The sequence below is a fragment of the Ruditapes philippinarum genome, unplaced genomic scaffold, assembly GCF_026571515.1.
Source record: "Ruditapes philippinarum isolate M1 unplaced genomic scaffold, ASM2657151v2 ctg1198_1_1_1_1, whole genome shotgun sequence".
Taxonomy (NCBI): domain Eukaryota; kingdom Metazoa; phylum Mollusca; class Bivalvia; order Venerida; family Veneridae; genus Ruditapes; species Ruditapes philippinarum.
The window spans coordinates 2,336-74,424 of NW_026854821.1; the positions used below are offsets into that span (position 1 = coordinate 2,336).

At 34.1% G+C, this 72,089-nt stretch overlaps 1 protein-coding gene across 4 annotated transcripts; it reads left to right on the top strand.

Moving 5' to 3' along the window:
• The first annotated feature begins 3,434 nt into the window (after positions 1-3,434).
• On the top strand, positions 3,435-52,722 carry LOC132741176 (glycoprotein 3-alpha-L-fucosyltransferase A-like). Of its 4 annotated transcripts, none has more exons than XM_060729291.1 (3): positions 3,435-3,690; positions 35,037-36,267; positions 50,749-52,722. In XM_060729291.1, the coding sequence occupies exons 2-3, from the start codon at positions 35,291-35,293 to the stop codon at positions 51,110-51,112; spliced, it is 1,341 nt and encodes a 446-aa protein (XP_060585274.1). In that variant the 5' UTR covers positions 3,435-3,690; positions 35,037-35,290; the 3' UTR covers positions 51,113-52,722. The 4 variants fall into 4 exon arrangements, with proteins under 4 accessions (XP_060585274.1, XP_060585273.1, XP_060585275.1 ...); XM_060729290.1 differs by lacking the exon at positions 3,435-3,690 and adding an exon at positions 19,438-19,585; XM_060729292.1 differs by lacking the exon at positions 3,435-3,690 and adding an exon at positions 20,029-20,140.
• Positions 52,723-72,089: the final 19,367 nt, after the last annotated feature.

Below are 72,089 nucleotides of genomic sequence, written 5' to 3' on the forward strand. Positions count from 1 at the left end.
GCTTTCAAAGTTTCAGTTAAAAAATCTAGACTTATTCTGTTTTTCACTATTTGATATTCATGCATTAAATACTGCAAATTTCATTGAATTAACAATCTTGAAGCTCTTACAGTATTACAAAGTTTATATTTTGACACTGTGGTACAATTTAACAAAATCTATAATTCTGAATTGCACTTTTGATACACTGGTTCACATAAAAAGTGCAAAAACTTCTATTTGTAAAATGACACACTTGTCAATCAAATACTATTTATTTCTATCAGATACATGTATATCAACATATCAAAGACAATAGCCAAGCTTTTTGATGAATTGGCATTTTGTAGATGTCATTCAAAGTGTCGTCTCATAGTGTCCATGGCCCATCTGAAAAAAAAGAGCAAAGACTAGGTCTCAATAACACATGTAAAATGGGATACATTTGTGACGGTATGAAACAAAATGATGCACAGTAGAGTCAGACTCCAAGTCTGGTAAAAATTTGTTTCAGTATGCAAAAGAGGATGAAAAATATACTGGAAAAGCTTTGCAGATCTCCAGAATAGCTATGTACATATGACCTGTGGCTATACTTTATACTCAAGTGCACTAAGTCTTGATTTTCAGTGGGACCAGGGTCTCATTCATTTTGAAGTGTGGCACAGGACATATCAAAACAGCTTTTCAAATTTTTAAATATTAAAAGAAATAAAAAAAATAGTGGCATTGATTTGAACTATAATGTGTTAAACCTTGTTATTTATGCAATAAAATATCAATATACTAAAAAAAAAAAAAAGAAATTTCACTGACAGGTATGCATGATCCGAAGTACGAAAATTATGGGTATGTTCGTTCTCGGTGTCAAAATTTTCCACCGGCAGGTAATATCGTCGGATTTTCGCATGGAATCAATGCAATATATATTTTCTATCAAAATTTGTCTATGAACAGAATCCTTATTTACACGTAAATTTACCACAGTAAAGCCAGAAAGTCAGAAATCACCAGGTCCGAAAGATGAGACCGTCATGACATGTACATTGTAGCCTTGTATTTACGCTTGAAATACTACATCAACAAAGAGATCAAACGGGTCGAACACTCATGCTAACAACTGGATTTTACATACTTTAAAAAATTTAAATGGTTTTATCCTCCACGAGTGACACTAAGTCCTATGTGCCTGTATTTTAAGAAAAAATCTTCATGTATAAGAAATTCCTAAATCGGAAGTGTTTTCCCGCAACACGTGCTTGGTACCCCGTTCCGCTCTATGTCAATGTATGTAAAACGGTAGTCCTTCATTGAAAGACATCGCATTTTCTTTTTTTTACATTTTGACGTTTATCGGAAAATGCGAAGTCTTTCCATAACTGGCTAATTTCCCATAGCACTAATCGACACGCTTCTCGAGTCGATTTGAATTTACCGGTACAATAAAAGACAAAAACAATAGTACGAAATTAGTCTGAACGAAAAAAAATTCTGTTGTGATTTAAGACGCTGACAGGTGCGCGCAATAAAAATTTCGTCTAAAAAATATGGTTCCAGTAATCACCGCATTGCGTAGTACACATATGGAGGCTGTTTACACAATTTTAACATGGGATTTGTTTTAAATTGTTTAAAATTTGAATAAGTTGATTTTGATAAGGAAAACACACATTTATGGTAGGATTATGATTATTTGTAACATTTTACATCAGAAGTTTGAATGCTTGTGCATGTTTATTGTTTTTCATTTTGCTATGGATTTTTAAATAGATATCTTTAGACGTTTAAGCGGATTTGACCCATGTAAAAAATAGCTTCAAATCCGCGGTTACGTCTAAATATTTGGACTAGTAAAACGGAAGCCGGAGAATACTTCCGGTAGGAATTACCTTCTAAAAATATCGTCGTCATGTAGAATTTTTGTTTCCAATAGCGTGATATTCATTGGACCGCAATACAGCACGAACCAATCAAAACACGTATAACTAAAAATGACCGATCCAAATCGTCTGAGTGTTTTACGACAGCGTCTCAAGCGTTCAATTCGCATTTTCCGCCCTTTGAAACTCTCTATTCGCTAACGAATATATTTTTTTTTTGTTCAGAAACGGAAAAAAAATAGTTAGGGTCGGCGCATTTTTATAGGTAGGGTCGGGTTACCCGAAACAAACATATTTTTTTTTTAGGCCTTATTAATTTCGAGGTATTTTGTTCAGGGTAAACCTGTTGTTTAAAATTGAAGTAAATATTTTAGCGAAAATCCTCTCGCCCAAACAGTCCGACATGTATAATCTATATATTCCACTACTCGGTTTGTGTAGTATTCGGTAATAAATAGTATTTTCATTGATAAAATCATATTCATCCGCGTAATTTGTGATTGTGCATTTATTGACAATTCTATAAGCCAACGCTATTGTTTAACTTTAAATGCGTTGTAATTTGTTGGATACTTGTAACAAAATAAAATATGTCTTTCTTTTAAATCGCTAGTTTTAAGCTGTTTTGAGAACTACTTGTTGTTAGGTTTGTCGTAAACTTCTGTGTCAGAGATTGAATGTCCGCTTTGTATTTAGTTATTTTCGATCAGAAAATACAATAAAACAATATTAGAAATCTTCGACCATTCGGGAATTACTTTGCTTGAAAATTGATGCGCCTGTCTTTGACAATCTTTACGCAGTGATCTCCCCTGAATTTTTCGGCTTTAGTGTACATACAAAAGGGAAGTAACCGCTTCAAAAAAGTGGACTACTTTCGGCATTTGCAATTAACAACATTAGACTCTGAAATTTCGCTACCATTATTTGTTTGGTCTGACGACCCAAACAAATAAAAACGCTAATTTTAATTTTACCGTAGCTTTCGGCCTTGCAATTTCAAAGGTTGCAAAAAAGTTTTGCGAACACGCTAAATACTGTACTGTACAGTACTGCAGTAGAGTTGATATTTTTTGCTATACTCGTTCGTGTTTTCATAATACATAAAAAAAATCGACAGACTGGAACCCAGGCTACAGTAGAGTATATACATGTAGTACTTATCGCTGACCACTGAGTGACGGTACTTGCTTCCCATACATTAAACCAAACTCCGCGCACCTGTTTATCTAATCCTGTAAGGAGAGATCACTGCGTGGAAGATTGACCTTTACACTTTAGGCCTAAAAAAAGTGTTTGTTTCCGGTGTCCCTACCTACCCTTTTTTGGCCACCGAGCCTAATTTTTTTTAGGGAGAACAGGCAACATTTTTTGTTTGATGCTGCATGATAAACTTTCCGTCGCATACTCAGTACATTGGATAAAAAAAAAAATATTTAAAAAAAAAATGCCTACCTTTTAAAACCATGTCACTGGAAACAAACACTTTTTTGGTTAGGCCTTATGATGTCACCGCACCTAATAGGTGATGTCATAAACATGTACGTAACAAGGAATAAATATTCATTGTTTGGGTTATAGAAGTTCATAAATTTAAGTAACGTTTCTAGTTGCGTTATGAGTTCTTGGTGGATTTTAGTCATATTATATAGATATATTATTTCAATACATAATTGAGTTAATACGGTACAGTAAGTAGTCCACATGGCTAGATACTGATATTGTACACATGCATAACTTTAAGTTTCAATGGAGTCTAGGAAAATTTGAAAACTCGAGAAACAGTGAAATGTGACAATAACTCTAATGAGTACACTACTGTCCAGTACAGGTAAGATTTATGTACATAAAAACATTGAACTATCTCAGTTATCTGAAACCTATTTTAATTTAGTTTTAGTAAACAAAACGATTCGAATATCAAATCGTTTATACCTTTGTGATAATATTCGGCAAATTAATTTTCATCTGACGTCGCCATTTTGGGCATTTTCAAAATAACACTGCTGTTACGTATTATGCTACAGACTTAAATTTTCAAATTAACGTTACATAAACGTCTGTTGGTGATATGACGTAAAAATGAATGACGTAATTCCACATGAATGTATTTCCCATAATTATTATTATGCTAGAAGTTAAAGGCATTATTTTAAGAAGCATGCTCTGTTAGGCCACATGTGTCACAAATCACATTCGTCACAAGTTTTTATGAATTTGTGACGAATGTGATCACATTCGTCACAAATGACTTTTGTGACGAATGTGATTGACCAAAATCGGGTAAAAATGCCAATCACAAACGTCACAAGCAAAATTGAGAATTTTTAAACAGGCGAATCACAAATGTCACAAGTTTATTTTTCAATATGTGATACACGGAATATCATAAGGACAATCGTGGTTATATCAGTGCGATAGTACAAGGGCGACAATGCAATAAATCGATATTGTGATGTCGACATCACGATACCAATATCTTTTCACCACCATTGCATTATCGCCATCGTACTAACTTGTTGCAATATCGTATCGTCGGCATTGTATTGTCTTCATAGAACTGTCGCATTGTCGTAATGGTATTGCTATCAAGTCGTCTTACGTTCTCGAAACCTTCAAAAATTTTGGTGACAATGCACGGCATAGTATCAGACTTCAACTGGAAGTGATCTTTTACCTCTGTGAACCCTCAAATTTCTTCCCACCATACAGCGACAGTCTAAAGGAATCTCACAGACTTAATCTTAGTTTCAGTACAAATTATGACCATATCTACACCAATGAGACCATATATGATTGTTTGGGAAGTAGCTGAGACCCCCGTTGACTTTCAGGATATCTAATTAGAGATTAGGACCTTTTGACATCAATGAACCTTTTTTGGTCTGACAGACTTTTGACTTCCGCAGACTTTCAGGAATCTTGGTTCAATTAAAGAGTATGACATTTTGACATCTAGGAACCTTCTTTCCTGAGACGATTTTGCAAGTCTGTGCCAATTGCTTGCAGACGCTCTATGGAACTTTCCATATCTATTCCACTAGTAATAATAATATAGTTAATTCGTTTAAACAGATCGTGTCTTTGTGGCGGGGCCGCTTTATCTTTTCGACGCGTCTTAGCTTTTTTCGCCTTTTATGATTAGATAGTTTCAAACGACGGTGTTTAGTGAATTTTATAGAGGATATTTGTTTGTTTTGAGTGAATATGAAATATATTTCACTGAGAAGTGAGAAAAAAAATGAAATATGTATCACGAGCGCGTAGCGCGAGTGAAAATATGAACATTTTCTCACTTCGATGTGAGATATAGTTCATATTCACGAAAAGCAAACACATTTTCTTTTTATTTTATGTGCCTTTTGAAAAGTGCTTTTAGACCGTTTACTACTGAAGCGCGGAGACTACGCGCGCGTAAACAATATGACGGCAAACGTTAACGCTGCAAGCAAAATAATCCTTATTTATTTATATTTCTTTTTGCGGTCTCATTGTCAACAATCTTACAAAATTACGGACATTTGAATCGAGAAATATGTCATTTAGAATGAAATTAAACAGTTATTTTTAATGCATGTTTAGGGAATCCAGACTTATAAATACGTACGCAGAGTGGGCGTGGCTTATATCACCCAAATCTATATCACCACACTGTGACTGATATAATTATTTTCGTTTCACTTGTTTCTCCACAACTGAAGCTGTTCACTTAAAACTTCACATATGTGTATGAGGTGAACGTGAAAGGTCACATCCCAAGTTCCATAACTCTGTCATGTATTTTGACTGAATAGTGTCTCTTTTTCGACTTAGAAAGTCAGTGTTTAGTTTTTGCGTGTAACTTTTATCTCTACAACAACAGAAGATATTGACTTGAAGTCACACACCAAGATTCATAATCTTCCATTTTGACTGAATTATTTCCCTTGTTCTGCGTTTAGTTTTTCTTGTAACTAGTACAACCACAAAAGATATTAACACATGTGTTCGGGATGAAAATGTTAGCTAACATACCAATACCCATAACATTACCCAATTTTTCCAATTATTAACCTCTGTGTTGAGTTTTTTCTGTAACTAGTATCTAAAGATATTCACATGAAACTCGGTATTATGTGTCTCGTATTTGGATGTTATAACACGAAAAAACATGCGTTATCCCTATATTGAAAATGAAAAGCAAAACATAAATTAGCAATAAAAAGGTTATAGAACAGGTCTGGTGTGCCTAAATGCGATTTATCACATGTTTGACGTCGCGGGAGTGTAATAAAGCCATTACATATTTTCCATATTACTTAGAGGTTATTATACAGGGCAAGTGTGCCTGAAGGAAGATATCGGCACACTTGGTTAGGTATTGGCCCGAGGGCTTTAGCCCGAGGGCCAATGCGGACCAAGTGTGCCGATATCTTCCTTCAGGCACACTTGCCCTGTATCATAACCTTTTTATTGCATATGTAGACACTCAATTATGTTATTCTTCTAAACAAAGTTTAATGTTTTATCTCCATACTGTTTTCTAACAAATCGTGTCTATTTTCTTCACATTTTCCGTTCGCCACAAACATTTGTATTTTAAATATCTGCTCATTAAATTTCTATAAAATCATATAAAAATGTGCAGAAATTTAATCTTTATCTATCCTGTTGCGTGTTATGCTGATAAGTTAACTATAAGTTATATCTTGAGCGCTCCAACGTCAAAACTTGTTTACGTCAACCGGACGTGACGTCATGATATGGATTTTTGGCACACTAGCAAGTGTGCCGATATCTGGCACACTTGCTCAATGCATGCTTATATCGGCACTCTTTGGCAATATCAGCACACTTCCTTAGCATTTTTGTTACTATTTATAGTAACAAATGCAATAAACTAGTATAATATCGTTTTGACGTCGACGTCATTTAACGTTAGCGGACGTCGCTTGATTTTACCGCGTTTATAAGGCAAAATAACAACAATTTTTCGGTTTATCGGCTCCAAAATTTAACCTGTGATATGAATAAAATAATAAAATGCTCGGCAGAGCCTCGCAATTTATTATTTTATCCAACTCGTTTAATAAATTCAATATGAAAAGACACTCATGTAATATCCTCTATATTGGCCTACGAGACCGCTAAAGCCCTCGGGCCAATACCTCTTCTTGGCCAATATTGCATTCAGACACACTAGACCTGTGTAATAACCTATAAATACGCAACGGCAAACACTATAAATAGAAAAAAAATGTGAATTTAAACGTATATGAGTTTTGTCCATGTAATATGACTGTGGTCAGGTGACGTGATGCGCCAAATATCGATATCGGTCCGACTTCCGGTTGGGCCGATATCGATTTCCCACTTCGGGTTGCTAAAAAAAACGCGGAAAGATTGACAATTTTATAAGAAAAAAATACGTTTAACTGAAATATATCTTGATAAAAAAGCAAAATTGAAGAAACACTTGAAAAACAATCTCCAAACAGTTAAATAACGCCAAAATATATTAAAAACAAATGTTTGTGAGGAAATGACGTCAACGTCATTAGACGACGTCAAAAGTCCCTCGCTTTTTAAAATAAATTATACATTGTCGCTGAACAATGTTTTCAAACGATTTTTTTAATTCTATAATGAAAACCAAAACATAAATGAGCACATGCAATAAAAAGGTTATAGAACAGGTCTGGTGTGCCTTAATGCGATATGGGTCTACAAGATCGGTATTAGCCCTCGGGCTCTTTTAGTGGGCCAAAATCGAATAAAGGCACATCAGACCTCTGTAATAACCTATAAATATATCCCGCCTCTAAACCAATGAAAATTCGTGAACTTTATTAGCAGTATTATAATTGCGGCTAGTATTGTGCAATGTGAGTTTGCTTTTAGTCTTCTTGGAATCCATGTTGTTATTCATTACTTTATATTCTAGCATAAAACTGCCGTTATAACCATGATTTCGGGGTGTTTTAACAGGACCAAAAAGGTCTTTTAACAAGGAGATTCTAGCGCTCATGCGCTGTTAAAACACCTTTTTGATATACGTTTTCCGTGGCACAGCGTCAATACATTGTGGCCCGGACGCTGCTTAACTAAAACGGAAATGACGTCACGGTCACATACAACGCTGACGTTCCCGTGCAATCCGAGGAAAATCAGTGATGTTGCTTGATTGTGTATGGATTGTGTTAGATTTATGCATGCTTTATGCTAGAATAGCGTTAACGAATGATTGTTCCGTGTCATAACAACTGCTGAAACCCTCGGGATACGTTGGGTCGGGTACCAACTAATCCCTTGGGTTTCTACAGATATTTTAACACGAAAAAAGAAACATGCGTTATTCCTATATTATATCAGAGTTCTTTAGTACTGACGGCTCATCTAGGGTTCAATATGGCGCGGTTCATATAGTTATTTTACCAGTAATATCTATAAAGGAAAGGGTTAAATGAGAATCATGAAGGAAGTTGAATAAATAAACTTAAAGAAAACTTAACATTTCTTGTAGAATATGATTGGTCTTGCGAAGCTATAATTACACGAGGTCATTCAAATATCTTGCAAGCAAATTCGCTGAATTAATGTTTACCGCCGACAGCATCATATACTGATTGAAAATTAAACAATTGCAGGATACATTTCGAATAAAGACTCCGGGGAAATAGTCGGTTAAAGCATAAATTATCAGGGCCCATATCACTCAAGGTCACGGCGATAATGCACATGCCCTTTTTGTATTGAAGGTTCCCACACAATTAAAATTAGATATATTTAACATTTGAAGACATGAAATACTTAAGTTATCTGACTGAATATTAAGCAACCAGGGGTCTTAACTTCGGGTAAGTGCCGTCAATATACACATCTCCGCTTGGTATTAGATGTACCCACATAGTTTTGTTTAAATTATTCAGCAGATTTGTTGAAGAATAGGGTTGAATTAATGCTTTTCTATGAACAATAAATGATAATAAATTATGGATCATAACTCTGTATTAAACGGCCAAACGGGAAATACTGATGATGATGATGATGATGATGATGATATGCACATCTTGTTTGTTTGTTTATGTGTTTATCTAAAGTCGCCGCCGGAAAGCCCATATAAGCGACCGTACCCTCAAGTCGGACCAAATCCTTTAGTGTCCCGTCGAGATTTTTCGAGATGCGCATCTCCTCTTTATATTAAACTAAATTTCGTTGAAATTACTAGAGCGCAGAAAAGCAATAGTTCTATATACAGTGTTTTATAAATAACAACAACAACAAGGGGCAATAAGTCTGTTTTTAAAAAGAAATGGAGATATGCTGGTTATATGTGCAACTGGTTTGTGAATGAAGGTTCCTACAAAGTTGCAGCATCGATATCCATCCAGAAGTTGCTGAAAAATAGCGTGGAAACGAAATGATTCCATATACAGTGTATAATAACTAATCAATGGCCGGATAGTGCGGAAACTAAATCTGGACTGACAGGCGGACGAACACGCTAAAACAGTCCCATCACTCCCGATTTCATCAGCGGGGAGGGGATAAAAATGTCTGTAGTTTTAGTTCCAATAATTGATTTCAGTCCTAAAAATTTGTGACGTTTGTGACTCAGTGAAAAGCATTGAAGAAAACAATATTTATCTCAAATTTGTGACATTTGTGATTTTAAACTCGTGACGAATGTGATTGTCTAAAACATTGGATCACATGCATCACAAAATTTGTGACGAATGTGATCTCATTCTTCACAATTGTGACGAATGTGATTTGTGACACATGTGGCCTTACAATGCTCTCAACACTGACTAATATTTTATCGTGCTCCGGGTATGTTGTACTGTTAAATATAAAACCCTGATAAAAAGCGTTAACTAATATATTGGCTATTGACTTTAAGTAGGTAAATTAACAAATGACCAAGGAAGATATCTGGTAAATTTTATAGAGGATATTGAATGAGTGTATGCTCAATACTGAATTTATTGCACGAGTTGAATAAAATTATTTATTACATGCTTTTCAGTGGTTTATAGAAAAATATCAGTGATATAAGAACTGGTAATTTCACTGTTTGAAACAGTGAAATTACCACTTTGATAATTTCACTGTTTTGAATTTAAGCCCCTTACGTTGTTTCACTGAAATACCAGCGTGCACAGAACTGGGTACCAACTTAATGACGTGACGTCGTAAATGACGTCACGTTGCATTATTATTTGGCGCGCTTTTCATTCAGTATTAGATTTAATGTCTATTTAAAACGTTTCTTTGCATATAATAAAAAGAAAATTTGTTTAGTTTAGTGTAAGATCAAAATATATTTCACCTTGTGAACACCAAAAGTTCATATTTCACTCGTGGCTGCGCCACTCGTGAAATATACCTTTTGGTGCTCACTCGGTGAAATATATTCCGATCTTACACTGAACTAAACAAATATCCTCTATATTATGCGAGCCTCTGGCGAGCATAATATCATTTTATTCAACGAGTGCAATAAATTCAACGAGTTGAATAAAATTATATTATGCGAGCCTCTGGCGAGCATAATATCATTTTATTCAACGAGTGCAATAAATTCAGTAATGAACTTACACGAATTTAATATTCTATTTATCAAATACCCAAAATAAAGACCGTTTAAAGTGAAATAAGAGTCATTTTTCATTGACGCGCCTATAGTTAAACGCTAACATTTAGCGCGTCTTTACACTATGTTTGTATAACGCTAATGACGTCACGTCAAAATATATGCACGGCCGTGCAATACCATATTTACGGAGTCGCAAAATCGGCACGGGTGTGTGATAAATTAAGTTATGACGTCAGGTTGAAGAGAAAATAGTGTAGTCTACGACATTTTGGGACAACCCTCGTAAATAAACATTTTATCAATATTTCAAATGCATTTTGTATTATAAACTAAACTTCCGTTTCTGATCTCATTTTTTCCACTGTCAAATAATTTATTGGCAATAACATATACATGTTCATCGCCAAGTAACATTTTGGCGGTACAATACAAAGTACATACAATGGGTCATGCGCAAAAATCATTTGCCTACCTTCAAGGTCAAGGTCACAGATTAACATTGTCTGTTATAGGGTATATTTTGCTTCCATTGCATAACTTTTTCATCCATCAATGGATTTTGAAAATACATGGCATAAATGTTGACAATAATAAGATGATGTGTCATGCACAACACCTGAACCCTTATCTTCAAGGTCAAGGCTACACTTGTCTTAGAGGTCAAAGCTTAACATGATCTTTTATAGGGTATATTTTGTATGCAGTCCACAATTTTTAATTGTTAAAGGGAGGCACAAATGTTCTCAATAATGTGACCATTAGTCATATGGAACAGACAGACTCCTACCTTTAATGTCAAAGTCACACTTGAGTGGATGTGCCAAAGCTTAAATTGTCTGTTGTGTGCGGTATATAACTTTTTCATCAATCCATAAGACGACATGTCATGCACAACACCTAGACCCCTACCAAGGTCACTATTAGTGGTCATAGCCTAAATAGTCTGTTACAGAGTATGATGCCAAGTCAGGCCCATGCAGATTTAATGTCATTGGTGAATTGATCACATACCTTGATTGATGTCTGGACACGAAATATACCATGGCGGCATGTAACATACCATATCCTTTATTGATTTTGTATTTCTTTGAGATAGTGATAAAAAGTATACACCTGTATTTCTGCTGACACATACACAGAAGTTATTTCATTAGATTTCTTAAATGAATTTATTATTATTTACATGTGCAAATCTGGCATTGATCAAAATTTTGCACTGAAAGTCCAGATCCATACCTCAATTTTTTGAAATAGCATAATCTTGTGCTTCATATAAAATTTCCCCGAGGCGGGGGACGTCGGTAACTCTTTTACAAATTCTTGTACAATTTAAAATAATGTTTCAGTCATACACGTACGGTATGTTATAGATATTTAAAAATGAATATGAAAGTGCGAGGAGTCAAATTCATATTTATATTTAGTGACTTCTTTCAGATGTTTTTTTTCTCTGACAGTCGATAGCTTCAGTTATTCATTTCATTATAAAAAATGAAAATAATAATGTTATGTTTCCTCAACACAGTGTAAGATGACGATGTCGTATGAGACTTGCAAGTACCAGAGATATGCAAGTTCCGTTTCCGGTTTCGAAATGACTTTCATGTTGTGGTTCATGAGACTCGCATGTTATGAGAAGTGCAAGTTCGTTGTTAATGATTACATTGAATCTTAATGATGAATAATCAAAATAGTATTGCATATAATTAAACTCTAGCGAGGGTTTTTGTGAACAACTTTTATTGTTTTTATTCGATGGTTTCGGCTCGTGAAAATATATGGAATTTTATCATATTTCCGAATTTGTGAAAATTTATTCTATATTTTACTAAAACGAAATATATCCTCTTAAATGTATTTGCCAACAAAGGCATAATTTTATACATTTACCATTGGATTAAGATAAAGATTGTGTTGAAAGAATCTTTTGATATATATATATAACCTAGGCCAAAAATAAAATTATGTTTGTTTCCCCTTCCCGACCCATTAAAATTAGGGTTGGGTAGGTAGGTAGGAATTTTTTTATGTGCATAATAATAAATATTAGATAATCTGCATATATGTATAATAAACTATTAAAATTAATTTATTAAGTGCAATAGTAAATGTACATGCATTACCATATTCACAACTGACATATGCAACAATTTATTAACTATGCTAGCTGTCTAAAATATCAGATTAGATTGTGCCTATTGTACTCTGGAAAAAATACTTTCATCCCCTAAGAACCTGACAAAATCTTTTGGGTAGAGGCAAATTTGTTGGGTAGGTAGGGAAGGGAAACACATTTAATTTTATTTTAGGCACTATTTCTGATTAAATATCTTTAATTAATAGACTACATTGGAAACTTTATATAAGGATCTTGAAAAGAATATTATGATATTAATCATTGCAATATCAGAAAATATAATCGAATCAGTATCTACCGGTACCGCATTGCCCTTCCGGAAGCCTAGGCTCCCAGCACTAAGTGTAACTGTAATAAGTGGAGAAGTTGTGACGCTAACGGCATCCTGTCCTGGCATCACCCCTATCACATTTTTGTCAAAAGACCGCGATTTGGACTCAAACACATTCCTTATTGACATAATCTGACGGGCTGATGTTATTACAACATGCTAATCAGTGTCAATCATGATATTATTTGAATGTTGTTTCTTTGTTTACTAAATACAAGGTGGAATTACAGTGCACTCCCTCTCGCAGTTATCTTTTTTATATTTTAAGTTTGACTGAAATCACTAATACTTTCGGAGATTTTCTCTGGACAAGGAAAATACAGACTATGTTTAGCTTTGACCTCTTAGTTTGACCTTGACCCTAGTAGATCTTAATATGGTGAATATTTGTGCAAACTTATTTCAAAATACTTTGATGGGTGAAAAAGTTGTGGATCTGACACAAAAAGGCATTCTAACTGACCACTTTAAGCTTTGACCTCTAAGTGTGAACTTGCCATTGGAGGTAGGTGTTGTGTATGACATGTGGTCATATTATGATAAATATATGTGTCATATTATTTCAAAATCCCTTCATGGATGAAAACGTTATGGATTGGACAAGATTTAAAAGACCTATCAAAAAATGTTGACTGTAACCATTGTCTCGCAAGCACGTTGTCTTAAATAGTGAGCACTTGTGCCAAGTTATTTTAAATATCTTGATGGACAAAAACGTCATAAATCCGACAGCATTGTACTTTCCATCAGACAATGTTGACCTTTGATCTCCAAGAGGGACCATCGTGGTGGTCTGGTTGTTTCGCATGACAGGCCGTCCTAATTTGGTGAACATATGTTATTTCAAAATCCCTTGATGAATGGCTGAGGACAGATGTACAGAGCCTTTTTATATATCCCTATTTTTTTTCGAAAAGGCAAAAGACAAAAACGTATACAAAAGTGTTTAATCACCAAGTGCCGTTTTGGCATAAACTGTGGTCGTCGAATTATAATACCGACAAAGATGACTTCATTTCAACCGATTAATCTAAATACTACAGCTAATCATTTATAACATAATAAATAGAATGTTCCCAGATTACATACATAATGGTAATATTAACATACCGGTAATACTACCAGCTACTTCAACTTGTTTAACATGAATTTAAATTTTGCGACATTTAACGGTAGTGCTGCGACATTTAAAGGTAAAGGAAAATCGTGCGACACTTAACGTAACCATTGCGACATTTAACGGCAGACGATTTTGCAACATTTAGCGGTAATTGTGCGACATTTAGCGGTAAGTGCGACATTTAGCGGCGTTGCATCACAGACTGCAACAAAATCCAATACAACAAGAACCGGTTGAACCGGTTGATGCTCCCCGAGAAAGTTTTGGACACAGGAAAGTATAAAAAAATGAACAAAGGGCAAAAACTCCAAAATTAGGCAAGGCAGAGTCATGTTTTTGCACTGCACTTCTATTCAATGAGATCTTTCTATCTATAAAGTTTCGTGATGATATCTTTTATAGTTTCAGAGTTATGTCCCAGGTAAAATTCAAATTGTAAAAATGATCAAAGGGCAATAACTCCAAAATTAGACAAGGCTATGTTCTTTAGCATTGCAGTTCTATCCAATGAGATCTATCTACCTACAAAGTTTCATGTTGATATCTCTAATAGTTTTAGAGTTATGTCCCGGACAAAAGTCAAAAAGTAAAAATAAACAAAGGGCAATAACTTCAAAATAAGGCAAGGCAGAGTTATGATTCTTTAGCACTGCACTTCTACCCAATGAGACCTATCTACCCACAAAGTTTCATGTTGATATCTCTTATAATTTTAGAGAAATGTCCCGGGCAAGTTCAAAGTGTCAAAAGTGTCAAAATAAACAAAGGGCAATAACTTCAAAATAAGGCAAGGCAGAGTTATGATTCTTTAGCACTGCACTTCTACCCAATGAGACCTATCTACCCACAAAGTTTCATGTTGATATCTCTTATAATTTTAGAGAAATGTCCCGGGCAAGTTCAAAGTGTCAAAAGTGTCAAAATGAACAAAGGGCAATCACCCCAAAATTAGGGAAGACACAGTTACGGGTCTTGTGCACTGCAAACCTACTCAATGAGATCTATCTATCTGCAAAGTTTCATGTTGATACCTCTTATAGTTTTAGAGTTATGTCCCGGACAAAGTTCAAAGTGTAAAAATAAACAAAGGGCAATAATTCAAAAATTAGGCAAGGCAGAATTACAATTCCTGTGCACTGCATACATCTATCTACCTACAAAGTTTCATGTTGATACCTCCTATAAGTTTAAGAGTTACGTCCCGGACAAAGTTTAAAGAGTAAAAATAAACAAAGGGCAATAATTCAAAAATAAGCTAAGGCAGAGTTACGGTTCTTGTGCACTGCACACCTACTCAATAAGATCTATCTACCTACAAAGTTTCATGTTGATACCTCTTGTTGTTTCAAGTCCTGGACAAGAAAAGCGGACGGACAAGGCGGCGACTATATGCTCCTCCGAAATTTTTCGGGGAGCATAAAAATTGGACAATATTGTGATGAGTCAGGAGGGTAGAACCGCATTTCGATTTGCTTTGAAAAAAACTTTGAATTTGTATGCCGCTTTGCATTTGTCTGTCTGTCGGTCCGTCGGTCTGTAGACCAAATGGTTTCCGAGTGATAACTAAAGAAACCTTAGGCCTAGGAACTTCAAACTTGGTATGGTGATTGGTCATGACCAGTAGATGACCCCTATTAATTTTGGGGTCAAGAGGTCAAAGGTCAAGGTCACATTGACCTTGTAAGTAAAACAGTTTCCGATCAATAACTAAAGAACGCTTAGGCCTAGGAACTTCAAACTTACTATATGATGATTGGTCATGACCAGTAGATGACCCCTATTAATTTTGGGGTCAAGGGGTCAAAGGTCAAGGTCATATTGACCTTGTATGTAAAAACGGTTTCTGATCAATAACTAAAAAACGCTTAAACCTAGGAACTTCAAACTTGGTATGATGAATGTCATGACCAGCAGATGAACCATATTGATTTTGGGGTCAAGGGGTCAAAGGTCAAGGTCACATTGACCTTGTAATTGTAAGTAAAAATAGTTTCCGATCAATAACTAAAGAAAGCTTGGACATAGGAACTTCAAACTTGGTATGATGATTGGTCATGACCAGCAGATGACCCCTATTGATTTTGGGGTCAAGGGGTCAAAGGTCAAGGTCACATTGACCTTGTAAGTAAAAACGGTTTCCGATCAAAAACTAAAGAAGGCTTAAGTCTAGGAACTTCAAACTTGATATGATGATTGGTCATGAACAGCAGATGACCCCTATTGATTTTGGGGTCAAGAGGTCAAAGGTCAATGTCACATTGACCTTGTAAGTATAAACGGTTTCCGATCAAAAACTAAAGAAGGCTTAAGCCTAGGAACTTCAAACTTGATATGATGATTGTTCATGACCAGCAAATGAACCCTATTGATTTTGGGGTCAAGGGGTCAAAGGTTAAGGTCACATTGACTTGAAGTTAAAAACGGTTTCCGATCAATAACTATAGAAAGCTTAGGCCTAGGAAATTCAAACTTGGTATGATGATTGCTCATGACTAGCAGATGAACCCTATTAATTTTGGGGTCAAGGGGTCAAAGGTCAAGGTCACATTGACCTTGTCGATAAAAACAGTTTCCGCACAATAACTAAAGAAGGCTTAGGCATTGGAACATCAAACTTAATATAATGATTGGTCATGACCAGTAGATGACCCCTATTGATATACCTTATATACCTTTTAAATATCAAGAATAGTCTAAAAACTTCATAAAGTCCCGTTTTTATCATATTTATAACATTTCTACATAATAATATGATTCGTTTACCTTGACCTTTACATGCAGTATAATTCCATGAATGCTTGAATGGGCAGTTCTTATTTAAGACAGGAGATTTCGCCACTGACCAGTTCTAAGATTAGGCGTCATAAAGTTACATTTGTGTTCCTCTATTTTATTTATACGCATTTGTGAATAACAGAACTCCGTATCATTACACTTAAATATATACACGAACATAAAGATAAAAAATATTACATATTTAACGATTCACGGAAATAAAAGCGTATGTCGTGCTTTGATGGTACCCATGTGTTAAAAAATTAGAGGGTACCTGTGATATAAAAAATCAAAATCAAAAAGGTAGCCCGTGCCGCTGCAAAACCGAATCGGAAATATTGGATATTTAATAATGACAAATCATTGTATATGGAATTACTTTCATTTTAATATATAACATTAACACATGAGCCATACTCATAAGAAAATTGTTTACCATAACAAGAACAACAAATCACCTTTTACAACAGATGCTCAATATGACGTCCCATTCTGAGAAAAAATAATGTTAACACGTTGTCTAAAATTACTAATCACATTCTTGCACATTTCTGGTGTAACTTTCTTCATTTCCCGTTTGATAGCGATTTTGAGCTCATTAGTTGTCTTTGGAGGAGGTGTGTACACTCGTTCCTTCAAATATCCCCAAAGAAAAAAGTCAAGTGGGTTGAGGTCGGGGGAATGCGGTGGCCACTCGTTGTCCGTGCGGTACGAAATAAAGTTCTGCCCAAACGTATCGTATAGCCACTGGATTACATCTCCTGCTGTGTGTGGTGTTGCTCCGTCCTGCTGAAACCAGATCTTATCAATATCAAACTTCTTTCTCCTCAAAGCAGGGATAAACTTCTTTTTCAAAATAGTCAAATACCGGTCTTTATTAACAGTAGCAACATTGCGTCGTCCTCAAAAAAGAATGGACCGATAACTCCGTCAACGCTAAGAGCAGCCCATACCGTGACCCTCTCGCCATGAAGCGGTTTTTCAATGTAATATTCTGGCTTTGTAGTTCCCCAGTACCGGCAGTTCTGCTTATTAACTTCAACATTGAGATAATAGTGAGCTTCGTCTGAAAACCAAACTTTGTCAATAATGTCATTTTGAGAATTAATCCAGTGTGCAAACGATAGTCTACTCGAAAAATCATTGTTTTTCAAATGTTGCATGACAAAACTTTGTATGGTGTAAGTTTTAAGTCAAATTTCAGCATTCTGTATACACTCTTGTTGAGTTTGTAATATCCCCTATCAAACGTCTAACTGACCTTTGAGGCGTTTCATTGATGATTGCTTGCACTTTCTCAACATTGGCGTCAGATCGTGCCGATCTTGGTCTGCCGGGGTTGCAGTGCCGCCTATCTTCAATCGGCCCTGACTCTTCAAAACGTTTCACGATTCGCTGTATTGTCTTTTCATTGAGATTTCTAAGATCTGGATGTGATCATTTCATCTTAAACTTGACCGTCTTTGATGAATTTGATTGAAAATATAGTTTGACAATTTCAGTACATTGTTCCTTAGATGGCGCCATCTTGGAAAAACAAGAAGTCAGTAAATGACGTCATAAACAATTTCCCGTACTTTCTATGAAAATGAAAAGTACCTCTATTACCTTTAATTTGGTGTATAAATTATTGAAATATCATTAGAATGACAATAATTTCTTTCAAGGACAGATATTAATATGAAAAAGGCAAAGCCTCAAATCGAGCTCGATTTTCTTTTACCGTAAAATAGTTTAAAATAATCGTTAATATTTATTTTACATTTTCCGTTTTAAAATTGTCATTCGAAAATTTATACACTGCTTCCGTTTTTGTGGTTCCCCCTTTTTATTATGGTTCCTATATAAGTGCGCAGGACACCAGTCTACGCTTCCGTTTTTAATCAGAGTACATCGCTTTTTATCGTTATCTTATCTTGTAATTCGAAAAGTTGCGATGTGTTAATTCGGTACTCCGGACTCCATCACTTAGCAGGTACTCGCGTTACCGTAAAGCTCGCTTTGCGAGCAGGCCTTTCGGGCCAGCTCGTCGAGCTCGCTATGAAACACCCTTTATATATGAACATATGAAATATGTTATGATGCATATATAATCAAGTCACTGGTTCATTTCAGCCCGAAAAATATGTCGAGGTGATTGGCGAGGCAACACATGTCGATTTTATGTAGCTTATTGAGAAGTTGCAGTACTTGAAAAACGGGCACATGACAAATCAGCACAAGTGTTCCGTGGTATACATCTTTTCCACGTGTCATACGTCCTTTCCTTATTACAATGAAATTTTACTGGATTGTTATCCATCGCTGGTTTGTTTTTAGCATAGAATGACCTGTGCATGTGCAAAGAGGGTACCGATATGGATATGCACCGTGATATTGTACATATTGTACTTTCTTAAACGTAGTGGTTTTACTTATCAAAAAACAAAATAAAAAATCCGCATCAATCACCTAATTCACTGTTTTACAGTAATAATTCGTACAAGCTAATCGTGTAATAATAATCCACCGTTTTACAGTAATAATTCGTACAAGCTAATCGTGTAATAATAAGCAAGTTTAAGTCCATTGTGTTAATGTTCGTATTGTTTCTTTTGTTTAAAACTACACACGACATAAATGATCGTTGGGTTAAGATAGCTTTATTTCTATTTGTTTAGCGATAAAGGAGGACATGTAGAAAGCATATAATACGTTTATTTGATACCCGAGTACGCGAAGTATAAGGAAGTTTGTATCTATTCATAATACGTGATTCTTTAACACCTCTATATAGGTTTACAAGGTAAGACTTTATTCGTTAATAAAACTTTTATTAAAAACAAAAATAATATAAGAAACTTACGTATAATATGTAAAATATTACTGAGAAATAAGATGTCATTATCAGACTACAAGAAGAACTAGGTATGCCCAGTAGCCAGTTTACCAAAAATGTTTGCCCATTCCCTTAGTTAGAGAAGGGGAGATTGCTCAGGAAACGGTATACAGTTAAAATTATACATTGACAGTGTCATGAAATTATGTTCTCGTGTGAATGTACTGATGGGGAGGCTATGACGGAATGTTTCAGACTTATAGATTCTTTTCTTTTTGCTTAAAATGTGCTGTTATTTCAATTAATACCAAAATAAGATCTGTCCATTGCGCCATTTATCCTTACTGTTGTGTTTATCCATTTATATATATGGTTAATATGGTGGACTAATCATTTTGTTAATATTCCAGAACTTTTCATTAAGGTCTACATTCGGGCTGTTAATCATGCACATTTTGAAGAACCTAAACTGCCATAAAGACTTTATGTCATTTATCATTGAATGATAAGAACAAATGCAAGGTATGCAACATATTTTTTGAACATAAAAATTATACATATTTACATGTAACATAATTGAGATCAATAAAGATACTGTCTTGTGATGAGTATTAATATTTATGCTCTACGGACAGAAAGTTGTCTTCTCCCGAAGCAAACCTCAAATAAAATCACGTTTCAAAAGAAAATTATTCTCATTTCATTACTCGTCGCTGAGTTTGACGGCTTCAGATATTTTTTAAAGCTAAATATTTCTTGAAAAATAAACACATATCTGCAAAGCTTATTCAAAATTGAATCAATCTAAGTGACAATTGATCAGGAAGTTTAACCAACCTATGGTAGTTTATCGATAGAATCTATTTTTAAACCTCACTATCAAATAATGATACGTTGCCCTAGAATTTAATAAACTTTCTAATTACACAAAAACGGGGTCATTCATGCTTGCGTCTTTCTCTGAAATGATTATTTCCTTGTTCTGTTCTGGTAAGAAAACATATTTGACCACATCTGACATTCTGTCATTTAACTGTTCGCTACTTCCGATTTTGTTGTTGTACCGAAACACATGTTTTTATTTGTGTTTTCTAATCAATTCGAAACTATTTAATAATCAGTTTAATGAGATCACCACCGGGCAGACGACTACTAGGCACATGTACTTTAGTAATGTTTTTTACCCAAATATTTAAATGTTTCTTATGGGATTGAAATAACATAACATAACATAATACAACATAACATAACATAATATAACATAACATACTTTTTATTTGGCAAAAATTAGCATGAGCATACATATAGCCAATATAATATTTTTTATTTAGCAAAAATTAGCATGAGCATACATAAAGCCAATATACTTTCAATTACATTTGAAATGAGCGTAGTTAACTAAACACTGGTTGGATAGATTTCTGACCTGTCTAAGTATGAGATTAGTGGATACATTAAGACTTTCACCACAGCATATTCCTAAATTAAAGAGCACATGTTTCAATTTATTCTTATTTAAATAAAAGGTCAGAGTAGGGATCTATCAATTGCCAGATATTTTTAAAGATACTTTTATGTTAAAACTTTGATTGATGAATTATGTGAGATGAAAATATAAGTGTTTTTTTTCGGCGGAAATGGTTCAAGAATATAATGTTTTCAAACTATATGTTCATCACCATCAGTGAATTCTTAGTTAAATGTATGCAAAATATTTAAAACAGCTATATGATATAGCAGTTTTGTGTGTGTTTTCCGCGTACAGCCTCCTAGGGTGTACTAATAAGTTAGTTTGCAGGCATGATACATGTCTCTGATGTAAGCGACAGTTTATCATTATTTGTCTTTTTAAAAAATAATATTTTAAGGACTGTTAATGGTTTATAACAACAAAAGAACATTCATGATATTGAGACCACGGTGTTTTCTTACAATAATCAAAACGGAAACGTTCTGGTTAATGACCCGTCATGCACAGTTGGTCGCTACATAGTAATTGGAAAATTGTTTTCAAAAATAAAAACAATATTTTGCCAAATAATTTAAATATTTATTAAATTCTTTACAATAATGTGTTTTGTTATTAATTTAAGATCATAAGGGTTAAAATATCAGACGATGGATGACCGATTTACCGCCGCATTAAGCGTGAGTAGTGATTTTAAAATTTAGAAAACGTTTAATACAAGCGTTTCTCTGAGAATTATAAACTTTACAAATAACAAGTATGATGGTTAAGAATAAAAAACACGTTTAAACTTGTTAAAAAAACGGTGATAAGTGATGAGTCAGCTTTAAAATCAAGGTACTACTTTTTGACCTGATTACCGCGGCAGTAAGATTTGATGAACAGTCTGAACATTGGGGAGGCATAGCCTCCCCCAAAAACCAAACTGACGTCTCATTGCTATTTGATGAAATTGGAAAATATACTACTTGACAGTAAATGTTAATTATTTGTTTGGGTCGTCAGACCAAACAAATAATGGTATAGCGAAATTTCAGACTCTGATGCTGTTAATTGCAAATGCCGAAAGTAGTCCGCTTTTTGAAGCGGTTACTTCCCTTTATATGTACACTAACGCCGAAAAAATTCAGGGAGATCACTGCGTAAAGATGGTCAAATGATAGGCGCATTAATTTTCAAGCAAAATAGTTCCCGAATGGTCGAAGATTTCTAATATTGTTTTATTCCTTATAGATATACATGCTTATAGTAAGCTCCATAATGTTAAACAACAGTTAGCGTCGAAATAATAAGGGTTACAAACCCTAATTTAGAATAATATGGTTTTCTTCAGGCAGTTAACATATAACTTCACCGTGGCCGAGGGGTTTGCGCGCTCGCTCAGGAAGCGAGAGGTCTGGAGTTCAAATCCCAGGCAACTCATTTTTTTAAATTGTTTAAGTCAAATAAACATTGAATTGAATATCAGTGTTGTAATTAGTCTTATAGACAATTTACTACAATTGAAACGCTGGAAAGCATTGGTAGCACTATACAAAAACAGTTTGGTTTAAAATCTCACAACCTTCACCTTCTGACATTCTGAGACCCAAACAAATTCAGCGCCTTCTGTGCTTTGATTAAATATACATCATCATAAGACATTGACTATAAACTTAGTGACCCAAAACTGCACACAGAGATAGAGGGCCAACATGCGTAGCTGCCTATCAAATATGAAAGACCATCCTATATAAAACGGATCTGAAGTTATGGCTTACTATCTTAAGAAATTTATTTTTGATATTACCCAATTGATAGACAGTTCTAAAAAGAATGGAATCTGGAAAATTGCATTTAAGACTATGCTTGCAAATATGTTCAGTCCCACCAGTGTCAGAATTGTCGGCTGCTCATGTTCTACAGCCCATCACATTACCTTTTCTGTTAACAGTAGGATAAGTCGAATATAGAAATTAATACGTACTTCCGGGAAAATCCCCCAGGTTAATATTTTCAAACAAAGTGTGAAATTCATGTGTATTTCTTATTTTTAATGCATATGAAACGTTTTTGAAACGTTCATGATTTACAAAAATATAATAATTTTGTTACATACATAGAATAATAAGTAGAAACAAAAAGTATCTTTAACAAAAAAGATACTTGGCCGATGTAAAATTTGTAAACTTGCATATGTTTGTTCTTAGTTTTCCATGCAAAGTCATATAGAAATGTTAGCATATCTTGTATAACAATGACGTAATAATTTCTAGTAGGGTTATCAATCTTGAAAAATAGAACACTTTGAGATGTATGTGTTTCTAAACAATCCTGTCGTGTTTCGGAAACTGAACTCTCAAAGTCTAACACCAACATCTACGCAGTCTGTAAGGCAATTATTTTAATAAAAATTTGATTAAGTAATAGAAAGAACACCGAAACACGAGGCTATCTGATTTGTACGAGGGGGCGTAGCCCCCGAGTATTAATCAGATTGCCGAGTGTTTTGGTGTTCTTTCTCTTTTGTATCATAGTCAAACATAAAAGCACGTTCCCTGTTGCCCCTCACCGCTGTGGGTTCGAATCCCGACAGGGACTTTTGATTCTTTCATGTGAGGAAGCTATCCAGCTAGCTTACGGAACGTCGGTGGTTCTAATCAGGTGCCCGTTCGTGCCTGAAATACTGCACGGGAGGGCACCTGAGGTCTTCCTCCACCAGTAAAGCTGGAACGTCGCGATATGACCTATACTGTGTCGATGTGACGTAAAACCAAAAAACAAACGTTCTAGAAAGTCACTGAGGGCTAATTTCCTCATTTTGCAAAAAAAATAATGCCGAGTAGTAAAGCCGCCAAGTGATCTAAATATTGACATAATGGCCTTCAACTACCCTTACTACCACTATTGTTATTATATATAGTAACATAGGTATTAATGTAATTTAATACCACATGCTAACTTTTTATGCCCCCGAAGGGAGGCATAATATAATCGCACCGTCTGTCCGTCCGTCTGTCCAACTTCATTCGTGTCCGGACTGTAACTTTGTCATACATTGAAGGATTTTGAAATAACTTGGCACAAATGTCTACCACATCAAGGCGATGTGTCGAGCCCAAGAACCACGTCCCTACCTCAAAGGTCAAGGTCATACTATCATTTTGAAGTTTCACATTATCACAATTCCTAGGTAATTAGGTACACACATTCGTGTCCGGACTGTAACTTTGTCATGCATCAAATGATTTTAAAATAATTAGGCATAAATGTCTACAAAATCAAGACGATGAGTCGCGTCTAATAATCACGTCCCTACCTCAAAGGTCAATGTCTCACTACCATTTTGAAGTTCACTTTATCACAATTACAGTATATACATGTAGGTACACACATTCGTGTCCGGGCTGTAACTTTGTCATGCATCCAAGGATTTTAAAATAACTTGGCATAAATGTCAAACTTATAGTTTGAAGGTACTCATTCTCTCGAGAAGAGTTTGAAGATACACATTCATGTCCAGACTGTGACTTTGTCATGCATGGAAGGATTTTAAAATAATTTGGCACAAATGTCTACCACAACAAAGCAATGTGTCGCGGCTAAGGCTCATGTCCGTCTGTTCGTGTGTCCCCACTTACACAACAATCATGTCCAGACTGTAACTTTGTCATGCATTGAGGAATTTTGAAATAATTTGGCACAAATGTCTATCTCATAACAACATGTTGTTGCGTCCAGGAACCACGTCCTTTCTTCAAAGGTCAAGGTCACACTTATATTTTGAAGGTTTATGTAACACAATTAGAGAATACTGGTACAATAATACAAAGAACACTATTCAGCAATTAGTTACTTTCATCTCTTTTCTTTTCATAATACCTGCATGCTTAAGAAACCTTTTCGGGGGCATTCGTCACTTGGGTGACAGCTCTTGTTTTATCATGAATATACATCTTGCGACATTAAACGGTTGTGCTGCGACATTTAACGACAAGGAAAAATCGTGCGACATTTAACGTTACCACTGCGATATTTAACGGCAGAAAGTTTTGCGACATTTAGCGGTGATTGCGACATTTACCGGCGTTGCGACATATAACAGCGCCACAGTCCTTGTATACAGAGATATAAAATTGAACATACTAGTTATGTTACTGAGAACAACAGCTAAGGCAACTGGCAAAAATATCTTTCTATTCACTTTTATTGCTGCATTTTTGTCTGTTTAGTTTGACCTCTTTAAAAGCAGCTGGCTTTCAGTTATGTACTATCATATTGGACATAAACGGTGTTTTGATCTGATTGTCTTCAGCCCTAACCTACGGCCAATGTCCACTGATGTAAAACATGATAAGTATTGGTAATAATGATAACTATATGATTACTATATAATTATGTGTATATTTACTTATTTAACAATATGCAGCAGCTAATAATTTCCCTGAAGCCATTGGGATATATGAAAAAAGAACCGACTAATTTATTTATTTCAGCTGTACCAAGGTGATATATATCAAAATGTAAATACATTTGTATTTATAAAATTAAAACAAAGTTTTATCAACACATTGACCGTTTACTATAATAATTATCCTTCTAAATAATGATATTCAGATATTACTTAATATGCTTTATGAAAAACTGGAAGAATCTTGAGAGTATTTCTTTAACTGACGTACGGTACACAAAGTTTTAAGATAGCATACATTATATCTACAATTTTGTAACTTATCAATATAAGTGCTACATGATATAAACGTATACGAATTTTTTGCCTGAAAGTCTGAAAGTTGGTGATTCGTCATTCTGTTACATAAAAAGGGTAGCTAAATGATGTCAGTAATTAAAAGTTCTTTGAAATTTTTTTACCAGAATGTTAAATAATGGACTGTCAAATTGGGCAGAAGAATACAGTGTTTATATTAAGGCTCCAAGCAGGTTTAATATCGCATATGGGTACTGTAGATAACATTTTTGCGACGGACGCGCCCTCAGGCGCGTTCAGAGCTATGTCATCTACACATGGGATTTCGTCGGCTACAATCGAGCAAGTGTCCTCAACCGAATAACAGCCCAAGAAATAGTACATGAATTTGATCCTATGAAACTCCCATACTTTGTCGGGATATCTTAAAAACTTCCATATTTAGCCTTTTCAATTTCAAATTAAGTTATCCAAGTTAAAATATGAACGTATTTGATTGATAAAAACGCTGTAGCCCCGTAGTATTATTGCGCAATATGCAAATAACTGCTGAAACGATTTACCGCTGTCGAAAAAGTAGGACAGCAAATTATGCTATAATTAAGGAGTAAGCTCAATAATTCCTAGAAATTATAAGTAGGAAATAAATATTTCTCCATTAAACAAAACATTTTTATTAACAGATCAAAAGTTTTTCGTGACTCAGCAATTCTAGAATAACTCGCGCAATAATAAAAGAAGAACTCTTTTAGTGACGTCGTACCGAGGGTTAAGCTGAATATCCAGCAGTTATTAATAAATTAGACTACAGTACAAATGTTAGTATTATAAATATATATTTTTGAAAATGCATGTAACAAGAGAGTTTTTCAACACTTTACCACCCTATAGTCTTTCATGGTAATCTTTATTGAAGGAAGTTATAACATCAGTTCTACTTCCGATTCTTGTGTTTTGTTTACATAATTTTCTAGGTCACGATATGAGTTATACTGCTAATGAGATTATAGTAGCCTTCGACCTAGAGATAACACTATTCTAAAAATAGATTCTGCATCACCTGTGCTGACTTAAGGACAAGCGATTTGGGAGTTCACTAACTCGTTTCATGTACTATAACTATTACTTATATTATATGTATAATACATGTAATAATTAATAGTTATAGTACATGAAACGAGTTAGTTACGAGGATATAACACTGGCTGGGGCGACATCAATGGCTGCTCTGCTAAAAAATGGCGAGGCCGTTTGCAGAAACATTCCGAAATGTCGCCCAGCCAGTGTAATATCCTTGTAACTAACGAGTTTCATATACTATAACTGTTTTATCGCAATGGCATAATGTTTTCTTTTTTGTAATATAGATAAATAAATAAATTGTTAGCTACAATACAATTATTTATAAGGCAGTTTTTTCAAGTTGTTTTCGCTGCCGCAAAAAAAAAGATATATTAAAGACATCCAATAATATTAGAGGCGGATTGTAAAACTGTTACCAATATTGATTCAAGATTAAAGGGCTTTTTTCAGTGGAAATAATTCATTCAGCGGATGTACCTTTTGATTAAATGAGAGTAAATTTCATTTCATTAATTATCTTTGTATATATTTTTCATTGTATTTATTTATTTATTTTATTGATTCCATTTTTTTTCCTACTGGGAATGTTCGTTACCACTGCCCCATTGGAGCCTCTGTGAAAAAAAACTGCATTGATATATAACAGGTGCGAAAAAAACTCAACCGCTATATAGCAGTCGAGTTTTTTCCATATATGAATCAATATAAAAACTGTGCTGCTATATATCAATACAGTTTTCAAATGCTCATTGAAGTGTACTGAGTAAGAACAAAGGAAAAGTATCAAACCATGCCATACAGCGGATACTAACTTGTTTACATGCAATACTTTATTTTATTGTCTATATGCCCACTATGATATTACACGAAGCAATTCTAATTAACATTCTCACATGTATTATGTATTATGCTTGAAGTTTATTTGCATGGTTTTATTTTAGAAATATTTTGTTGACAGTTTTTTCTATTTACATGTCAATTTTTGGAATAAATCGATAAGGACACAGATTTACAAGTTTGACCAGAGATTTTAGGCATAAATTTCATTCTGTATTTAAAAATTTGGATTTGTTCTGCTTGTAAGTAAAATCTGAATTATATCAGATTGCGACACCTAAAATATATTGCTCTACAAATCTCGAACTTGTATTCTGTTCTTTTGTGTGTTTTTTTTTTTTCTCTAAAAAAGCCTTTATGTCTCTCCCGTTTTTCAGTGCATTCAGCACTTTGATTAGCAAGTACAAATGCTGCTGCAATGCATCAATTGAGAAGCTCCGCGCAAAAGATAATGCGCTTATTACAGATACCTTACCCACAGGTCATTTTCTATTTAGATTATGTACTATTTTACATTATTCCGGATGTTTTGTAAATCATTTAAATATGCATAATTATACTTATTGTATGCACTGTCCATAAGAAATATAAAAATCCATAAGTAAATAAGCCAAAACAAAAAACTTTCATCGACTTATTTTTCAAATGGTATATCATGATATAACAAGAAAAATATTGATGCAAAACATCAAAGAGCGTCTAAGCAAGAAATACAGCAAGTGACGATGAACTAATAGACATCTGATGACCAGAAATAAGTTTGCATGGCATGTTTGTATGGTGAAACATTATTTATCACCTGAATTTTAGACAGGTATGGGGAAATTCACTTACAAGTTCATTCAAGTTCATGCGAGTCAAAGATATCAAAGCTATTTGACATTGGTGATAAATAAAGAGCTATGTAATAGAAAGAGCACCGAAACACGAGACTATCTGTTTTGTACGAGGGGGCGTAGCCCCCGAGTATTTTAATCAGATTGCCGAGTGTTTTGGTGTTCTTTCTCTTTTGTATCATAGTCAAACATAAAAGCACGTTCCCTGTTGTCACAATATGAAACCCCGGCAAAAATGAACCAATGAACGAACATCTGAATATGACATTTCTGTCGCTTTCCCTTTCTCTGCCGTCACAATATGTAAACCCCAGCAAAAATGAGCCAATCAATGGGCATGCTCATACCCGCACTCCAGTTAACGCACTGTGCATGTATATGTATACGATTTAACCCTGACACATTTTCAACAGAAAGTCTCCAAACTATGATACAATGTTAATTGTATCATAGTTTGGGGACCTTTCTTTGAAAAAGTGTCAGAGTTAAAATCGTATACATATACATGCACAGTGCGGTAACTGGAGTGCAGGTATCAGTTACCCGCACTCCAGATCATGCCCGTTGATTGGCTCATTTTTGCTGGGGTTTACATATTGTGACGGCAGAGAAGGGAAAGCGGCAGAAAAATCATATTCAGATGCTCGATCATTGGTTACTTTTTCCCGGGATTTAAAAATGTGACAACAGGGAACGTGTTTTTATGTTTGACTATGATACAAAAGAGAAAGAACACCAAAACACTCGGCAATCTGATTAAAATACTCGGGGGCTACGCCCCCTCGTACAAATCAGATAGCCTCGTGTTTCGGTGCTCTTTCTATTACTTGATTTATTGCGAGATCAATCTCCTATTTTGTTGAATTGCTTTAAAATCCTTGTCTGACCCATCAGTGTGTTTACATTCCTATCAAAAACCCAAAACACCTCATGTTAAAACAGCAGAGAAAGTTTCTGTTGTTAAAATGTCACAGTATTCGGCAAATCAACATTCCACTCAAACCACCATAAACCGATTGCCTTCAAACAAATTAGAATCAACTTCTTACAGCAAAAATTCGGGAAACCAGGTCCGTAAAAATAAAGGAGCTATTATTTTACCATAAAGAACCTACGGAAAAGACCATTTCAAAATGATAATACTATGATATAATAATTCGTAATAATGGCCTAATTAATTTTTTTCGATAAATTTATAGATTGCAATTTATTGTTTGCATTTCATTTCCTGCAAAATTCTCCAGTTCGTTACTTATTACCATAGCGCGACACGAATGACCGTTTTGGACTACTTGAAGTTCTATAAATAGATTTTCGAACAAGGTCATCTATTTAAAAGGTTAAGTCTACATGTTATAGGAAAAACGGTTAAGTCTACATGTCAAAAGAATAAAGAGTTAAGTCTACATGTTAAAGGAATAGAAGGTTATGTCTACTTGTCAAAGGAATAAAGGGTTAAGTCACATGTTACAGAAATAATAGGATAATTCTTTATGTTACAGGAATAAAGGGTTAAGTCTGCATGTTACAGGAATAAAGGGTTAAGTCTGCATGTTAAAGGAATAAAGGGCTAAGGCTACATGTCAAAGGAATAAAGGGTTAAGTCTACACGCTAAAGGAATAAAGGGCTAAGTCTACACGTTAAAGAAAAAAAGAGTTAAGTCTACATGTCAAAGGAATAAAGGGCTAAGTGTACATGTCAAATGAATAAAGGGCTAAGTCTACATGTCAAAGGTATCTTTTATTGCGTCTCCACAGTATCCCTGAGGATTTCAAGTTAGAATCGCCTAAAACAGTCTCGCCAAAGAACAGGCAAACAACTCGGAAAGTATCCGCGACATCATATCAGTATGTTGATTGTAAAGATCCGGACAGCTCGACATAGTCAGATTCAAGCCACGAATCTGATATCACTGAGAAGTATATGATCCCAGCTCGGAGGAGACCGGTACCAAAGCCCATTTTACGTTGGCTAGACCTGGTCAGCCATCTAACATTTCTCATGTTATTTGTGATGGTACTCCTAGTGTTAATAATACTTATTGGTCTTCTTTTCGGATGGGTACACCTAGTTCAAAACATTTACAATTCTCTAGGTCTAATTCTCATGTTAATTCTGAATCTTAAGTTTCAGGTGTTTTAATAATTTAGGTCTTAGGTCCGAGCCCCCAAGTACAGATATCAGTCATTAGAGATAATTATATATGTATTTTCGCATTAATTTCAAATATCTTTAAATTTCAGCTATTTTTTGGGTTTATGCCTTTAATTTTAGCAATATTGAGCCTACACCTTTAAATTCAGTTAAATCGAGTTTATTTTTTTATTTTCAGCAAAATTGAGCCTACACCTTTAAAATCAGTTAACACATTACTTCATGAGCATTTCGTTAAAAATGGCGTTTTCATTGAAAATCCTCCTGTTACAAGTTCAAATTGCTATGAAACTATACTCGTAAAAAGGCTTCAATACTGTTCAAACTTGGCACGAATGCTGACTGGACACTAGCCTTTGTAACGTTCTTAACGAGAGGACATCTCAAAATTGACAAGGATTACTATTTTGCGTTGATTTTTCCATCAAAACTGATTTCAAAGTGCTGCAATGGATTGAGATAGAGTCAAGGGTTTTTCAGCATTGGTTACACGTTACCTTTAGGTCGACCTTGGGCCATTTTTAGCCTCACACAAGTCCAAAATTTTCTTGGAGATGAGGGGGTCTGCCGACCCCTTTCAAAACCCCAAACAGAAGGGGGCACATCCCCCTTCTGGCACGCCCTTGATGTATCAATTTGATAAGAGATTGCGCCGAAAAAGTGATCACTTTTTTAACACCATTTCTCAAACGAAAAAGTGTTTTGGGTCTAAATAGGGCAATTTTTTTGACTATTTGAGACCTCAAAAAGGAGGGGGTGAATAGCCGTAAAAGCACGTCTATATGAAGTAAAGGGTTAAATTGAGACTATACTTTATTTTTAGCAATATTGAGCTTATACTTTTTAATTAATTATTTTAGGTATATGCCTTTATTTTTAAGCTGACAGCATCAGCTATAGTCCATATAAAACTGATTTCTATTTCAGCATTGTGTTTGGAAGACACAATAGAAACTACTGTTCTATGAATTCATGAATACGTTACACATGTTATAGTAACATGTTATTTTCAAATGCAGTTCTGATTTTATAATACAAAAATAAATTTTGTTTTTTTTGTTTACCTTGGTACTGCAGTTTTGAAACAGCTGTTTTATAGGTTTGTAAAATGTCTATCAGGGTCAATTGATTATTTGTTATGTTACGTGTTCATTTTGACGTGCACTGTTTGTCATTTAGACGCGGGAAAAGTATACTTTTGTATTGTATCGGATGGTTCCGTAACGTACCATAATTAGCGGAAAGTCACGGAAACGTCCTAGACAATTCAACTATGCCTTATTCTCATCGATTCGTGCCTTCTCATCGATTCGTGACCTAAATAATTGTCTGGTATAAATACTTCTGCAAGGACATACACTATCCGAAAACTACACAAGTTTTATTAGACACTCGATTTGACAATTCTATCCAATCAAAATGCGTAATTGAACAGGTGTAAATGACCTTACCCTACAATCAGCTGGCGACCTAATTACTTTAAAATATTCGATATTAATGTTTTAATTTATCAAACACACTTACACTTAAGCCAAAAAAATATTCATTATGCTGTAAGAATTTACTTAAGACTTTGAAACATATATTGATCAGATCGGGCTGAAAATAACCATGCGAACATTTAGTGGTGTGAGCACCTATATTTTGATGACGTCACAGGGTAAATCGGATTTCACGAATGGATGGGTAAGCGTCCAGCTGAGCAAGACAGTCATGGTTGACATGTTCAGTTGCTCTAATCTTTGAGCGGTTGTTTTTAGAAGTAATTTAAAGTTTGTGAACTTTTAGATAATGAATTTATTTAACAAATGCACTAATTGAACTGTATGTATGTCTGATATTTGTTGTGCAAGTGCTATTTTTCCAAATAAGAGTCACGAATCGACGAGAGAAAAGCATATGTCCGTATCTTGTGCAGTTTTATAAACTGTTTTGTATGTCCAATCGTGTTGGTTGGTCCGTCCGTCTCCATTTTCGTGTCTGCTCTATAAATCCTATACCAATTGAAGGATTTTCTTCAAACTTGGCTCAAATGTTCACCTTAACAAGGGGATGTGCAGAACTTATGTTACCCATGTGTCAGCTCAAGGTCAAGGTCACAATTGAAGGTCAAATATCAAACAATCCAATATTAGACAGTATGTCGTGTCCGCTCTGTAAGTCCTACACTAATTGAAAGATTTTCTTCAAACTTGGCTCAAATGTTCACCTCAACAAGGGGATGTGCAGAACCCATGTTGCCCATGTGTCAGATTAAGGTCAAGGTCACAATTGAAAGTCAAATATCAAACAATCCAATATAAGGCAGTATGTCGTGTCTGCTCTGTAAGTCCTTCACTAATTGAAAGATTTTCTTCAATCTTGCTCAAATGTTCACCTCAACAAGGTTATGTGCAGAACCCATGTCACCATTTTGCCGGCTTAGGGTCAAGGTCACACTTGAAGGTCAAAAATTGACTTAGAAAATATTCTTAAATTTTAACAAGTATTTGAATATTTCTGAAACTAGAAAAGGTATTTGCTTGAAACTTATAATATATATGAAGTGTCACAACTATGATATGCTTGTCAAGTTTCATAACTCTGTATTGCATTTTAACAAAGTTATGCCCCTTTTTAAGTCTTCAAATTTACATACAATCAAATATTAGACAATATGTCGTGTCTGCTCTATAGATCCTATACTAATGGAAGAATTTTCTTCAAACTTTAATCAAATGTTCACCTCAACAAGGCTATGTGCAGAATCCATGTTAGCTTTGTGCCGGCTAAAGGTCAATGTCACACTTGAAGGTCAAAAATTGACTTAGAAAATGTTCTTAAATTTTAACATGTACTTGAATATTTCTGAAACTAGCACATGTATTTGCTTGAAACTTAAAATATATATGAGGTGTCACAAATAAGATATGCAGGTCAAGTTTCATAACTCTGTATTGCATTTGACAAAGTTATGCCCCTTTTTAAGTATTTGAAATTTACATACACTCAATACTAGACAATATGTCGTGTCCGCTCTATAAATTCTATACTAATGGAAGGGTTTTAATCAAACTTTACTCAAAAGTTCACTCCAACTGGGCAATGTGCGGAACCCATCTTACCCTTGTGCCAGCTTAAGGTCAAGGCCACACTTGAAGGTCAAAAATTGACTTAGAAAATGTTTAGTACATTGGGAAAATGAAAGGTTATTTGTAACTGTTTCGAACATGATTTGACAATATATATTTATACTATTACCTGTACAATTAGTCTTTTTTCCACCAGAGATAATTTCTTTTTAAGTATATGTATTTGTGCCACTAAAGTTATTCCCTTAACCACCTTTCCAAGTCGTCTTCTGTCAAGGACATTAGTGGGGGTATGAATCGCATTCAGCGATAGTTCTAGTTTGTATTATAATCATGTATTTTTATTTTTAGTCTTTTTCTTCATATTATATTCATTAAATTTGAACATACGCCAGGAGTTGGTTATTATTCTACCCTGTGACACAGAACCCTCGAACGGTCTTTATTGTGAAAATACTTAAATCCAGCTAGGACCTTATTGTTGAAACACCTGACGCTAGCTAGGTTCTTATTGTAGAAACATTGAACCCTAGATAGATCCTTATTGTAAATATACTTAACCCTGTGAAAATATTTAACCCTATCTAGGTCCTTATTGCAGAAACACTAAACAATCGCTAGGTCCTTATTAGCTAGCTCATTATTGTAAATATACTTAACCCTCGCTCGGTTGGTATAGTAGGAACATTGAACAATAAATTTTTGTTGTTATTTTATATCCTCTAACAAAACAAATAATACGCGTTTGATATGTGTAGAAAATTTATTTTTTAGTAATTCATTATATTTTTGATGAACTGTGAAAAAAAATGTCAATGACAAGATGCACGTCACAACTTGAAATGTTTACTAATAACTGAAATAGCGGGTTCAATAATAAACATAAATATTCAATCCTTTTAAGACGTATTTTACGTTTAAAAAATGTCTTTAAACTTGAGACTAAAATCAATACATAGGTGTCACCCTACAGTACTGTTGTAAACTACACGGGTTTATAGTCTGTGTTCGTCTATTCAGCTCTGGGAACTTTATTAAAGTTAGACTGTAGACGGATAGTGATTTAGATAGTATGTTATATAATCTTATTGTATTCTATTATCAAAATGATGAATTGTACTTTCTTTTTATAAAATTATCAGAACAAAGTGTAAAAAATGTTTAAATTTTATATCTAACTGAAATATCGTCAGCCGAATTCTAAGCTGAATGGATATTTTAATAATTTATGAAGCAATTCTTTTAACATATATGTATTAACGTCATGTTTTATAATTTCAGATTTGTCTGATGAGATTGTTCATGTACAAGAATGAAAATAAACCGGGACTAGTATATATACAATGCAAGATTATAAAGGGATAAACAAGGCATTTAGAATTGTTCGAAACACGACTCTACATTATCCATAAACATAATTAATTACAAATCGTGGTGTCAAATGTCAAATATGAAATAGCTGGAATTTTCTTTTAAGAGTGGTTAAACATGCAAACATAGAGGACTAACAATATACTCAACAATTTTGAAACAAAATGCGATTTCACCTTAAGAAAACGGTAACATGGACTCTTTCTATTGTGTGCTGTATAGTACTAGTTTTGTTTAACTTTTACAATGGCCCCCTAGCGATGCCGGGACATGGAGCTCGGCAATGGGGTCAAGCGTTTGACTACATAGATGTTGTAGACAAACATTATTTAAATATGAAGCATTATGTAACAACGGATAAGTCTAGAGAATGGAACCTTACCGCAGCACCTCTTAAGTTTGACGTCTCGCATTCAATCAAACCTAAAGTCTTGTGGCCGGATACTGATCAGTATGACAATGATAGAATAGTGAATCAATTAAAACTTAAACACATTTGGAAGAATAAAACGGATCCACCTTTAAAAAAGATTTTGCTTTATACAGGATTCGGTGGATGGCAAGTAAAGAGAGGCCGGCAAACTTTTTTGGATCAAAAGTGCAATTTCAACACATGTGATTTGATAGATCAACGTGGTGCAGCGGACACTGCTGACGCTGTTTTATTTAATGCTAGCCCCCATAGACCGTGGACTAAAAGACCTTTCAGTCAAATTTGGATTTTATTTATGCTTGAGTCACCTTACCACACACCTGGTTTAAGCGCTTTCAGTGAAGTTTTTAACTGGACTGCTACCTACAGACATGACTCGGATATTGTTGCTCCATACGAAAAATTCGTGCCATATGACGACAACGTAAAATATCTTATACAAAATAAGAGTTACGCCGCTGGAAAGACAAAACAAGTGGCATGGTTTGTATCTAATTGTGGTGCTAGAAATACTCGAAGGGAATATGCAAAAGAACTACAAAAATACATATCTGTTGATATATATGGTCACTGTGGTACGATACAATGTCCTAGAAAGAATAAAAAGTGTTTTGAAATGCTCAATACAGACTACAAGTTTTATCTATCCTTTGAAAATTCTAATTGCAGGGATTACATCACTGAAAAGTTTTTCGTCACCGGTCTACAGTAAGTATTTAATATAATTATTCTTGATTATATATCGCTTTTATTTTATGCTTTCAAGTATTTTTACTGTAATATATCAGATGATTATATTCGGATAAACCATTAGTGAAATTTATAAAATATAATTTTCACTGTAGCCGAACTTTATCTGAATGCAGATGAAAAGAATATCATAACTAAATGTAATAACAGGCAAAAATAAATGCCGTCATACGAAAATTTTGCTTCTTTAGGAAATGAAAGTCGATGTTATCATACATCATGTTAAAAATGTAACAAAATAAGAGAAATTTAACAGAACTATATTTCAAAATTGATGATGTGACGTCATGATATGATGGTGCCACAAAGAGAAAGCGCGACGTTACGCGGCAAAAAAACAGTAAAAATACTTAAAATCACTTCAAAAGGCATAAAATAAAAAAAAAAATATTTGTTTCACATATAAGATTGAAATATATTTCATTCGTGAACACCAGCTATTATATTTTCACTCGTGGGTACATCACTCGTGAAAATATTGCATCTGGTGTTCACTCAGTGAAATATTTTTCAATCTTAGATGCAAAACAAACAAATATCCTCTATATATGATTTTTATATATGATATATATCGATTTTTTTAAACTTTAATTTAACTAGCACATCACACAGAGAAATATATATTATAATCATTATTTTCAGGATTAAATACGATATACGTATATTGTATCGTATGGTTAAAATGATGGATTACATGATAAATTTAATTCAATATGTTAATGTACAAGTACAATATATGGATTTATAAAGTTCAAACACAATGGGTATAGAATACAAATATTTGAATGATAATTTAAATAAACCGAACCATGTGCAAATATGCTTAACAAAAGAATAACCTGATCGCAGTAGAAATCGATATCATGTTATGCGCTAAACATTAACTTAACAATATTATATTTGTACACAGTATAACTTGATCCACGTGATCCTATTTTATTTAGCATTGAAATTCTCCTACAAAAATAATACAGTAAATCTACCGAGAAGGACTGTTTGCAATTTATGGAATACGTCTTCTGTTGAAAAAGAAATGACATTTTTTTTTAAGAAAAAGAAAGAAAAATTTACTGTACAGCAGTCGTAATTGAACAATGACTTTTCTTTAATATAAATGTCGTGATATTTTGTTTTGAACGTTATATGATGCGTAAAGTATTTCATCAATATATACTACACAAAACTTTCTACTCACTTTGATAATTATTTTAATTTGAATTCAGTTCAAATAAAAAATTCACAAAATGTTATACATCATGCAATCTAATCAGTTACTTTCCTAGTATAACTTGAGCTAACAGACCAATAACAATGTAAAAAATAAGTTAGGCAGATTGAAGCCTCATAAATTAAACATATAATAAGCGTTCAAGCTTATACGCGAGTGATGATCAAATATTGATAAATCCAAAAGGAATCTATCATTTTGGTATTCTTATAAAACTGATTATATAGGAACATGTATATGATAAATAAAAATATTTATCTTATCTGCTATATAAACATGAAATGCATTTTTTGTCAGAAAATATTAACCTTTCCATTTAAAATAATTATCCGGTGATTGCACGCACTAGACTTGGATATCCTTGCATTTACTTTATTATCCCCCCGCCGAAAAGGCGGCGGGGGATATAGTAATAGTCTCCGTCCGTCCGACATTTTTGTCCGGAGCATATCTATAAAAGTATTTGGGTTATCAACTTGAAACTTCATAGGTGGATAGACCTCATTAAGGAGGCGTGATGTGCACAAGAATGATAACTCTACCCTGCATAATTTTTGAGTTATTGCCCTTTGTTATTTTTCAAAATTGATTTTTGTCCAGAGCATAACTCAAAAAGCCTTTGAGATATCAACATGAAACTTCATAGGTGCATAGATCTCACTCAGGAGGCGTGCAGTGTACAAGAATGATAACTCTCATTTTATAATTCTTGAGTTATTGTCCTATGTTATTTTTCATACTTAATTTTTCACCTGAGTGGAGCATAACTTAAAAAGCCTTTGAGATATCAACATGAAATGTCATAGGTGGATAGATCTTATTGAGGAGGAATGCTGTGCGCAAGAATGATAACTCTTGCCCTTTGTTCTTTTCCATACTATTTTGTCCGGAGCTTATCTCATAAAGTATTTCAGGTATCAACTTGAAACTTCATAGGTGGATGGATCTCATTGAGGAGGAGTGCAGTGCACAAGAATGATAACTCTACCCTGCATAATTTTTGAGTTATTGCCCTTTGTTATTTTTCAAAATTGATTTTTGTCCAGAGCATAACTCAAAAAGCCTTTGAGATATCAACATGAACTTTCATAGGTGCATAGATCTCACTCAGGAGGTGTGCAGTGCACAAGAATGATAACTCTACCTTTCATAATTTTTGAGTTATTGCCCTATGTTACTTTTCATACCTAATTTTTCACCCGAGTGGAGCATAACTCAGAAGTGTTTGAGATGTCTAGGTGGATAGATCTTATTGAGGAGGAATGCTGTGCACAAGAATGATAACTCTTGCCCTTTGTTCTTTTCCATACTATTTTGTCCGGAGCTTATCTCATAAAGTATTTGAGGTATCAACTTGAAACTTCATAGGTGGATGGATCTCATTGAGGAGGAGTGCAGTGCACAAGAATGATAACTCTACCCTGCATAAATTTTGAGTTATTGCCCTTTGTTATTTTTCAAAATTGATTTTTGTCCAGAGCATAACTCAAAAAGCCTTTGAGATATCAACATGAAACTTCATAGGTGCATAGATCTGATCTTACTCAGGAGGTGTGCAGTGCACAAGAATGATAACTCTACCTTTCATAATTTTTGAGTTATTGCCCTATGTTACTTTTCATACCTAATTTTTCACCCGAGTGGAGCATAACTCAGAAGTGTTTGAGTTGTCAACATGAAATGTCATAGGTGGATAGATCTTATTGAGGAGGAATGCTGTGCACAAGAATGATAACTCTTCCCTATACAATTTTTGAGTTATTGCCCTTTGTTACTTTTCATACCTAATTTTTCACCCGAGTGGAGCATAACTCAAAAAGTGTTTGAGATATCAACATGAAGTGTCATAGGTGGATAGATCTTATTCAGGAGGAATGCTGTGCGCAAGAATGATAACTCTTGCCCTTTGTTCTTTTCCATACTATTTTGTCCGGAGCTTATCTCAAAAAGTATTTCAGGTATCAACTTGAAACTTCATAGGTGGATGGATCTCATTGAGGAGGAGTGCAGTGCACAAGAATGATAACTCTACCCTGCATAATTTTTGAGTTATTGCCCTTTGTTATTTTTCAAAATTGATTTTTGTCCAGAGCATAACTCAAAAAGCCTTTGAGATATTAACATGAAACTTCATAGGTGCATATATCTTACTCAGGAGGTGTGCAGTGCACAAGAATGATAACTCTACCTTTCATAATTTTTGAGTTATTGCCCTTTGTTCTTTTTCATACTATTTTTTTTCCGGAGCTTATCTCAAAAAGTATTTCAGGTATCAACTTGAAACTTCATAGGTGGATGGATCTCATTGAGGAAGAGTGCAGTGCACAAGAACGATAACTCTATCCTGCATAATTGTTTAGTTATTGCCCTTTGTTATTTTTCAAAATTAACTTTGTCCAGAGCATAACTCAAAAGGCCTTTGATGTATCATTATGAAACTTCATAGGTGCATAGATCTAACTCAGGAGGTGTGCAGTGCACAAGAATGATAACTCTACCTTTTATAATTTTTGAGTTATTGCCCTTTGTTATTTTTCATACTTAATTTTTCAATTCAATTTTTTTTCTCAAAAAGTATTTGAGGTATCAACTTGAAACTTAATAGGTGGATTGATTTTACTGAGGAGGGATGCAGCACACAAGAATGATAACTTACCCTGCATTATTTTTCAGTTATTGCCCTTTGTTATTTTCAGCCATCAGTATTCACATAGGTTTCAAATCTGTAATCACTATAGCCATCAGTTTTCATTACCAAAATACCTCTTAAAATGGAATTATTCTGCTCTACTACATATACAGTCTTCCAATGAACAAACACATTCGGCGGGGGATGGCCATTTTGACATGGCTCTTGTTTATTTATTTATTTTTATTCTTCTAGATCCCCTGTAAACATGTATTACATAATTGTCACAAGCGTCTGGTTAGACTGTCAAAAAAATAAACATAAATAAAACAAAATTAATAAAATAAATAAATTTTTTAACAAGGGTCACAAGTAAGCTCAGTATGCAAAGTTTTTCCACTCTTAATTACATGTTGACATAGTTATGCTATTTTCTTAACTTCACTGCTTTTGTTTGTTCTAGTACATTGGGAAAATGAAAGGTTATTTGTTACTGTTTAAACATGATTTGACAATATATATTTATACTATTACCTGTACAATTTGTATTTTTTTCACCAGAAATAATTTCTTTTTATGTATATGTATTTGTGCCACTTAAATTATTCCTTTAACCACCTTTCCTAGTCGTATTCTGTCAAGTAGATAGGTGGGGGTAAGAATCGCATTCAGCGATAGTTCTAGTTCTATCTAAATAATTGTATTTACTTTGACATGTTACATCCATACAAAATCATTTCAAACATGTCATAGCAGTAAGGTTTCAATGTCCGTGACGCTGTCACTGTCGCAAATTTACTTAGAGATTTTCAACGTTTTTCTAAGAATGTATCGCAGTATGGAACAAAAAATGGGAACTAGGTGGGCTCAAACCACATACTTGTCGTGTTTGAACGCTTCACTTCACCTCTGAGTAATTTCATGTTATTATGAAGAATGCTAAATACTTTTATCTAAGAGGTAAATACACGTTCAGAGTAGGGCCGGAAGTTAATAATTGGCCCGCAAAATGAATAATGGTCCCTGGGGTTCCGGTCCGTCTAAGACGTGCGTTAAAGTCTTTAATCTAACGTGGCACTCATGATCTGTTGAAATCAAAGACAATTTTGTTGCTATATATAGTAACAAAAGTCAAGTGTATTTAAATATGTCATACCTTATACATAGATATGTGCCTTCACCTTCTATATGCCTTTAAATAATATGTATTCACGATGACGTCAGCGGTCGGACAAAAAAGAAATTTAATACCTATTTTACTATATATAGTAACAAAATCTAAGGTATTTCACTGACATTATGGCAAGATCTAAGTCAATATGCAATTTCGGCCGCCTTGCTACTCGGCATTATTTTTCCTTAGTGTCCAGCTTTATTTGTCATCCAATGAAAACGTTTTCTTCTATAAAAAATGTGTGTGTTAATTTTCATAGAAGAAAAAAAAGTCGATACTATATTGAAATCCGTTCATAGTCGCCTTCTATTTTTCATAGTGCTTCATAGTACCGCGTAGTGACGTAATCAAGGGCCAAATAAAGCTTGACACTAAATATGTTAGTGTTCATCCTTAGCTGTTCTACAGAAATTAGAAACATTCTCCTGTCGCTATCGCTCCCGTCGAAGTTTCTAATTTCTGTAGAACAGCACGGATGAACACTAACATATTCATAATGGGCGAGTGAATGAGCGCACGTGCAAAATGACGTAATCAACTCTCAAAGATTTTCAAGATGGCTGCTGACGTTGAATGAACTGTAGTCACTTACACACAAAATATTTTAAAGTTAAAATGACATAATTATCCGTTAAAATGACCCGTTTTCAGTTTAATTCAGAAGGAAATGGTAACACTTTTCCGACCCCTCGTGTAAGTAAGCAGCAGAAACCGACAGTAAAAATGTTTATCAGGATTATTCTGTTGACGTTTTAGGTTATAAATGTATCAGGGCTGGGAATCAAAACTGCGTCGTATCCTACAAAATGTAAACAAACGCCGCCATCTTGGAACGAAAAATGTATGTTTTTGTTTATAACTCTTTTTGTTGGAAATGACTGAAAACCAGATTAACACGCTACACTATTTTCCACTTCGTTCAGTATATGTTGTTTGCACAACTATTTTGTAAAACAAAAGTTATAGCGAACTTGCAACTCGAAGCGGGGCAGAATTTTTATGAAAATGTGTGGATACGACGCAGTTCATATTGCTTTATCTATCGTTTTTTTTCTTCAAATCAATTATATACTCGTTTTCAGAGTTCACCATAAACTTCAAAACATAATATTGGACCATTTACTAAACTTTCATTAAAAAGAGATGTTTATTTTTCAAGAAAATAATGATTTTTACGAAATGATACGACGCAGTTGAAATTAAAATATGATACGACGCAGTTGTATTTTCATTGCAGGCTGCATATTGGTTAAACTATTTAAATTATGTGCTAGGTATGCTAATAACGTCCAACAACATTTCTTGTTTACGACTTAAGTCAAAAGCAGAGGTCACTCATTGGTTTCATAAAAATGGAAATGTAAGTCAATTCTATTAAGGCTGCATTTTTCGGTCGCATTTTATTACCTATCATAAGCATCTACAAATTCCGAAAAGCTGTATCAAATGCAATATGCCGTATAAGTACTTATTTCTGCGGGCTTAATATTCTGCGATTTATGTTAACATAAGGGGTTTTAAATTTCTGCTTCAATATTTCAATATTCCAGTGTAACCTCTCCTGGATCCTGTATTAATCAGGAATGACCTTTTTTTAAAAAAAAGAGAGATAAAGAATTACAAATTTTGAAAAGGTCTCTCGCTATCGGGAGAGAGCTATGCGCAAATTGCATGCCTTCCTTTGTTACTTATAATTAGCAATAATTTCCGTCAATTCCGTTATTACTTATGTCTTTTGCGTGCCGATTTTATTGTATTCATTTTCTTAATAATCGGTGAGGACAGATGAGATTTATAATTTGAAACTGAACATTAAATATTTAAAATTATATTATAAATGGTTAAGCTACAATATATTTTTGCAAGTAGGTTATGCGTTCCGTTTAGTCATTTTATGTTCAGCGCCGAGAACTTTACCGCTGATTTTGTCGTATTGCATTTCTTTATCGCCGTTGGGAAAGGTCTACGGAATGTATTTTTTAAATTTGCACTTAAGTATCATTCTTCTCCATCAAAAACTTTCAATTTTCAAAATCGAGTTACATATGATACAACTACAAATTATTTTGTAAAGAAGGTGTCCGTTTTGCAAAGGTATTTTTACGCTGTGCACCGATAAATTTGATACAGATATAGGCAGACATGATCTTTCAACAGTATTGAAGAAGTTTTCACAATATTGAACAGAAAATTTAGGTCAGATAATCGCACCGAATTTTCAACAGACTAGAGACATGACATCTTAACATACCTTCATACTAAAGTGTGATTTTTATTTGATAATGAATTGCCTGAAAACTTAAACAAAAGTTTTCAGAAAATGACTTCACAGAGGATTACCCCCTGTTAAAATTGAAAATTTCTCTGTTAGTCATACCGAAATAAGAAATTTAAATGTTATTCTCTTTATAATTAAATTCAAATATTTATAATCTTAAAACTTCACACCAGAAGTTAATAAAAAAGCTGCTTATTTGTACAGCTGACGTTAACAAATTTTGTTGAAAAAACAAATCAGACAGGTGTGTCCGACCGAGGCCGAGCTGTATTCAAATCACTTGAACTGAACTGCTATGAATTCGAAAACCACCAGGGACTTTTTATTCTTTCATGTGGAAAACCTATCAAGCTAGTTTCAAAATGTCGATGGTTCTCTGCAGGTGCAGCATTTTGCCTGAAATAATGCACAATTTAAAGGCGCACCTGAGGTCCTCGCCCCTAGTAAAGCTAATGTGTAGAGTGAAAGTTTCAAAAGAAAACACAAAAAAGCAGTCATTACCCAGAACATGCAGAACCACAGTTAACTTAGAGTATAGCTAGCCAAAATGAATTCAAGTTAATAGATTTCTACATTTTCTTTGCGAAAAAAAATAGGGATAATATTGAACAAATAGGAAAATATAAGAAATTATTTCAGATATTATGATCAATTAGGTAACATGTTCATGTTTAATTGAAAAGTAGCTTCCGCAATGTAACATTTCAAATTATGTTATATTGGACATGACACAATGTATTCTTAATAATCAAAAGCAACAGAACATTGCTATACAACGCAAATGATCTGGGTTTTTTATCTAGCGCAAGTGATTAGATTAGATTCTGTTGCTTTGATTATTAAGTAAATAGAAATAAATTGACAAAATTATCCCTGTTGAAAAGGTTGCCAAAAATACAACTGCGTCGTATCATATTTTATTTTCAACTGCGTCGTATCATTTCGTAAAAATCATTATTTTCTTAGAAAATAAACATCTCTTTTTAATGAAATTTTAGAAAATGATCCAAAATTATATTTCAAAAATTATGGTGAACTCGGAAACAAGTATATAATTGATTTGAAAGAAAAAAACGATAGATAAAGCAATATGAACTGCGTCGTATCCACACATTTTAATAAAAATTCTGCCCCACTTCGAGTTGCAAGTTCGCTATAACTTTTGTTTTACAAAATAGTTGTGCAAATAACATATACCGAACGAAGTGGAAAATAGTGTAGCGTGTTAATACATATATCTGGTTTTCAGTCATTTCCAACAAAAAGAGTTATAAACAAAAACATACATTTTTCGTTCCAAGATGGCGGCGTTTGTTTACATTTTGTAGGATACGACGCAGTTTTGATTCCCAGCCCTGATACGTTTATAACCTAATACGTCAACAGAATAATCCTGATAAACATTTTTACTGTCGGTTTCTGCTGCTTACTTACACGAGGGGTCGGAAAAGTGTTGCCATTTCCTTCTGAATTAAACTGAAAACGGGTCAAGTAAAAATATCAAAAATTGATTGTTGGATCTGTCAGGTCCGCAGCACAAAGGTCATGGTCACACTTGGGTGTCAGCGCAAAGCCCGTGTCCAGAGCTTAACTTCCAAATGCACGGGGGAATTTATTATATTTTGGGACAAATGTTCTCCATTGTGAGGCGGAGTGTCGCGCGAAAAATTCAGGTGTCTGTGGTAAAGGTTAAGGTCACACTTAGGGATCGAAAGTCAAATAACAAAATAAAACATTCATTTCCGAGTATAACTTCTATATACATAGATGGATTTTAATATCACTTAGCACAAATGTTCTTCGTGTTGAGTTGAGTTGTCTCGCGCAAAATGAATGTCAAGATCACAAGAAGTAAAAGGTCAAATAAAAATATTAAGATTTGTTTGTTGGCCCTGTATCTTGCTCATGATTTGAAGTATTATGCCTAGTGGTCAGAGACATTTTTAAATTGTTTAACCCGCTTGTGGTGAGGTCGACTTAGACGCCACTTTTCAGTGTATGTGCGTCCGTCAATCCGTATGTTCGTCTAGATTTGTCCGGTCTATATCTTACTCATTCTTCGAAGGATTACAAAATTGTTTGATATGTTCACCATGATGGGATGGTGTGTCACACAAAAAAACCTAGGTTCGTCGCTCAAAGGTAGAGGTCACACTTGGGGGTTCGGCCAAAATACACGGAGCGTAACTTCTACATGCGTGGCGGGGTTTTAGAGAGACGGAGTGTCCTGAGAAAAATTCAGGTGTCTGTGGCAAAGGTCAGATCTTACTTCAAGGTCAAAGGTCAAGAAACAAATTAAAACGTTCATTTGTATAACATCTATATACATGGATAGATTTTAATAACTTAAAGCTAATGTTTTCCATGGTGAATTTAGTTGACTTGCGCAAAAGGAAGGCCAATGTCACAAGAGGTCAAATTTCAAGTAAAAATATCAAAATTTGGTTGTCAGCTCTGTATAAAGCTTATACTTTGAAGTATTGTGCTTAGTGGTCAGGTTTTTGGTTAAGGTTTTTGGTCACCTTGGATGATGCTATGTCAAGATTTGATCTGAAGCGTGGGCATGTCTTGTTCTCATAAAAGTGTCCATCTTTTCAAATTTTACCTGTCATATAGAACGCAAATTGTTACAGTTGGACGTACCATGTCTTGTAACTTCATTGAACGCCACCTTTCCTTGTTGATCTTATTTACCATATTTTTTCGAGTTTCTCAGGGATTTATTCTGGACCCCCTTTTATTCTTATTTTACATTGATTAATGCTTTAGCTATTACAAATGGTAAAATAGATCTTTATGCTGACGATTCTACCATATTTGTATCTGATCATGATTTGAATGTAGAAGAAAGTAAACTTCAACGAAATTTGGATGCAATAGATCGATGGTGCAAGTTAAATATGTTAATCCATCCAAATGAAACAAAATGCATAATATTAATTATTTACGACACAAAATGTAATGATTGTAATGAACTTGTATTGCAAAAGAAAAAAATATATATTATGTTAAAATACAAAATCATTAGGTGTTGATATTGATAATAACTTTGATAAATTGATAAGCACTTTGTTCAAAACATAACTCAAAATAGCATTATTGAGGCGTATATCTTACTATTTGACAGATTAAATGAAACAGTTATTTTCTAATGCATACATGTAATGCCGAATTTGATAATTGCTATACTGTTTGGAGCAAAGGAAATTTACTGCAGCACCATCAAATTGAATTCACATTAAAATCAATAAAAATAATATGAAAAAGGCAAAGCCTCAAAGCGAGCTCGATGTACTTTTTACGTGAAATAGTATGAAATAATCGCTCATTTTTATTACAAATGCGTGTGACGTCACACGTACTGTGTTAAATATGGCTCCTCCCCTGTCGTGAAATGAATAACGAGTTTTGAAAACGTTGATCAAACTTTGTTTATTTTATTTCACTCTATATTTTTTCAAGCGAAATAAAGATTATTTAAATGTAAAACTTAAAACGTTTGCGACATTAAAATAGCGTACTTGATTTGTTTGTTTTGCACGTGCTGTTTGGCGCTACATTGTGACGTCACGTAAACAATACTTTAAACGTCTGTACAGCGTTAACGACTGAATAAAAGATATTGGTGTTCGGATTCATTTTCTTAGTTAGTCCATTTTCTTTCATTCTAGATACTTTTCACGACAAAATTCGACAAAAAAATGTTTTTATTTATCAGATTTCAAACAAAATGGCGCCTTCGATTTTCATTTTATCATTCGATATTTTATACACAGCTTCCGTTATTCTGGTTCCCATAGACGTGCGCGGGTGACCAGTCTACACATCCGTTTTCAGTCAGAATTCCTCAGTTTTTATCGTTATCTTTAAATTCGAAAGGTTGCGATGTGTCCAATTCGGTCCTTTGGACGAAAGTTTTCAAAACCATCACTTAACAGGTACTCGCGTTACCGTAAAGCTCGCTTTGCGAGCAGGCCCTTCGGGCCAGCTCGTCGAGCTCGCTATAAATCTAACAAGTAGGAGAAAAATCCTTAGTTAGATGAGCGCCGCCATTTTGAAATCCTTTAGAGCTAAATATAGATATCAAGGCACTTTTGAAGACTCATGCCAAATAACACTTCCGGTGATGATGTTCAAAATCAGAAAATAAACATGCATTTCATTGATAAGAACTATAGTAACGATGATAAATATAAAAAGTACTTTTTCATATTATTTTTAATAAATCAACACATTAAAAAAACACAGAAAAACAACAACTGTGATTAGAGATTAACCAAAATGGCGGACGGGACGCCAAACGCCGATGCAGTGGTCCCCTTTACTTCGATACACAGAGCGTAGCCAATAAAATCTTTGTGAGGCGTTCTGAGATTTTCGGAGCACTCCGATGATAGGTTGAACACCACCAATTTAATCGTAGACTGGTCTCCTGCGTTTTCCTGGTCTTCTGTGTGAACCATAATAGGACAGGGGACCAGAATAAACGGAAGCAGTGCATAAAATACCGAAAGGCAGTTTTAAAACGGAAAATGTAAAATTTGGTGTTGAGTGAATTGTGCGGCCGAAAGTGTGCAGTTCTAAGTGTATTGAAAACATAAAATGTGAAGCCGCTGATGGCTTTAAATTAAAATGTACTATATTCTCTGTCAAAGATCTCGCTTTGAGGCTTTGCCTTATTCATATTATCTTAAAGGAGAGTTTGTAAAAAAAAATCAAAATCGTAATGGAATAGTTGATATTGTTTTATGATGTTTTGTGTTTGTGTTTCTATAAACTGTTTAGAAGGCCACATTTAGAATTAAGATACGTTATTTGTTTTCTACGATGGTATATCTTTATGTGTTACCTTCTTTAGATTAAGATATATTTATCATTATTTTTATATTATAATGGCAGTTATCACATTGGTAAACCAAAACGAACTGTTTCAAATTTACGCTTTAGTTCCAGCTATCACTAGGCGCGAACTTGGAGAAGTTTATTAGAAATAAAATCGTAAGTTAAACAGAAATTGACTAGCAATTCACAAAAGTAGAGAAAAGAAATAATCATTTCATTGATCATATTTTGAGGCTTCCTAAGTAATAGATATATAATGGAAGCTCACTTCATTTGTATGCGTAAAAAATTAATAATTTTTATTATTTTAAAGAGATATGTAATGTTAACGCTTCAAACTGTACGACGCTTCAGCTCTTTATTATACATAAGAAAGCAAAGGTTGGTATCTATTCGTGAAAATGAATACCTAACTGTAAACTATTCATTTTAAAAATGTAATACTCTTAGGCCTACAACAGACTTTATAGCAAGTACAAAATTTGTTTGTCTGTCCGTACGTATGTTTGCATTTTGCGTGTATGGTTCTTAACTATGTCAGTATATATGTACTATATGGAGGATGTGGAAATAATGTAACCTAAACGTTATAAGGTAAACGTCATGCTGCAGTAACGAAATATTAAAGGATAGTTACATAATTTATAGACCTGTATGCATATAGCAGAATCAAAATACTAAAATTTATTTAAGCATTGCATGATCTTAAAATATGATAAATTGATAATATAAACAGTTTAAGCAGAAAAACAAAAAAATAAATAAAATTGGAAGTCACTGACCATGTTTTCGTGTTTTACCTGCAAATGCATTCAAAAAGTTTGCGTATTTCAAAAACAACTAATTCACAATCAATATTAGCAACACCTTATTAAAAAGAAGTTATTCATATCATGATGATTTGAAAGTATATATAGAATTTTTTGGTATATTAGTTCTTATTTATGCCCTATTTTGTATATAAAAAACACAATAAAAACAACAACTTGATATATGTTCCTTTGATAAGTTCATTTAGAGTGAACCAAACTTTTACTTAGAAACGCATCTAAACAATAGGGTGACAATCAGTTTATAAATAGCAGAAAATAGTTTTGAATAAAAGCTAAAAATATCGTCTGCATACAGTGCAAGTATTAATAGCGTTATGAATTTATTTATTTATGTAGGTGATCAATGTTTTTTCTATCTTATGAAACGATGATATTATTGTCCAACAATATTGACCTGACACTTCATTAATTTCCGTAAAGGTCAGGTGATAAACATTGGTATCTAACAACTATATCGATATCTTTGTTAATTTCACACGTTGTGGTGTATTGGTATAGATGCCTGACTACTGATATGAAGTTTCCTGGTTCGATACCTTACCAACACCACGTTATGAGGACATGCATTTTTTTCATTTTGACATTTACTTGCAAAAATTAATTTGAAATCGTTTTACTACATCTGGTTTTTAGGATACCTTTTAAGTAGTGTTTTTTTTTATACAATTTTATTTTTTATTTCATTACATTATCTTTAATTAATAAAAAGGACAAATAATACATAATACAAATAAAAATACTACACAGATAGAATACACAACCAAAAATCAAAACGTTTTGCACGAGTTATAAGAGAGAAATGGCAATTTAAGAATAAGAAAAGAAAACAAAAGAAAAATGGCTGAACCTGGATTCGAACCTACGAGTGTACGTCTATATTCTTGAAGTAAAAGCCCTTAACGACTGTGCTAAGAGGGATTTGTAATTTAGACCATTTAACAACTGGTTATATACATTCATATCGATTTACAAATAGATAGTAACGTTTACGGAATTTAACCGACTATGGGGTCAAATGCAAGAGTGCCGGGTCAATGTTGTTGGATTGAGCATATTTTAACATATCGCGGCGTTCTTCAAATTTCAGGAACTTACCATATTTATAACTTGTATGATGTGATGAAAAAAACACAACTTTGATATGGATGATCAAAACAGGAGATTAATGTTGTGCATACTTGAAAGTATACCACATTCAGTTAGACTAACTATAACTTCAATTTAAGCATTTAAGTATGTAAAACATGAAAATGTTTATACTGGCGTACATATTGTGTTTAAAACCGACATATTTTTACTGGAGCATGGGCAAACTACAGCGTAAATTTGGAGTATTTTTGTTTTGCTACCTGGTTTCAACACTGATCGCTTAATTGTCCAATTCTATTACTTGATTCATCATTCTTCACCTATGTGTTCAACAAATATAATTGTGTGAAAATATTTATTTTCCAGGCATGACGTCATACCAATCGTAATGGGAGCTGCCCCTGAAGACTATGCTCGAGCGGCCCCTCCTCATTCTTTTATTCATGTCGACGATTTCGAATCCCCAGAACAACTTGCTCAATACCTACATAAATTAGACCAAAATGATGATCTCTACAATGAATATTTCCGTTGGAAAGGCACGGGATCATTTGTCAATACATTCTTCTGGTGCCGTGTTTGTGCCATGTTGCACGATACTTCACGAGAATCCCATAGCTACCGTGACTTAGAGAAATGGTGGCGAGGAGACGGTGTTTGTATAGGAAAAGACAATTGGAGAAAGCGACAGCGTACTTCAAATTTTATAGTTCAGGACTACTTGGTTTAAAATAAAATTCGCGACACTGTTATTTTTATGCAGATTTTATTTTCAACTAATTGTGCCCCCTTCAAGGAAGTGGGTTTATGTTGCTTTGCGTTTGTCTGTCGGTCGGTAGGTTGGTCGGTCGGTCCGTAGACCATATGGTTTCCGATCAATAAGTAAAAAACGCTTAGGCCTTGGAACTTCAATCTGTTCATGACCAGTAGATGACTTCTATTGATTTGGGGTCAAAGGTCGCGGTCACAGTGATCTTATAGGTAAAACCGTTTCCGATAAATAACTTGACAGCCAATAGGCTGTTGGCCTTAAAACTTTGTAGGTGCATTGTTCTTAACAAGTAAATGACCCTTTTGATTTTGAGGTTAAGGGGTCAAAGGTCAAGGTCACATTGACCTTGTAGCATAAAAACGGATCTGATCAATAACTTATATGGGCTGCTTGTCTTCAAACATCGTAAGTGCATTGGTCTTGGCCAGTAGATGACCCCTATTAATTTTTGGGTCAAAGGTCAATGTCATACTGACCTTGTATGTAAAACGGTTTCTGATTACTAACTTGACAACCCATAGGCCGTTGGTGCTCAAACTGCATGGATGCATTAGTCTTGGCAAGTCGATGACCTCTATTGAATTTGGAGTGAAGGGGTCAACGGTCATTGTCACGTTGAGTTTGTAGGTAAAAACGGTTTCAGATCAATAACTTGGCAACCCATGGGTTGTAAGCCCTTAAACATGGTAGGTGCATTGGTGTTAGCAAGTAAATGACCCCTATCGATTTTCGGGTCAAGGGGTCAAAGGTCAAGGTTACATTGAGCTTGTAGGTAAAAACGACAATCGATCAACAACTTGACAACACATGGGCCCTTGGCCCTCAAACTGCATAGGTACATTGGTCTTGGCCAGTAGATGAGCCCTATTGATTTTAGGGTCAAAGGTCAAGGTCACATTGTCCTTGTGCTTAAACACAGATTCCTATCGATAACTAAACAACCCATGGACGCTTGACCTTCAAACCTCACAAATACATTGCTGTTGGTCAGAAGATGACCTAAATAGATTATTGGGGTCAAGGGGTCAGTGGTCAAGATCACATTGTCCTTATAGGTAAAAACAGTTTCTAATCAATATCTCAACATGGGCCATTTACCTGCAAACCTCACAGGTGCATTGGTCTTTGCCAGTAGACAACTGGTAACCCCTATTGATTCAAGGGTCAAAGGTGAAAATAACATTGATCTTGTACGTCAAAAAGTTCTCCGACCAAAAACTCAACAACTCAAGTTGCCTAGGTTAATATTTTTATAAAACTAATAATGGATTTGAAGTTATTTGAAGATAACCCTTAATAATTGATTTTTAGGTCACCTGGTCAAAAGTCAGTCACAATTTCCTGGTCACATGACTAACTGGCAGCCGTTAGGGGGCATACATGTTTTACAAACATAATTTTTTTGTCTTTTACGGTTTTTTTGACTTTGTGAACGCATTCATTTTCTCATGTTATCACTAAAGCTTATAACATTCCAAATTATTGTGATATTTGGTTCTGACACTAACGATTTCTTTAATATAACAAACTGAGGCTCGATGAAATCTTTGTTGCTTGTAATTGTCCCCCACCTTTTCGAAGAAAAAAAGGGGGATATAGAAATAGGCTCCGTCTGTGTGTCCGTCCGTCTGTCTGTCCGCTCTCACGGGACAGTAAAAATGTGGCTAGAGGGACAATTGGTAACTGTTCTTTCTCTTTGATGTCATTCATTCCGTAATGCTTTGATGTGGCTATTTTCTTTTGTGTGGCTAAAAAGAACAATAGAGAGAACAATAGAGTAGCCACATTATTACTGTCCCGTCCGTTCGTCACACTTTCCTGCCCGATCCATAACTTTTTCATTTATCAAAGGAATCTGAAATAACTTGTTACAAATGTTTGTTATATAATAAGACGACGTGTCATGCGCAACAACGAGACCCCTACCTACAGGGTCAAGGTTGCACTTGCTCATTCAAGGTCAACATTGTGTATTTGAGGGTATATGTCGTGTCCGGTCCATAACTTTCTTATCTTTTCATATATGTATCAACTGAAGAAGCTTAATAAAGCGAAACATGTTTTGATACTTAATTTGTGTTGGTTTTTGATCCAATTATCTTATCTTTGAAGGGATTTTGAAAAAGCTTGCCACAATTGTTCACAATAAGAGACGATGTGTCATGAGCATGTCAACCGGCCAACTACCTCCAAGGTCAAGGTCACACTTGGAGGTCAAAGATTAACATAAACTGTTACAGGGTATATTTTGTGTCCGGTCCATAACTTTTTCATAGATCAAAGGATTTTGTAAATACTTGCCACAAATAGTCACTATAATAAGACGATGTGTCATGCGCAACACCAGCATCCCTACCTCCAAGTTCAAGGTCAAAAGTTGACATAGTCTGTTTTAGGGTATATTTTGTGTCCGATCTAGAACTTCTTCGGGATTTTGAAATAACTAGGCACAAATAGTCACAATATTAAGAATATAATTATGTCAAGTACAACACAAGCACCCCTACCTCCAAAGTCAAGGTCACACTTACAGGTCAAAGGTTAACAGAGTCTGTTATATGGTATATTTTGTGTTTCGTCCATAACTTCTTCATAGATCAAGGGATTTTGAAAATACCTGGCACAAATAGTCACAATGATTAGATGATATGTCATGCGTCAAGGTCACACGAAGAGGTCAAAGATTTACATAGTCTGTTTTAGGGTATATTTTGTGTCCAGTCCATAACTTTTTTTATAGATCAAGGGATTTTAAAAATACTTTGCACAAATAATCACAATAATAAGACGATATGTCAGGCGCAAAACATTGGTCCCTACCTCCAAGCACTTAGAGGTCAAAAATTATCATAGTCTGTTATAGGGTATATTTTGTTTCCGATCTATAACTTCTTCATAGTTCAAGGGATTTTGAAAATACTTGGCACAAATAGTTACAATTAAGGCCCCCACGATTACACGTTTAAACGGATTCGTTTCGATTTTCATTCATAAACATTTACGATATTGTTTACCGTTTAATCGAAATGACCATATTGGCTTACAAAATTTCTTAATCATTGCCTGTAATCATGGATTTTATCAATTCTAGAGGTTTATTCCAAAGTTAACAAACGGAAAATGGGTGTTTACAACCCTCCACACAGCATTACCGTGCAAAATTGCTCGTGCCATAAAACATTTTTGGTAAAAAATGGGTTTACAATGCAAAAAATGTGTGCTGACTCAATCGTGATGAGCCTTGCACATTCTTTATTTGTACATGTATTAAAAATAGAAAGAAAGACATCATTTGGCGACTCAAATACATGGTGTAGGTACCACCGTTTAAACGGTATCGTTTCGGTTCTTAGCAGTCGTGTAAACGTTTACAAAAAATTGTAAACGTGGGAGCCTTAGTTACAATAATAAGACAATATGTCATGCACAACACCTGTGTGGCGCCGTTATATGTCGCAACGCCGCTAAATGTCGCACTTACCGCTAAATGTCGCACCATTGCCGCTAAATGTCGCAACCGCCGCTAAATGTTCCAAAATCATTTGCCGTTAAATGTCGCTATGTTAACGTTAAATGTCGTACGAATTTCCACTACCGTTAAATGTCGCACCACTGCCGTTAAATGTCGCAAGATGTAAATTCATGTTAAAATCATGATTAAAGTATTATTTTTTTACCTTTTAACGCTCTCATGGTTATTTTTTACTGTAATTGCCATTTAACAAAAAGTATCTTTGTTTTAATTGTTTTCTTTTATGAACCTACATATCGAGGTTTTGAGCTGCTATATAATGTAATTTTGACGTTAGAAAGCGTATTCTAGAAAGATACAATTGAAATTCAATTCTCAATAGATTAGTATTTTTCTTTTGTCTCCCTTTTTCATTTACAACCCTGATTGGCAATATTTTAAAGGTATTATGATATTGTCGCTATCAGAATTCGGTTTAAGTCATTTCATTGATTTGAAGACCTTTTTTTGTTTCTAGTGCTAATAGTTATACAGTCATAAACGGGCGGTTTAAGCCCCATTTACACTGTCCCGGTTTGGTGTCCCGGTTTGCCACGGTTTAGTCAACCGGGATCAATCGTGGTAAACCGGCATTGGGCCGTTGCGATTCCGTGAAGTAAAGGGACAAACCATGGTGAACCGGAACAAACTGAGTGATCGCCAGGGTTGTAAAAGGTAAAAAGGTAAAGGTCTTGTTTATTATAGTGTCACTCCTACTGAAAGGGCCAGCCATTTTGACTTATGAGACACCTTTTGGTTGCATACCATGTACCTCCCAATTCCTACCACTATGCCAGGCGCCAGGCGGATAGAAATCGGTAACCATTCATTTTAACTACCTCGCGGCTCACGAAGCGGCCATTTCTGAAAGAGTCCCACGAGAAACATTCATCCTTCAATTAACACTCCCCGTGGGGCTCGAACCTTCGACCTCCCGATCCGAAGGCGGACGCCTTAACCACTAGGCCAACGGTACTCCGGTTAACTACGATTTGTCACGGTTTGGATGCAGTATAGATACGGTGGTTTCCCGGCAATTCCCTGTTCCAAGCCGATAGAACATGGTTTTGGACTTCTTCCCGGTGAGTGCCGGTGAGCCCCGGTTGTATTAAACATTTAAATACAAACAAACCATGACAAATCGTAGTTAACCGGGATACGTGTCAATCAATGTCCAAACGGCAAAGCCTCGGTGATGACACGATGTTGCCACGGTGAAACAGGCAGAGCTACGGTAGAGCCAGTGTGCATTGACGTAATGTCCCGGATATTGCCGACAAGTATGATTATACAACGGTGATAGACGGTGGTGTAACGACTTCATGCCGTTAACAGTAAATTTAAAGACCAGGAATATATAAACTTGAAGTGTATGGCATGTTAAACGTTGCAATATTCAATAAATTTAATTAAATTTAATGTTTTATTTATATTGTATAACTCTAATTTTATATGCTTTACCATTATATTCATTCTAAAATTATTTGTTCATCCAAAAACATTTGTGTGCGATAACTTTCTATATAATTATATGTTCTATATTTGAAAATATATATTGTATAATTTAAAATATTTATTGGATACAGTACTGAAAAATATTTATTCGATAATTTGAATCAAAGCACATTAAGCCCAGCAATCGCAACTACTCGGCCCATTCCATCAGTCTTCGGATAAGGACCTCGAACACAATAGTATGAATACACAGAACGGATGCAGTATTTCGGTCTAACCTACGCTAAGAAACTAAACATGTAAACAAATAGTAATTTAATGTTGGGAGTTGTTTACAAGTTTATTTCCAATATATGTAGTAAAAGTTCACCTAAAATAAGTGATATCATAGGTACAAAAGCAAATAATTCATTATTTATATATTTATTATTATGGTTGTAGAAACCAAAAGTACAAAAAACCAACCTGTTGACATTTCGTCGGATTTGTTTAAAATTGAACATCAGTGGGCATATTTAAATTACAAATTGTTGTCAGACATATTTTCAAGCAAAAGAGTACCGAAACAGGCATTTGGTGTCAAATATATACATTCGTTTCACATTATCTCTGTTTCTGTTTACATCTGAAATCACGTGGTAGAACTACTTTTAATCCGTATTGTTTCCGAGGTTAATATAATAGATAATAGCCGAGGCAGTTCCGAATGTAAGCCCAGCCTATAAAGTAAGCACGAATGTCTGATAAAGCGTTATCATCCTGATTGGCTATAGTGTAGTGGAAATGATCAGTGTCCCTGTGAATAGTAATGTGCTTAATCTTACTTTTAAATGTATATGTAAGTCATCAGGACATACGAGGGATGATCAAAAATAAACCGGACTGGGACTGTCAGTTGAAGAATTTTCAAACTATCACTTATTGTTATATATCACAATGAATCGGAAAACTATATACCATGTCACATTGAACACTTTGATTTTAACAATTTTTGAAAAAAAAAGTTAAAAAGACTGTTTTTTCTCCTTATGTTTTTAAGCAATGAAATATTAAATCCACATATCTTTAACGATATTGAGTTGTTCTCCCGACACCACGTTTAGTAGTTTTTAAATTTTCAAAATCCGACAATAAATAAATGAAATATCTTTACATGCTTTTTTTCTCAAAAACAACAAAATGGCACTTAGAACAAAACGTTTTTCAAGCGACGATATGTATGGAACAGAATTAATGCATTTATTCTATCTTGCTTGATGACATTGGAACTTGCATTATGCTTAATTCCATCTTGCTTGATGACATTGGAACTTGCATTATGCTTGATTCCATCTTGCTTGATGACATTGGAACTTGCATTATGCTTAATTCTATCTTGCTACATGACATTAGAACTTGCATTATGCTTGATTACATCTTGCTTTATGATATTTAAACTTTTCATTATGCTGGATTTCATTTTTTCATTATTTCATTCAAACATTTCGTAGTGACCAATTCTTTCATTGAGTGATAACTATTAAACTGGAACAAGCCATTTGGAATACTAAAATGTTAACGTCATATACCTTTATGTATAAGCTACCTTTCTTCATGCTCTATACAAACCTTTTACGGTTTAGTTTTTTTGTTGTTTTACTTTTATGTAGAAGTCATTTTTTTTGTTCCCTGATAGATTTTGTTAAAATGTGACTTATTTGATTTATAGCTCGCATGGCGTAATTACTATTAACTTTCGCTTATATCCATTTTTGCTTAATAAAGCCCGGTGTCTGAGGCTTTGTGGATTAAGTTTGATCATGTTACATTATGATAAACAATTTAAACTATGTTTAGCGATTTGTGAACTGTTAAGGGGCGAGAACTCTGTTATCGATATCAACGGAATTTTTCCACGATTCGCCTATCATCGGAATTTTCCGTATAGATACTGCGTGCATGTATATATAAATACGTACTAAGCGCTTAATACATAAATTGCAGTTGAAAGAATATAAATACAAGTAGTAAAGGATTATGCAATATAATTTTATATATGTTTAATAGAACAGTTATTCAATGGGGCAGTTATACGTACAGTGGCGGATTCAGGCCCTGGCTTAAGGGCTGCACCTACCCCCATATATAAGTTCATGAGCTGGGATGGAATATATACGTGTCAGTTTCATGCAATTGTCTTCTTAGTGTACTCCCTTACCAAAACATATTATGCTGTCATCCAGTTGTTAAGCACATGCCTATAGGTACTGCGAAGGTTTTTATCTAATGACTTGGACATTAAAAAGCAAAAATGATTGGCCTTTTAACTTAATAAATGTCTCAGATTCAATAATAGTGGCGAATAGGTTTGTAACACATTAAGATATACATGTATAATGAGAAAAAAAGGAAGTTGTTTAATTTTGTAACATTTGAATAGTCAATTACAAATGAGCCGCGTCACGACAAAACCAACATAATTGGTTTGCGACCAGTGCGTCCGCGCAGTCTGATCAGGATCCATGTTGTTCGTATCGGTTTCTCTACTTGTAAAAGAGTTGGAAAGCGAACAGCATGGATCCTGATCTGACTGTGTAGACGCGCAGGCTGGTCTGGATCCATGCTGGTCGCAAACCTATTATGTTGGTTTTGTCGTGACGCGGCTCAAATGTTGGGCATATGTGTGTCTGATTATAAATCAGACATCCCGCACACACCACTACATTCACATACATTTGTGCTTAATGATATACTATGCACATCTTTCAGTAACATATTTTCATCACAGAAATTTATTGAAATCTATAAAATTCTTACTAAATATGTTTTATTTAAATAAAAACACATACACATAATGTAAAGGAATCTGTTTTCCTTATTACGGGTCAAGTAAAGTTGTGTCTGTCTTTAAAAGAAACTTCCATATATTTCTTTGTAATAACACGATACATGTACATTCATACTGCCCACTTACAGTGTAAAGGATTTAAAGCACAATATTTGTGTAAAGCCAAATTATATTTATTTTATTTTACAGAAAGAAAATCAAGTTTGTACTGTACCAAGTCGTGGCCACGAGTTACTTAGTCGTTTAAGTCGTGGGAACGAGATAACTATGTCGTTGAGACGAGATAATTAAATCAGATTACCTCATGATTTTCTAAACTTAGATAATTTCTGTTTAAAGATTTACGTGCAACATTAATCTTTGAACATACTGAAGTGTTCACTTTGAACTTGATACATGTCTTTAGGATTATAAGGCCCATAAATAAGACATTAATTTTGACTAAGTTATAGCCCTTTGTTGGGACAATTCTATGATAGAATTGGTCATTTTGTACGTACAACGGCCTGTTAACATTGTTTATACCATAACTTGGGAGGGACTTAGTCCTGGTTTATTTTATTGGGTAGGGACATTGCCCATGGACAGTAGATATCCTATAAGGATGTTTGAGGTCACGGGTCAGATAAACATGACTCTTCATGTAAAATCCTTGTCTGATGAATGATTTAGAAAGAATAAGCCGTAGTTTATATAACCTAAAAAGATCAGTTGATGACACCTAATAATTTTTAGGCAATTTGGTCAGAAATCAGGGTCACAATGACGCTAAATCTTTGACCAATCAATAACTTGTATAAATGGCACTTTTACGGACAGGAGAAGTAGGGTCATCCTTGTTAGGAAAATTCATATAAATAGTGTAATTTGATTGGTTATTAACTCGTTCGCACGACTTAACTTTCACGCGGCCACGACTAAACTTTCTCGTGGCCACGATATAGTAACTTGTTCCAACGACTTATTTATCTCGTGGCCACGACTTAGTAACTCGTGACCACGACTTAGTTATCTCGTTCCCACGACTTAACTATCTCATGGCCACAACTTAGTAACCCGTGGCCACGACACAGTATCTCGTGCGCACGAGATAAATAATAACACACACATGTCACCTTTGTGCCACCGTAAGTTTGAGCATAGTATATCTTAAAATTCAGTTTCACTATTGCTATCACACACGCTCAAAAAGAAGTGTAAACAATTGTATAAGAGGTGAGTTGCCACTTGTAGGATGAGTTATTACAGAAATCTATAACATTTTTTTCCACATGCTGGCGTAATCTTCAAAAACACGCACTTTTCGTCTGTCGCATCGTGTTCTCTTGTTTTTCAGTAAATTTTCCCTTTACATGTCAGGCTCCAACTAACACTGTTCTGTATACGCCCCTGTATAAAGGAGACTTAACGTGCCAAAATACGGGATTATCCGGAAAATAACAGGATGTACCGACTAAGCGACACCTGCTGTCATAATATGAACACAAATTATTGCAACTCGCATTATGCTTACTGCCAACTGCTTACAATCGTAACAACTCGGCAATCTCCGTCAAGTTCGGAGATCGACTTGAATTCTTGAAGTCGCCCGAGGTGTTCCGAATGTGCTTAGTGCGTACTGTCACATGCGACTATGATATCGCTATCGTTGTCATCTTCGTTGTCGATGTGCAGTGATCATGTATTGCATTATATTTGTAATCAGTGAATATATTGAAGCATATGAATGCTAAGACACATCAATTCGCCAATTATTGATCAAAATTAATAATTTATTGTGACATAATGTCGACAATATAAGTGGCAGATTTATAGCAAATTAAAGGTACTGACAGAAACTTACCCTGTTACATATAGTTATATCAAGAACAAGCAAAGAATGTTATCTTAAACACCAAACATAATACGTTGTCCTTAACAAAAGATGCAATTAAACATATAGCATATTAAAATATGTGAGTTTGATGGTTTAGTAGGGAACACATATATATAAGGTTGCAATTACATGAAAGTGCATTCAGTAATCATAAGGCATGATTGACTTCATCGTCGGATACCCACGATTGATAAACATGTCACATAACATGCAATCAATAAATGTTAATGGTTCGGCCGTGGGTATCCGACGATGGATTGACTTCAGCAAAAGGCAGGTTTTCATTGTCATAAAGAAGTATAGAAGCAAGCATAATGTAAGTCCCGATATCATAAAGCGAGATGGAATAAATGCACTAATTCTGTTCCATAGATATGTAATAAAAAGAGCTACGAAACACGAGGCTATCTGATTTGTAAAAGAGGGCGTAGCCCCCGAGTATAAATCAGATTGCCGAGTTTTTTGGTGTTCTTCTCTCAAACATAAAAACACGTTCCCTGTTGTCACAATTTTAAACCCCAGAAAAAAGTAACCAATGAACGAGCATCTAAATATGATATTTCTGTCGCTTTCACTCTCCCTGCCGCCACAATATGTAAACCCCAGCAAAAATGAACCAATCAATGAGCATGCTCTGGAGTGCGGGTAACTAATACCTGCACTCCAGTTACCGCACTGTGCATGTATATGTATACGTTTTAACTCTGACTTGTATCATAGTTTGGAGACCTTTCTGTTGAAAATGTGTCAGGGTATACATATACATGCACAGTGCGTTAACTGGAGTGCGGGTATTAGTTACCCGCACTCCAGAGCATGCCCATTGATTGGCTCATTTTTGCTGGGGTTTACATATTGTGACGGCAGAGAAAGGGAAAGCGACAGAAATGTCATATTCAGATGTTCGTTCATTGGTTCATTTTTGCCGGGGTTTCATATTTTGAGAACAGGGAACGTGCTTTTATGTTTGACTATGATACAAAAGAGAAAGAACACCAAAACACTCGGCAATCTGATTAATACTCGGGGGCTACGCCCCCTCGTACAAATCAGATAGCCTCGTGTTTCGGTGCTCTTTCTATTACATATTTTCAACAGAAAGGTCCCCAAACTATGATACAAATATAATTTATGGTTTATTACGCAATTTGCAATATTTAGGGGAGATTACTCTATCTGACTTAAAAATCAAAGGCAAGAGTTGTTTCCCTTTGGCCGTAAAAGCCATTTATAATTGTCAGGAGTGGTTACTCTGACTGAGGGGTATGAGTAATTCGCCTTTGATTCTTACGCCATTTGTAATATCCAGGGGAGGTTAGTCAATCTGACTGAATAATGAAAGGTAAGAGTGGTTTCCCTTTGGATCCCAACGCCATTTGTAATTTTCAGGGGAGGATACTCTATCTGAATTAATTATGAAAGGTAAAAGTGATTTCCCTTTGGTTTCTTATGACATTTGCAATTTTCAAGGGAGGTTACTCTATCTGACTTAATAATGAAAAGTTAGAGTGATTTCCCTTCATTTTCCTCAGGGGAGGTTACTCTATTCAACATGAAAGGTAGGAATGATTTTCCCTTTGGTTTCTTACGCATTTGCAATTTTCAGGGGAGGTTAATCTACTTGGATTAATAATTTAAGGTAAGAGTGATCATCCTTTCAGGGGAGGTTACTAAATCTGACTTATTAATGAAAGATAAGTATTTTCCCTTTGTTTTCTTCAGGGAGGTAACTCTATCTGACTTAATAATGAAAGGATATAGTGATTTCCCTTTGATTTCAGGGGAGATTACACTATCTGGATTATTAATTTAAGGTTAGAGTGACTTCCCTATTTTCTCCAGGAGAGGTTACTCTGTCTGACGTAATGAAAGGTAAGAGTGATTTCCCTTTGTTTTCTTCAGGGGAGGTTACTCCATTTGGCTTTATAAAGAAAGGTTAGAATGATTTTCCTTTTTTCTACAGGGGAGGTTACTCTGTCGGACTTAATAATGAAAGGGTTAGAGTAATTTCCCTTTTTCTCTTCAGGGAAGGTTACTCTTTCAGACTTAATAATGAGAGGTTAGAGTGATTTCCCTTTGTTTTTTTCAGGTGAGGTTACTCTATCTGACTTAAAAATGGAGATTAGAGTAATTTCCCTTTGTTTTCAGGGGAGGTTACTCTGTCGGATTAATAATTTAAGGTTAGAGTGATTTCCCTTTTTCTACAGGGGAGGTTACTCTGTCTGACTTAATGGACGGAAAGAGTGATTTCCCTTTGTTTTTTTCAGGGGAGGTTACTCCATCTGGTTAAATAAAGAAAGGTTAGAGTGATTTCCCTTTTCAGGGGAGGTTACTCTATCTGACTTAAAAATGGAGATTGGAGTGATTTCCCTTTGTTTTCAGGGGAGGTTACTCTGACGGAATTAATAATTTAAGATTAGAGTGATTTCCCTTTTTCTACAGGGGAGGTTACTCTGTCTGACTAAATGGACGGAAAGAATGATATCCCTTTGTTTTTTTCACGGGAGGTTACTCCATCTGGTTAAATAAAGAAAGGTTAGAGTGGTTTCCTTTATTCTACAGGGGAGGTTACTTTTTCTGACTAAATTTTGAAAGTTAAAAGTGATTTCCCTTGTTTTCTTCAGGGGAGGTTACTCTATCTGACTTTATAATGAAAGGTAAGAGTAATTTCCCTTATTTCTACAAGGGAGGTTACCCTTTCTGACTAAATAATGAAAGGTTAGAGTGATTTCCCTTTGTTTTCAGGGGATGTTACTATTTTTGACTTAAACATGAAAAGTAAGAGTGATTTCCCTTTGGTTTCTTCAGGGGAGATTACTCAATCAGACTTTATAATGAAAGGTTAGAGTAATTTCCCTTATTTCTACAGGGGAGGTTACTCTATCTGGCTTAATAAAGAACGTTTTGAGTGATTTCCCTTTTTTCAGGGGAGGTTACTCTTTCTGACTTAAAAATGAAAGGTTAGAGTGATTTCCCTTATTTCTACAGGGGAGGTTACTCTATCTGGCTTAAAAAAGAAAGTTTTGAGTGATTTCCCTTTTTCAGGGGAGGTTACTCTTTCTGACTTAAAAATGAAAGGTTAGAGTGATTTCCCTTTGTTTTCAGGGGAAGTTACTCTGTCCGGATAAATTATTTAAGGTTAGAGTGATTTCCCTTTGTTTTCAGGGGAGGATACTCTATCAGGATTAATAATTTAAGGTTAGAGTGATTTCCCTTTGTTTTCAGGGGAGGTAACTCTATCAGGCTAAATAAAAAAGGTTGGAGTGATTTCCCTTTGTTTTTCAGGGGAGGTTACTCTATCAGGCTAAATAAAAAAAGGTTGGAGTGATTTCCCTTTGTTTTTTCAGGGGAGGATACTCTATCAGGATTAATAATTTAAGGTTAGAGTGATTTCCCTTTGTTTTCAGGGGAGGTAACTCTATCAGGCTAAATAAAAAAAGGTTGGAGTGATTTCCCTTTGTTTTTTCAGGGGAGGTTACTCTATCAGGCTAAATAAAAAAAGGTTGGAGTGATTTCCCTTTGTTTTTTCAGGGGAGGTTACTCTGTCGGGATAAATTATTTAAGGTTAGAGTGATTTCCCTTTGTTTTCAGGGGAGGTTACTCTGTCGGGATAAATTATTTAAGGTTAGAGTGATTTCCCTTTGTTTTCAGGGGAGGTTACTCTATCAGGATTAATAATTTAAGGTTAGAGTGATTTCCCTTTGTTTCTTTCAGGGGAGGTTACTCTGTCTGACTTAAAAATGAAAGGTAAGAGTTATTTCCCTTTGTTTTCAGGGGAGGTTACTCTGTCGGGATAAATTATTTAAGGTTAGAGTGATTTCCCTTTGTTTTCAGGGGAGGTTACTCTATCACGATTAATAATTTAAGGTTAGAGTGATTTCCCTTTGTTTCTTTGAGGGGAGGTTACTCTGTCTGACTTAAAAATGAAAGGTAAGAGTTATTTCCCTTTTGTTTTCAGGGGAGGTTACTCTGTCGGGATTAATAATTTAAGGTTAGAGTGATTTCCCTTTGTTTTTTTCAGGGGAGGTTACTCTGTCCGGAGAAACTATTTAAGGTTAGAGTGATTTCCCTTTGTTTTCAGGGGAGGTTACTCTATCAGGATTAATAATTTAAGGTTAGTGATTTCCCTTTGTTTTTTTCAGGGGAGGTTACTCTGTCTGACTTAAAAATGAAAGGTAAGAGTTATTTCCCTTTGTTTTCAGAGGAGGTTACTCTATCAGGATTAATATTTTAAGGTTAGAGTGACTTCCCTTTGTTTCTTTTAGGGGAGGTTACTCTTTCTGACTTAAAAATGAAAGGTAAGAGTAATTTCCCTTTGTTTTCAGGGGAGGTTACTCCATCACGTTTAATAAAGATAGGTAAGAGTGATTTCCCTTGTTTTCTTCAGGGTAGGTTACTCTATCTGACTTAAAAATGAAAGGTAAGAGTGATTTCCCTTTATTTCCTCAGGGGAGGTTACTCTATCTGGCTTAATAAAGAAAGTTTTGAGTGATTTCCCTTAATTTTCTTCAGGGGAGGTTACTCCATCTGACTAAAATTGAAATGTTTGTTATTTCCCTTTTTCCTTCGGGAGAGGTTACTCTGACTTAAGAGGGTTTCCCTTTGCTTTCTCACTCCAATTCCAATTTTTGGTGGAGGGTACACTATCAAGATAAATTTAATAAAGAAGGATGTGTGTTTACCGGCCCCTAACATAATTTGTATTTTTCGGGGGAGGTTACTTTATCTGACAAAAATTATATCTTATTAATAAAGATTGAGGAAAGATAACTTAACACGTTCAGAAAAATTCTTTTTAATTCCAGTACTATGTTATCGTTTTTCAAAATAATTTGCATACAAAAATACATGTAATCATTTTGTTTACAAAATCAATGATATCAATCAACTGCATAAAAGACAAAACTGTTGCATCATACAATATCTAATATGGAGTTAGGTGCTACCTATGGCGCGGAAAGCTCTTATGAATTATTATTTTAGCATAGCATGTTTAAAGTACATGTAAACCAGATCTTTCTTGCACTTCATTAGTAAATGCATGTATTCAAAGCTCAAACTAAGTTAAGATGTTTCAAGTATTGTTCCAGAGTCAAACTAAGTTATGATATTTCATCTAGTCTTCAAGACTCAAACTAAGTAAAGATATTACAAGTATTGTTCAAGACTCAAACTAAGTTTATGATATTTTAAATAATAGTATTGTTCCAGACTCGAACTAAGCTATGATTTTTCAACTATTCTTCAAGACTCAAACTAAGTAAAGATATTTCAAGTATTGTTCCAGACTCAAACTAAGAAATTTTTGTTCAAAAATCAAACTTAGTAAATTTAAGATATTTCAAGTATTCTCAAAGACTCAAACCAAGTTAAGATATTTCAAGTGTGGTTCCAGACTCAAACTAAGGTAAGATATTTTAAGTATTGTTCCAGATGCAAACTAAGTTAAGCTGTTTCAAGTATTGTCCCAGACTCAAACTAAGTTTTTGAAAAAAATTTCCACACTCAAACAAAGTTAAAAAATTTCAAGAATTCTTCTAGACTCAAACTAAGTTAAGATGTTTCAAGTATTCTTCAAGACTCAAACTAAGTTAAGATATTCCAAGTATGGTTTCAGACTCAAACTAAGACATTTAAATTATTGTTCCAAACTCACACTTAGTAAAGTCATGATATTTCAAGTATTCTTCAAGACTCAAACTAAGTAAGGATGTTTCAAGTATTCTTCAAGACTCAGACTTAGTTAAGATATTTTTAGTGTTGTTCCAGACTCAAAATAAGTTTATATATTTTAATTATTATTCCAGACTCAAACTAAGTAAAGACTCAAATTATGTAAAGATTTTCCAAGTGTTGCTCCAGACACAAGGTTAGTTAAGAAATTTTCAAGTGTTGTTCCAGGCTCAAACTCAATTAAAATATTTCAAGTATTGTTCAAGACTCAATCTAAGTTAAGATATTTCAAGTGTTGTCCCAGACTCAATCTAAGTTAAGATGGTTTCAAGTAATTCTTCAATTCTCAAACTTAGTTAAGATATTTCAAGTGTTGTTCCAGGATCAAACTAAGTTTAGATTTTTTAATTATTATTCCAGACTTAAACTAAATTAAGGCTCAAATTAAGTAAAGATATTTCAAATGTTGTTCCAGAAACTAGCTAAGTTAAGTAATTTCAATTGTTGTTCCAGACTCAAACTCAGTTAAGATATTTCAAGTATTGTTCAAGACTCAAACTATGTTAAGATATTTCAAGTGTTGTTCCAGACACAAGCTAAGTTAAAGTATTTCAAATATTGATTCAGACTCAAACTAAGTTAAGATATTTAAAGTATTGCTCCAGGCTCAAACTCAGTGAAGATATTTCAAGTATTGTTCCAGACTCAAACTAAGTTAAGATATTTAAAGTATTGTTCCAGATTCAAGCTTAGATAAGATATTTCAAGTATTTTTCCATACTTGAGCTAATTTTAGATATTTCAATTATTGTTTCAGACTCAAACTAAGTTAAGACTTAAATTAAGTAAAAATATTTCAAGTGTTGTTCCAGACACAAGCTAAGTAAAGAAATTTCGATTGTTGTTCCAGACTCAAACTCAGTATAAAATATTTCAAGTATTGTTCCAGACTCAAGCTTAGTAAAGAAGTTTCGATTGTTGTCCCAGACTCAGACTCAGTTAAGATATTTCAATTATTGTTCCAATCTCAAACTAGGTTAAGATAGTTCAAGTGTTGTTCCAGACACAAGCTAAGTTAAAATATTCCAAATATTGATTCAGACTCAAACTCAGTTAAAAAATTTCAAGTATTGCTCCAGGCTCACACCCAGTTAAGATGTTTCAAATATTCTTCCAGACACAAGCTAAGTAAGGAAATTCCAAGTGTTGTTTCAGTCTCAAACTCAGTTAAGATGATTCAAGTATTGTTCAAGACTCAAACTTAGTTAAGATATTTCAAGTATTGTTCAAGACTCAAACTAAGTTAAGATAGTTCAAGTGTTGTTCCAGACACAAGCTAAGTTAAAATATTGCAAATAATTTGATTCAGACTCAAACTAAGTCAAGATATTTCAAGTATTGTTCCAGACTCAAACTAAGTGAAGATATTTCAAGTATTGTTCCAGACTCAAACTTAGTTAAGATATTTAAAGTCTTGTTCAAGACTCAAGCTTACATAAGATATTTCAAGTATTGTTCCAGACACAAGCTAAGTTAAAAAATTTCAAGTGTTGTCCCAGACTCAAACTCAGTGAAGATGTTTCAAGAATTCTTCAAGATTAAAACTAAGTTAAAATATTTCATGTATTGTTTCAGACTCATAGTAAGTTAAGATAGTTCAAGTATTGTTCCAGACTCAAACTAAGTTAAGATATTTCAAGTATTGTCAAAAACTTAAAGTTTGTTTATTGTTTGAGACACAATTAAGTTAAGATATTTCAATTATTCTTCATAAATCAACTAATGTTCAGATATTTTAAGTTTAGTTAAGATATTTTAAGTGATTTTCCAGACACAAGTTATATTATTTCAAGTAGTGGTCTTCATTAAAACTAAGCTTTTTCTTCATTTATGGACGTATAGATAGTAAAGCAGTTCCCACGACACAAATTAATTTCAATTTTTCCCCCAAATATTAACAAATATATTAATGTTTCAAACTACGAAAAGGACATCGTTAGAATTTATTTAGAATTTTAAGAATGTTGAGATACTTTAAATATTTCCAGAGCTGAAAATCAACTTTTTTTTAAAAATCTTTTTAAAGAAAAATTTAAAACCAAAATGTTCAAAGATAACAAGAATATTTAAATTCAATGGTTCTTAAATATCAGAGTATATATAACTAGATAGCAAACTTTGATGGTTAACCCATCTGTTTTACCCGTGACACAGTAATTATTCATATGTATATTTTTAAATAATACTTGAAAAAAACGTGATTCTATAAGTAAAGATACTAGGTCTATAGCGTTTACATATTTTTATATGTACTAAGTGAAAAGATTAAAATCATTAAATCCACCCTAAAATTGGTTGAAATATTTCATGTTTCTGTATACTTGTAAAAAAGGAAGTATCCAATTTTGACTATAGTGTGTTCCTTTAAATTGTTTTGATGTTAAATTTAATACATGTATTGCAGAAAAATTTTTAAAAGCAAGTATGACTAAAAGACGACCATTCTTAATTAAGTAACGGTGTAACCTCCCCTGAAAATTGAAATGACGTGAAAGACCAAAAGGCGACTTCTCTCCCTATTGATAATTAAACATAATGCCTTTTGCGGCTAAAGTTTGACAACCAAATGTTATTACTTTTGATTGATATTTGTTGAAAGTTTTACAGTAGCATTATGAAAGTCATTTTCCCCAAAAGTAATGTTAGTGCAGAAGATGTGTGAGAGTTATCAGTTAGAAAGAAAAAAACAAGTGGTAATGGAGTGTAAACTGACGGGAAAACGACTTTTTTCTCATTTTATACTTGTTTTAATGAAGAGAAGTCTCCTTTGGTCCGTTCTTATCATTTGAATTTTCAGGGGAGATCAATCTGTATTTTTAAAACAAGTACCCTCCCTTTTCGCTTGATATAATTTGCAAAACAATAAATAAATAAATAGATAAATAAAGATAAGTAAGTTAATAAATAAGTTAATAATTAAATAAATAAATAAATTAATTAATTACTTAATTAATCAATTTTTAAAAAAACAACTTTAAAAAATTAAAACAGGCAAGTAAAGTTAAAAAATTGATAGAATAAATTTAAAGGCGAACAAAAAAGGTAAAGAATGCTAGCCCCCATCATCTTTTTTTTTTAACTTTTTGTCAAAAATAAAAACTGAAAACAACATTAAAAAAATCAACAACAAAAAAAAAAAAAAAAAAAAAAAAAAACAAGCATAAACGCATGCATCGTCGGATACTCACGGTTGATAAACATGTAATCAAGATAGATAGTGTTTATCAGTGGCTATCCGGCGATGAAACGCACGAGGATATGCTTGGAAATGAAAATGATAAAGTAACCCTTTGTGACTCCTTATTTAAAGCATTTTAAAGATAAAAAATGAGACAAATGATACTTTAAAATATAAAGGAACACATTATATCATGTATATGGTTGATAATATTATCGGAAGCAGACTTGTCCAGCTTCTGTTTCTGAATACGTTCAATTTAGCGAATATAATTTGAATAAAATCAAATTTGAAATTGGTCAGCCAACGGTTTAGAGCCTGGTCAATCTGCATGGACGTACAGGTTGGCCTGGCTGCATACTGGTGGCAAAGGCTGGTCACTTTAAGGTCAAGCATGTCATAGGTAAACAACTAAATGGTCACTTGTGACAATAATATTCTTTCATTCCATTTCTTGTTACCTTATTTCATTTTTTTATTTTCATTTTTTGTTTGTTTTTGTTTTATTGTTTTTATTTTATCTTATTTCTTTGTTTTTTGTTTCATTTTATTTCATTATTGTTAATTTCATTTCATTTTATTGTTTTTATTATATTTCACTCATATTGCTTTTTCATTATTTTATTTCATTATTGTTCTTCTGGTCGTGATTACAATTATTTTAATATTGTATTTAATTTTTTTCATCATTGCATGTTTTTAAATGATGAAATATTTCATCGTTGGAGTTTTCATTATGTTTCATTAATATTGTTTTTGGTGGTAGTGGTGATACTCTTGGTGGTGTTATTATTATCTAAATCTTAAGAAATTTCAAATGGATGTTTCTATCATGACGTTGTTAAATTATTATTATTTCTCATTGTACGACCTAGTATGTCTTTATTAACTATAAAATGTTACTTATTACTCTTCATGAAATATATACATTGTAAAAAATGCGCATCATTCATTTCTGCAATTTTACTATTGCCATTATGTTAACGGTACAGTATGATTGCATATATATTAAGTCTTAAAAAATGTACATTCCTGATCAAATTTTACTTATTACACCACTTGAAATATACATTGCAAAAATAAGCATCATTCATTATTGCAATTATACTCATTATTGCCATTTCAATTTATTGACGGTACAGTATGTTAAAAGAAGATGTACAATGTAAAAAGCAAATAAAATATCCCTGCTATTCTGTTCACATCAAGGCATTTATGAAGGTGTTATTTTTTCAAGCTCATGTATATATATCTTTATTTCCTCCAATACTGAAGAGTTACATGTTATAATGCAAATATGATTCTATATCTACAAAGTAAGAATATAATTTCTAACAAAACAGAAACACAGATAGTAAATATACTAATACGATGACTAATAAAGCATTAGCCTCCTAAACAAATGGCATGATAGTTAACAAAACATTGATCATATATGAAAGCTTACATATGGCAATAAAACATCAACATATATAAATTGACATATGACTGTTAGTAAATCATTGGCATGGATAAATAGAACAATCATTCTTAACGATTTTCTGAGATTTCTTTGGCACCGTTGATATTAATACAATATTTCAGTTGAGAATTTGGCAACTGCGATAAAACATTGTATACGTATATTGTCATTAATATCAAAACTTGTGAACCCACTTAACATCTCTATAAGTTGGTTTTCAATGCTCATACCGCTTAACATGCGGAAATAATTGTGTCCTAGTAAAGATATGAGTTTTGTCCATAGACTATATCTAATGTTATCATAATGTGAGCAATGAAACACTTTATGTAACGCATATTCGTATGTTACAGTCTTGCAATAGTCACACACAATGGGATATTTTCTTTCAAAATATTTGCACATCAGTTTGAACAACGAAAAGCATTGTGTTTTATAAACCGGGAAATGTCTTTGAAAAATCCATATAGAACTGAAGTCGTATGTGGAATGTATATTTAAAAATAGGTTGATATCGTCGTCGTGCTCTACTCTAGATTTCCAAGTACAAAGTACATGCTCGTGCACCGCCTTTTTGGTTATTCTTTTCCAAGCATATTTAGACGGAAAGAAACCTGTTTCTGAAAAGTCTCGTAGATATGAAAATAGTTTATATTTTCCAAGAACACTGATCACGTCGGGAATAAAGCCTTTAGATTTAGCAGGTCGTGCATAATATGATGTTAAACGATTTACAAAAATTTGCTTAAACTTCATATTTGAATCTGCATGGCATAGTTTGGACAAAAAGATAAGTTTTCTTATATCAATAAGGTTAGATATCGGATAAATCCCTAAACAACTGAGGGCAATGTCAGTACGAGTTCCGTATGGAACGCCTTGAATCCATTTGA

Excerpts from the sequence above, each read along its gene's own strand:
- LOC132741176 (XM_060729291.1), top strand. The coding sequence starts at position 35,291 with ATGCGATTTCACCTTAAGAAAACGGTAACATGGACTCTTTCTATTGTG. Across the intron at positions 36,268-50,748 it reads TTTTTCGTCACCGGTCTACA|GCATGACGTCATACCAATCG; the intron begins GTAAGTATTTAA and ends TTTATTTTCCAG.